Raw genomic sequence first — 69,778 nt, 5'->3', positions numbered from 1 at the left:
TGCTCAGGCTATCCTGGAATCTGCAATCCTTCTGTCTCAGCCTTCCAAGTACTGGAATTACAAGTGTGGCCATCATGCCTGGCTTCAGGTCATAGTTTATTTTTTTTTAAATTTGTGTGTGTGTGTGGTACTGGGGATGGAACCCATGAGCTTTCTACCTCCAGGCTACACTCCCAGACCTATTTTATATTTTGTTTAGAAACAGCGTCTTACTAAGTTGCTGAGAGCCTAAGTAGCTGAGGCTGGCTTCCAATTTTCTCTATCCTCCTTTCTCAGCCTCCCAAGTACTGGGATTATAAGCATGCATCACCACACCCAGCTTTGGGTAGTAGCTTTTTTTTTTTTTTTGTGGTATTGGGGGTGGAACCCAGGGGCTTTTCTACCTCCAGGCTATACTCCCAGACCTATTTTATACTTTATTTGGAAACAGGGTCTCACTAAATTGCTGAGAGCCTCACTCAGTAACTGAGGCGGGCTTCGAACCTGTGCCATCCTCCTGTCTCAGCCTCCCAAGCGCTGGGATTACAAGTGTGCCACCACGCCTGGTCGGTCATAGCTTTTAATCACACATGTGACTTTCCTATGTTCTTTCCTTTGACCCAGAAATTGGCCAAGTTCAAGTTGGTGACTGATCAATAACTATAATGAAGCTGGGTGTGGTGCTGTTCCTGTAACCCAGTACTTGGAAGGCTAAGACAGGAGGATCGAGGCCAGTGTGTGATAATTTAGTGAGACCCTATTTCTTTTTCTTTTTCTTTTTTCCCCCAGAACTGAGGATTGAACCTAGGGGCATTCTACCTCTGAGCTGTACCCCAGTCCCATTTTTTATTCTTAATTTTGAAACAGGGTCTCACTAAGTTTGTAGAGGGCCCCACTAAATAGCTGAGGCTGGCCATGAACCTGTGATCCTCCTGTCTCAGCCTCCCAAGCACTGGAATTACAAACATGTGCCATCATGCCCAGCTTTGAGACCCTAGTTAAAAATATATATATTTTAACTACAGGTGTGGTGGCGTATGCTTGTAATCCCAGTACTTGGGAGGCTGAGAGAGGAGAATCACAGGTTCGTGGCCAACCTCAGCAACCTTGTAAGGCCCTCAGCAACTTAGTGAGACCCTGTTTCAAACTAAAAAACATAAAAATAGAGCTGGGGGTGTAGTTAGGAGCTAGCATGCCCCTAAGTACAATACCCAGTACCACAAAAAAGAAAATATATATTTTTTTCTTTTGGAACCCAGGGGCATTCTACCTCCAAGCTGTATCTCCAGCCCAATATTATTATTATTATTTATTGTGAAACAAGGCTTCACTAAATTGCAGAGGGCCTCACTAAGTAACTTAGGCTGGCTACGAACCTGCGATCCTCCTGTCTCAGCCTCCCAAATGCTAGGATTATAAGCAGGTGCCACCATACCTAGCTAGAAAATAATATTTTTAAGTTCTGGGGTGTAGCTCAGTGGTAGACTGCTTCTGGTTCAAATTCCACAAATAAACCTGACTAGGCTGAGCAGGACACTCTGGATGGTACTAACCATGTGGAATGAGGGGAAAAAATCCACTTTTTGTGAGCGGGCATCCTTTGAGCACATACCCCCTCCTGTCCCTCTCTGCTGGGCTGCTTCTCCACCGAGGTTGGGTTTGGCTTCGTGATGTGCCTGACTCGAGAGGACAGCAGCAGCCCTAACTGCAGCAGGGGCCTTAAACCCACTCGGCCCCTGTGCTCTACCATGAGAACATCTCCCATGGAGCTGCGGACCCAGAAGACTGTGGAAGCACATGGTGGGGCCGATTCCTCCTCCCAAACCAGATCCCGGCCAGCCGACCCACAGCTGGAAGTGGAGTGCTCAGCCAACCCAGGAAAGCAGAATGCTTGGTGTCCCAGTCTCAGGTCTGGGATGGTCTGTGGCACGGCATCGCTGCAGCATTAGGTGACTCATACAACTTTGTTGTTTTGAACCACTACGATCAGGGATTCATTCTTTACCATAGTATAATCTCCTTTGTCCCAAATGGTACCAATGCTTAGCACCTGCCAACTAATGGTCACTCAGTAAGTGGCGGTTATTATGGTGATTACTATTTACTCAGACATATGGTCTGCAGAAACGTCTTTCTCTTAAAGGCAGGAGGTGCTGCACTAAGTACTTTTAAAGTTTCCTTTGCCTCTTACAACAACTTTGTGAGGTTATAACTAGAAATACCAGGCCGGGCGTGGTGGCGCACACTTGTAATCCTTGCACTTGGGAGGCTAAGACAGGAGGATCGCACAGGTTTGAAGCCAGCCTCAGATACTTAGTGAGGCTCACAGCAACTTAGTGAGACCCTGTTTCTAATAAAATATAAAATAGGTCTGGGAGTATAGCCAGGAGGTAGAAAGCCTCTGGGTTCCAACCCCAGTGCCACCAAAAAAAAACAAAAAAACAAAAAAACAAAAACAACCTAGAAAAAAAAACAAACTAGAAATACTACTTTTTTTTGTGGTACTGGGGATGGAACCCAGGGGCATTCTACCTCTGAGCTCTACCCCAGCCCTTATTTTTTAAAATCCTTTATCCCAGCATTTGGGAGGCTGAGACAGGAGGATCGCGGTTTGCGGACAGCCTCAGCTACTTAGTGAGGCCCTTTGCAACTCAGTGAGAATCTGTCTCAAAGAATAAAAAGTAGGTCCTCCTGTCTCAGCCTCCCAAATGCTGGGATTACAAGTGTGCGCCACCACGCTCGGCTTAAATACCACATTTTGTAGACATGAAAACAGAGGCAAAAAGAGAGAGAGGTTAGCCCAGGGTGGTGGTGCACATCTGTAATCCCAGTACTTGGGAGTCTGAGGCCGAAGGAGGTTATAGGTTGGAGGCCAGCCTTAGCAACTTAGCAAGACCTGCAGCAACTTAGATCTTGTTTCAAAATAAAACATAAAAATAAAGCAGGGCTACAGGTGTAGCTCAGTAGTAGAATGCCTCTGGGTTCAATCCCCAGTACCACCAAAGGATAAAAGAAAAAAGACTTTCATCAGGAGAGATAATCAAGGACTCTAGAGTCTGACAGACTCCGGTTCAAATCACGATTCTGACATTTCCTACCCGTTTGACCCAGGGCAAGTGACACCCACAATCTGCCTCAGTTTTTTCCATCTGTAAGCCAGGGATAATAATATCAATCTCAAGCCGGGCGTGGTGGCGCACGCTTGTAATCCCAGCATTTGGGGGGCTGAGACGGGAGGATCGCGGTTCGAGGACAGCCTCAGCTACTTAGTGAGGCCCTCTGCAACTCAGTGAGACCCGGTTTCAAAAAGAATTAAAAAAAAATAGGGCAGGGGGTGTAGCTCAGAGGTAGAATGCCCCTGGGTTCCATCCTGAGTACTGCATCATCATCATAGTAATAATAATAATAATAATAATAATAATAATAATAATATTAATTTCATAGAATTGTGATCGTGAAATAAGATGTAGCATAGAAAAGCCTCAGTATGGGAGCCTGGCAAAGAGTGTGCTGAATAAAATCAGGGCCCTTTTCCCTGAAAAGGGGCTAGAAAAGAGGATCAAGGCCCATACCCTCTGCATCCCACCTCCCTGAGATGCATCATGCACAAGGACTCCGGCTTGCTCTGTGAGCTTGTTTAATTTATGGGCACATGGGGAGCTGCAGGCCGAGGACAAATGGGGACCCCCCAAGCCACACATTTCTCAGATCGTCACTCAGCCCTGCCAGGGGGCTGTGGGGCCGGGAGGCAGTCTGCCCGGCGGAGGAAGTAGAGATAGGAGGCCGAAGGTACCTCTGCGCCGGCCTTGGTAAAGCAGGCACTCTCTGTAGCACAACCTCGTGTGGCAAATTTAGTGTTGAAGATACCTGGAAAGAGGGGTTCAGACAGGAGTCACCTCTTTCTTTGGCATGCCCCATGGGTCCCTGCCCCACCTCCTCATATGTTCTCCAGAACCCCCTCCTTCCCCACAACAGAGAATTTGGGCCTCCAATTCTGGGGCCCCATCTCCCCTTGCAGGGATCCAGACCCTCCTCACCTGCCTGCACGTTGCCGGCGAAGTAGATGCAGTGGGTTTCCTGGCCGACGCAGCGGGCTGCCTGGGTGCCCGGGCACGTCTCCTGGAAGGGCACGATGCAGGAGGGGCACATCAGGCCATTCTCCGTACGATTGTTCTGGGGAGCTGGGGATGAAGATGGAATGCCCGGTGAACAGGGATGTTCAAGCCCTTGCCCCAGCCTCCCCCAAGCCCCAGGAACACCAAGACGGACATGGCGCTTTACAGGTAAGGAAACCGAGGGTCAGAAGCAGCAAGGTGCTTGGCCAGAGCACCCACAGTGGGCCCTCAGGGTGGGACGGGACTGGCACCTACGGGTCACAGAGCCATTGTTGCAGCCGTCGCTCTGGCAGCACTGTGCGTTGGACACCATGTAGTCATTGGGGCCCATGGTGGTGGACACAAACCCCGAGTAGCAGTCGCTGAACTTCATGCAGGCCTTGAAGGTGTTCACCGACTGGCGGCCCTCTGTGGAGTGGGGGACAGGAGCGGACGGCAGGTGGCACTGGCCAGCCACTACCTCCAGGTCTCTCCTACCTACAACTTCCCAGACCGCAATCCCCAGTGTGCTCCCTTCCAGCTCCCTGAAGCCGTACTCCCTAATCTGCCTGTGTGTGCCCTAAAGCCATGGCCAACCCCCAAGGGCCTGCCTGATGTGGTCCTGTCCAACCACCCACCCCAGCCCACCCACCACCCTTCTCTCCCTGTCTTGCTAGTACCCCCCAGGGCTTTGATCCTCATTCCCGATAGTCTCTTTCAACAACCCCCAGGATGCTGCCCCCCTCCCCACACATTCATATCCATCTCTCTCAGATTCTTCCACCATCACCCCAGACCTCTTTTTTTTTTTTTTTTTTTTTTTTTTTTGCGGGTCTGGGGATGGAACCCAGGGGCATCTGACCTCCAAGCTACATCCCCTGCCCTATTTTTTAATTCTTTATTTTGAAACCGGGTCTCACTAAGTTGCAGAGGGCCTCACTAAGTAGCTGAGGCTGTCCGTGAACCGCGATCCTCCAGTCTCAGCCTCCCGAATGCTGGGATTACAAGCGTGCACCACCACGCCCAGCTTTTTGGTCTCTTTTTTGAGGGGGAGGCAGCTGGGGATTAAATCCAGAGGCATTCTACCTTTGAGCTACACTCCAGCCCAATTTTATTATTTTTTTCTTTAAATTTTGAAACCAGATCTCATTAAGCTGCTAAGGGCCTTGATACATTGCCGAGGCTGGCTGGAACCTGCCCTCTTGTTTCAGCCTCCCAAGTACTGGGATTACAGGTGTCTGCCACCACACCTGGCTCGCCCATGGTTTCTTGTTGTCTGTCGCCCTCGGCTAACCCCAGTTCTTGTCTGAAGTGGTCTCTTCTGGTCTCCACAATCCCCCTCCTCCTTACCCTGCTGAGGGGTGGCTTTTCCCCATTGCCAAGAGCTGATGTGCTGTGGAGATCTTGTAATCCCAGTACTTAAGAGGCTGAGACAGGAGGACGGCAGGTTCATGGCCAGCCTCAGCTACTTAGTGAGACCCTGTTTCAAAATAAAGAATAAAAATATAGGGCCTGGGGAGGTCCATGAGTATGGTGGAAAGAGAGTGGGTGTAAGTTAAGTGAGAGAGGCCACCCGGACCTGGGAAAAGATGGGGCCAATGGGACGGTTATTTATTGTATTTTATTTATTTTCAGTTATTTATTTATTTATTTATCTACCTCCCATCCCACATTCCTTTCACACCCCTTCCCATTTGGACAGTTTCTTCCTGCTGGCAAAGTTGACTTTTATCTGTCACAGGCCAGGCATCCCTCCTTCTGTGACTAATGGTCTTTTTCAGCTTTAAATGAATGAGCCAGCCGGGCGTGGTGGCCCACACTTGTAATCCCAGTACTTAGGAAGCTAAGACTGGAGGGTCACAGGTTCAAAGCCAGCCTTGGCAACTTAGTGAGACCCTATTTCCGAGTAAGAAATAAAATTGGGCCGGGGGTGTAGCTCAGAGGTAGAATGCTTCTGGGTTCAACCCCCAGTGCCACAAAAAATAAGTTAAATAAATAAAAATAAATAAAATATAATAAAATAAATAACCGTCCACTGGCCTCTAGAGGTCTCTGGCCCCATCCTTTCCCAGGTACAGGTGGCCTTTTTCACTTAACTCACGTCCACTCCCCTCCACCATACTCATGGACCTCCCCAGTCCCCAGCTCTGCTTCTCCTACCTAAGATCATTTGCTCTGTGTTTAGGAGTTATGTCTGTCTCCCATATGGAGTGGTCCTTTTTCTTTCTTTTGCTTCCCTTTTTTTCTGGGTGAGGGTGGTGGTGGTGACGCTAGCGACTGAATTCAGGGGTCTTCTACCTCCAAGCTACATTTGGAAACAGGGTCTCACTAGTTTTCTGAGAGCCTCTCTAAATAAGGCTGGTTTCAAACCTGTGATCCTCCTGCCTTGGCCTCCTATGTACTGGGAATACCGGCATACACTACCAAGCCCAGCTTTCTCTTCCATTTCTTAAGTCTTTCCCTCTTTCCTGCCTTCCTCTGATTTTTTTTTTTTTTCGTACTGGGGGTGGAACCCAGGGGCTTTTCTACTTCCGGGCTATACTCCCAGACCTGCTTTTTTTTATACTTTATTTGGAAACAGGGTCTCACTAAGTTGCTGAGAGCCTCATTAAGTAGCTGAGGCTGGCTTGGAACCTGTGTGATCCTCCTGTCTCGGTCTCCCAAGAGCTGGGATTACAAGCGTGCGCCACCATGCCCGGTGACTTCCTCTGATTTTCTTCCCACCCTTTACCTATCCTGAGAACTGTAGTGATCCTGCTCGGTGTGGTGAAATCCTCTACCGCAAAGGTCCACCTTGCCCGCCCCCGTGGCCTGACTTTATGCCCTCTTACTTGTGCTGGACTCGCTCACGAGAACCACGCATGCATCCTTGCCCGCCTCACACGTCTTCATTTTTCCACTGCACGTGTGCCCGGAGCCCCTACACACCTCACAGCTTAGAGGGCATCCTGCAAGATAGAGGGCAAGGGCTTAGTCATGCATGGGTGGTGTGGCCCTCAGACCACAAATTTGGCTTTAGAGTTTAGAAGGGCAGGGAAGGTGGACTTAGGGGGCCTCTCGGGGGAGGGACTGGCATCTCTCGGGTTTTTCATGGGTGGGGCTTTGACTACTGTCCAGGGAACTGTCTAGAGGCTGATGAGGAAGCGGTGGTCAAGCCAGCAAAGCGGCTTCCAGGGGCGGGAAGCGACTCCACCATAGAGCCTGTTTACTTAATTACAAGGCTGGGGACTTTGGACGCCAGGGTCCTCCAGCAAGCTCGGGGGCAGGGAGGGGGCACGGATTTTCCTGACTTCTGTGACACTTCAGGTCCAGCTGGTTCTCGGAATACTCCACGTAGGTCCTGTACAGGTCTTAAGGACAGAGGGCGCTCAGGAAGGGGGTACCTGAGGCTGGGCTCTGAGTCTGAGGAAAAGGAGGGAGAATGAGGCCCTCAGGGGGCTGAGGACTTGGGCTTCTTTGTCCTGGGGAGGAGGCAACTAGGGGCCTGCACAGCTGAGTCCTGGGGAAAGTGAAGCTGGCCTAGACTCCTGCATCTAGGTGGAGGAAGGGGCCGGATGCCTGAACTCAAGAGTCAAGAAAAAAAATGTCTCTCCCGCTTTTGTTTATTTATGTATTTACTTATTCATAAAGATTTCCCTTTCTAGTCATGCTCCCATGATTTCCTAGAATTCAGATGTCTTTTTTTGGGACCCTGCCTGTGGCACAGAGGATGCGGGGTCCACTAGACCCCTTCTCTCAGGGGTCCAGTCATAGATTGTTTTTTTCCTCCTGGGGCCCCAGGTGGTCTCCTTCTTACCCTCTGCCTCCTCCAGGAACCCCAATTCCCAAGATACTCCTTTCCCCCTTGAGGACCTCGCTGAATGTCCAATCCCAGTCCTCTTTCCTGAATGGGGTGGGGGGGGAAGGAATCCAGGTCCTTTGTCACTTACCGAGACCCAAGAGGGTGCAGAGCAGGGTGAAGGCCAGCAGGAAGGTCCCTTGTCTTGTGGATGGCCTCATGATGTGTGAACCTGCGGGCCCAGGTTCTCTGCCCTTATAGGAAGCCGAGGGAGGGCGGGTCGGGATCCACCTTCACCCTGGGGTGAGAAATAGCTGAGGTCAGAATTCAGGACAGTCCTCAGAAGCCTCCGGGTTGAAGAGGCGGAACTAGCATCCAAAAGGGACCTGGACATCTTCTGCCCAGCTCCCTTTTCCACAGGGATCCCGGAAGTCTGAACTTTAGTCCTTTCTTCCATCAGGACCCAGAGAGACACTGCCCACATTTCTTACTTTTTTTACATTCCTTCCCCACTTTCTCGAAGCTCCAGGTCAGAGTCTGATCACTTAATTCCCTGTGAGTGGAGAGCGGCTGCAAAGACTGGGGTCCCCTGTCCCCCTCTCCTCTTTCTTCCCAAGGAGGCGCCCAGCGTGGGTGAGGTCCTACCTGGAGCGCCCAGCTTGTCCAGGCTCGTCCTGCGGGGGCTGGGTGCCTTGCCTCCCTTCCCTTTACTTGCTCTTCTGTGTTTGGGCTGTCTCCACCTTGGACCCCGCCCAAGACTGCACCCCTGGCTCTCCAGTGGACCGAACAGAGAGGTGCTTGTCAGCGGCCAGAGGCAGGTGTGGTAGGAGACAAATGCCTGCAGGTCACATATTGGGAAACTGTGGCGTTTGTGGAAGCACTCTTGGCTGGGTGAGTGTGGTTTGCGAACATGCTTTATGTTTTGACTTTTTCTCCTCTTGGCCTCAGGCATGGGACTGAAAGACAGCTGAGAGGTTTTTTTTTTCTTCTTTTTCTCGTTTATATGTTCAGGGAGAGGGGGAGAAGAGAAAAGCCCCAAGAACAGGTGGAGGAGATCCTGTTGCAGTAAGATCCAGGATTCCTGAGAAAATCCATTCAAACCTCCTCTGCTTTCTAGGCTCCACTTGGGGCGTGACTACGTCGTCCAATGAGAATAGTAAATTTCTTCTAGGCACCAATCCTGGAGGCCGCTCCTGTTGCTAGGCTCCCAGAAAGCAGGATTTGAACGTCTTGGGGAAGCGGAGCTAGAGAGTGGTGGGATCCGAAGGAGGCGGGGCCAGAGCCAACGCTTGTTGCTATGGGACGCGGCGCCTCGCTCCGGAGAGGCTCCACGGAGCTTGCGCAGTGTCGACGCGAGCGCCGGCGCGCCGCGGTTTGAAAGGCCCGAGCCCCGCGCGCATGCGCACTTCAGCCCGCGCGGGGTGCTCGCCCAGCCGGCCCCCCAGGCCAGGACCCTTCTTCATTCCTCCGTGCCGCCGAAGCCCAAGACGTTGACATGCCGGAGATCCGCCTCCGACACGTCGTGTCCTGCAGCAGCCAGGACTCGGTGAGGGACTGGCTCGGGGGAGGCCGGAAGACGTGGAGGGATTAATGCAGGGGGCCCCTCCAGAACTTTTGGCGTCTAAAAGGGAACTTCAAGGAAGTCCAAGGAGGGTGATGGGGGCAGGATTTCCAGAGGCCATAAATAGATTATGGGAGAGATGTGGAATTAGGAAATGTCGTGGCATTTCTGTGGAACTTCGGGAGAGAAAGGAGGAACGGGGGAGCCCATAACTTCCAGGGGAAAGTGTGTGTGTGTGTGTGTGTGTGTGTGTGTGTGTGTGTGTGTGTGTGTGTTTAACTCGAGGTAAGGTGGGCAGGGGCTGTCCGGGGAACTCAAATTCGGGCGATCGTAGAGGGCTTGGAAGGACTCAAAGAAATACTTTGAGAACTGGGGATCTGTCCCCTTATCTCTGTCCTAACGTTCTCTTCTCCCTGCTCTTTTCTTCAGACCCACTGTGCAGAAAACCTTCTCAAGGCGGACACTTACCGAAAATGGCGGGCAGCCAAAGCAGGCGAGAAGACCATCTCTGTGGTCCTGCAGGTGATCCTGCCCTCCCCTACCTCCTTACTGAGGGTGTAGAATCTCAGGGGCCAGATTCTGCGGAGCCAGTTGGCAGTGGGTTGAGTTCCTTTCCCTTCTGAGTCTCAGTGTCTTCAGCGGGAACAGAATGAGTCATCACCATGTATCCTGCCTCTTAAAACCAGTGGACTTAGGGCTGGAAGTTGTCCAGGAAGGTTATCTAAGCAAATAACCTCATTTGCTTGTTTATATATTTACTTATATGTTGTGGTATTGGGGATCGAACACAGGTGTGTTCTACCCCTGAGCTACATACCGATCCCTATTTTATTATTTTTTTTTAATTTTGAAACAGAGTCTCACTAAGTTGTGAAGGGCCTAAGTTGCTGAGGCTTGCCTCAGTGTTTGGTACTAGGGATTATGGGCATACACCACCATGCCCAGCTCCGACTTCATTAAACTGAAGCATAGGGAGGGGAAAGGAAGTGTGCAGTCTAAGCTTCCATTTCTGGAATGCTGGTTGGGTTCTGCTTCAGAATGATTTTTGTATGTTTTCACTGATTTTACACTACAGCCTTGTGCATTTGAAGGGAGACAAACAGAAAAGGTTTTTTTTTTTTTTTTTTTTTTTTACCTGAAATGGTTATAGAATTTCAAACAGGTTTATTCCTGTCAGAGATAAGAAACTGGTGGGAGAAGAGAAATAAATGGGATTTGAGCCTTTTGTCAAGTGGTGGCCTGGGTATATTATTGTTGTTGTTATTATTATTATTATTATTATTATTATTATTATTATAGTGTGTGTGTGTGTGTGTGGTACTGGGGGTAGAACTCGGGGGCTTTCTACCTCTGGGCTATACTCCTAAACCTATTTTCTATTTTATTTGGAAACAGGCTCTCACTAAGTTGCCAAGAGCCTCGCTAAGTAGCTGAGGCTGGCTTCGAACCCATGCGATCCTCCTGTCTCAGCCTCCCAAGCACGCGGATGACAAGTGTGCGCCACCACGCCCGGCTTGCTAGGGCCATTTTAACTGCTAATAAATGACAGTGCTAAGACTTGAGATCACAATTGAGTATTGGTGCTTTTAACTACTTTGTTATTTTGCTTTGTGTTCACACACTGGCTTTTGTGTGTGTGTGTGTTTGGTACTAGGGATTGAATGCAGGGCCTAGTGCATGAAAAGTAGGTGCTGTGCCACTGAGCTGCACTCTCCAGCCTCACACACTAGCTTTTTTGATGTTCGCCACATTCCTTAGTTCTAAATGGAGGAGTGTTTGAGGAGGATATTAGTGGGAGCAAGGTGTACATAATTGTGTCTGATATTGAACATATCCTTTTTTTTTTTTTTCTGTAACACTGGAGATTGAACCTAGGGGCTCAGGCTCTATCTCCGAGTTATAGCCCTATCTCTTTTATTTTGAAACAGAATCTCACTAAGGTACCACACCTGCTAGCTTTTCCTATGATCTTCCTATCTTAGCCTTCCAACTACTGAGAATATATATATATATATATATATATATATATATATATATATATATATATGCATGCATGCCACTGGGCTCAGCTTTGAGCATATACTTGGTCTCTTTCTTGCTCAGTAGTTCACAAAAAGTTCTGGGTCAGAGAGCCTTTTAAGAAGGTAAAAGCTAGCTGGGCATAGTGGTGCACATTTGTAATCCCAGCATTTTCGAGACTGAGACAAGGAGGATTGTGGTTCTTGGACAGCCTCAGCTATTTAGTGAGGCCATTTGCAATTCAGTGAGACCCTGTTTCAAAATAAAGAATAAAAAAATAGGCCTGGGGGTGTAGCTTGGAGGTAGAATGCCAAAAGAAAAAAAAAAGAAGATAGAAGCTCAGCTGAGGATTCTCTTCCCTGGAAAAATACACAGAACCACAAAATTTTAGGCGTTTAAGCATCTTCTAAGTCCCTAACATAATAATAACAGCAGCAGCAGCTAAGGGCACTCTACCACTGAGCTACAACCCCAGCTCTTTTGTTTTCTTTTCCCTGTGGTACTGGGAATGGAACCCAGAGGCAGTCTACCTCCGAGCTACACCCCCAGCCCTATTTTTTATTCTTTTTTTTTTTTTTTTTTTTTTTTTTGCGGTACTAGGGATGGAACCCAGGGGCATTCAACCTCTGAGTTACACTCCCTGCCCTATTTTTTATTCTTTATTTTGAAACCGGGTCTCGCTGAGTTGCAGAGGGCCTCACTAAGTAGCTGAGGCTGTCAGTGAACCTCAGTCCTCCTGTCTCAGCCGCCCAAATGCTAGGATTACAAGTGTGTACCACTGTGCCTGGCTTCTCCAGCCCTTTTTACTTTTATTTTGAAATAGTTTCTCACTGAGTTACCCAGGCTGGCCTCGAACTTGTAATCTTCCTGCCTCAGCTTCCCAAGTAGCTAAAATTACAGGTGTACATCACCACGGCCAGCCTTGTGTGGTTTAATTCATTGAATCCTCATAAAAATCCCATGACCAAGGGTCTGTTGTTATTCCCATTTTATAGATGAGTAAACCAAGGCCCAGAGAAATTATGTAACTTGCCTGAGAGCGAGTCTTTTAAATTGTGGGAGATCCAGGTTGCTGACGATTTAATTTGGGGTCCTGGATTCAAATCTTATTCACTCTGTGACCTCAGGCACATTTTTTTTATTTCTCTAAACTTGTTCTCTCATCTGTGCATTGGGAAGAATGACATCCAAGCCCAGGGTGGTTGTGAAAATTCAGTGACATAATGTCTGCAGAAGTGCTCTGTCAACATGTAGGTGTTTGTATAAAGGGAGGGATTTGTGATTTTATTATGGGGTGATGATTCTGCTGAGCTCCCTTACGATCAGGTGACCCCAGGGAAATGGCATTCAGGTCTGTGAGCCCAGCTGCAGTGGGAGCAGAGAGACTGGAGGCATAAGAGACAAGACCTAGGGAGGCACAGGATTCAGTGGCCTGGGAGAGGCTGAGGGGTTATTGTAGCTATCACCAAAGTGGGAAACCCAGAATGGGAGCAGCCTGGTAAAGGTGATGTATTTAGGTTGGGATGTCCAGCTTTGATGTAACCTGGGGAAGTAGGGATCAGATGTGAAGCCAGAGACAGGTGTACAAGTTGTCATCACAGAGACAGGACCATACACTTGGGAGGAGGTGGATTCGTTTGTTCATTCATCCACTCATTTATTCCACAGCTATTCATTAAGTGTCTTCTACAGGCTGTGTTATCCTACAGCTGTTTACTAAATGTCTTCTATAAGCTAAGCACTGTGTTAGCCACTGGACCTGTATAGCAGTGGCAAGCACAAAACAAAACAAAAATAACAACAACAAAAATAAGCCTCCGTGCAGCTTTCGTGTTGGTAGCAAAAGATGGAAAACAAGTCAATAGTAGCACCTGCCAGGCACGGTGGCACACACTTGTAATCCCAGTACTTGGGAGGCTGAGTCAGGGGGATTGGAAGCGTGAGGCCTGTCTCAGAACCGTAGCTAGACTCTCAGCTGCCTAGTAAGGCCCTATTTCAAAACAAAAAATAAAAAGGGCAGGAGGAGGAGTTCAGAGATAGACTGCCCTTGGCTTCAGTCCTCAGTACCAACAATGAGAAAAAAGCAGAACCCATGTCAAGTGATGAAATTAAATAATTACGGGAAATGGGAGTGCCTAGCTGTGGAGGGGTGGTGGCCAGAGGTTTTTATTTAAATAGGGCCAAGGAAAGCTACCCTGAGAAGGTGGCTTGAGCAAAGTGAGCTGTGCGTACATATGGGGAGGAGACAGATCCTCGAGCAAGGAGGCCAGTGTGGCAGGAGTGGGCTTATCCAGGGTGAGTAAGGCAGGACAGGCAGAGGGTGGGAGCGCCCCAGACACTCAGAGCTCGGAAAGCCACTGTAAGGATTTGAGCTTTTATTCTGGGTGAGGTGGGAGCCGCTGGAGGCCCGAGCAGAGAAGGGGCAGGATCTCACTTAGGTCTCCACAGGACCCCATGTCGAGAACACGCGTCAGGGACCATGCACCACAGCAGTTGTTGGCGTGTTCCATGGCAGAGACCATTGGGGAAATTGATGCATATGGTTGTTGCCAATATCCAGGCTAACTCCAAAATTCACGCAGTGCTAATTCTTGCTAATTCTGTTTTTTTTTTTTTGTTTTTTTTTTTAACTAGTGCTTAAACCCAAGGACATTCTACCTCTGAACAAGTTGTTGAGGGCCTTGCTAAGTTGTTGAGGCTGACCTGTAGCCTGCAATCCTCCTATCTGAGTCTCCCATGTATTGGGACTATAGGCATGAGCCACTGCACTCAGCACCTATTTTTTTATTTTCTCTTCTTTCTTTTCTTTTCTCTCTTTTCTCCTTCCTTCCTTCCTTCCTTCTTTCCTTCCTTCCTTCCTTCCTTCCTTCCTTCCTTCCTTCCTTCCTTCTTTCCTGGGGATTAAACCCAGAGGCATTCTGCCTCCCAGAAATAACCCCGGCCCTATTTAATTTTAATCTTGTGTGTATGTGTGTGGTGCTGAGGATGGAACCCAAAGTTCATTCTACCCCCAGCCCTATTTTTTTTGTGGTACTGGAAATGGAACCCAGGGGCATTCTACCTCCGAGCTACACCCCCAGCCCTATTTTTTTTATTCTTTATTTTGAAACAGGGTCTCACTGAGTTGCAAAGGGCCTCACTAAGTAGTAGCTGAGGTTGTCCTCGAACTGCGACCCTCCTGTCTAAGTCTTCCAAATGCTGGGATTACAAGCATGCACCACCATACCTGGCTACCCCCAGCCCTATTTTATCTTTTATTTGGAAACAAGGCCTCACAAAGTTGCCGAGAGCCTCAGTAAGTTGCTGAGGCTAGCTTTGAACCTGTGAACTACCTGTCTCAGCCTCCCAAGTATTGAAATTACAGGTGTGTGCCACCATGAACAGCTCCTTTTGTGTGTGTGTGGACCTGGGATTGAACCGAAACAGGGTCTCAATAGGTTGATGATAGTCTCGCTACCTGCTGAGGCTGTCCTCAAACCTGCAATCTTCCTGTCCCAGCCTCCCAGGTACTGAGATTACAGGCATGTGCCACCATGCCCCACTCCCCCAAGCCCTTTATATATATATATATTTTTTGGTGGGGGGCGGTACTGGGGATGGAATCCAAGGGCATTCTACCTCTGAGGTATACCCCCAGCCCTATTTTTTATTCTCTATTTTGAAACAGGGTTTCACTGAATTGCAAAGGGCCTCACTAAGTAGCCGAGGCTGTCCACAAACCACAATTCTCCTGTCTCAGCCTCCCAAATGCTGGGATTACAAGCGTGTGCCACCACGCCTGGCTTTTTTTTTTTTTTTTTTTTTTTTAAACAGGATCTTCCTAAGTTGCTGAGGGTTTCACTAAGTTGTGGAGGCTGGACTTTTTTTTTTTTTTGGTACTAGGTATTGAACTCAGGGGCATTCTAACTCTGAGCTCCACCCTCAGCCCTATTTTCATTTTTAGTTTGAAACAGGGTCTCGCTAAATTGCAGAGGGCCAAAGTGTTTGAGGCTGGCTGTGAACCTCTGTGATCCTCCTGTCTCAGCCTCCCAAGTACTGGGATTACAGGTGTGTGCCACCATGTCAGGCTTAATTTTTGTTCTTTTAAAGTGACATGATAAGGCAGAAATTTCCAGACAGCAAGACAGTAGGCTCCTCTGTTGATTTTTCTACTGCCCTGTATTTCCTCAAACACTGTTATGCAACATCTGGGTGTTGCCACATGGGGTTCAACCCTCTGCTCATGACGGCTCCACACCTCCTGGCCACAGGAGGTTCTGTCACCAATTGGTCACCTGCTTCCAGTCAGGGAGCTCAGTCTCTTTGTCCACCACTCCTAGCCCAGAGGGAATGGCTGGGACTTGCTCCAGATAGAACCCAACACGTCACTGGAGGTACATTTTTATTTTGGGGGGGGGGTATTAGGTATTAAACCCAGAGGTGTTTTTACTTTGAGCTCTACCCCCAGCCTTTTTTTTATTTTGAAACAGTTTCACTAAGTTCCTGAAGCCTCCCTCAAACCTGCTATCGTCTTGTCTCAGCCTTTGAAGTACTGAAATTACAGGTGTGCGCCACTGTGCCTGGCATACTCTATGCTATTTTTGTGTTTGGCTTCTCTTGCTCAACATTATATTTGTGAGTTTCATCCCTGTTGTTGCTTCCTTCTCATTTCTATATAGTATTTCATTGTGTGGAAATAACCAGTGTGGTTTTATTAGCTCTACTTTTTGAAAAAGAATTACCTCCCTTCCCTCACTCCTGCTGCGCAGTACCTCAGTCCTGAGGCAGCCACTGAGAGCAGTTCATTGTGTTTTCTTCCTGGTTTATTTTGTACACATGCAAGTATATACAACTACCTCCTCCATCTCAAAAGTACAGAGTAGAGCTGGGCGTAGTGGCACACACTTGTTATCCCAGTACTTGGAAGGCTGAGACAGGAGGAAATCGCAGGTTCAGAGCCAGCCTCGGCAATTTAGCAAGGCTCTCAACAACCTAGTGAGACTGTTTCCCAATTAAAAAAAAAATATATGTATATATGTGTATATATGTATGGCGGGGGAGTAGCTCAGGAGTAGGATGCCCCTGGGTTCATTCCTCTATACCACGAATAAAACAAAGCAAAAGACATAGGATATACTTTTTAGTTGTGATACAGCTCAGTGGTAGAGTGCTTGCCTGGCACGTGTGAGGCCCTGGGTTCCACCCTCAGCACTGCAAAAATGAATGACTATATGCATTTTTTTTTTTCGGGTCTGGGGACGGAACCCAGAGGGATTTGACCTCTGAGCTACACCCTCTGCCCTATTTTTTACTCTTTATCTTGAAATAGGGTCTCACTAATTTGCGGAGTGCATCAACTAAGTAGCTGAGGCTGTCCGCAAACCATGATCCCCTGGTCTCATCCTCCCGAATGCTGGGATTACAATCGTGCGCCACCACGCCCTCTGACTATAGGCATTTTTATAGGTGGCATACACCTATAATCCCAGTACTTAGAAAGCTGAAGGAGAAGGATTGTAGGTTCCAGGCCAGCCTCAGCAAATTAGCAAAACCTTGTTTCAGAATATAAGTAAATAAATAAATAGAACTGGAGGTGTAGCTTGAAGGTAGAATTTAGTCCCTGGATTCAATCTTCAGTAACAAACATAAATAAAAATATATAATATCCATGCTGTTCTCCCCCACCACACACACCAGCAGTGTATCATGGAGGTCTGCTGGCATGATCTAAAAGTTCTCCTTTATCCTTTGAAATGACGCATAACATCACATTTCATGCATATGGAACAGCTTTTTGCAAGTTGTCTTTCAGGAACTTTGCCAGCCTCCTATGTCCCATTCATTTCACTCTCCTGTATCGAGCCTTCCTGAGAAAGGTGCATGCTTGGAAACTTGGCCACAGGTGATAGTCACCTGTCCTTAGGCTCTTCAGACAGGTGACTCCCATTCACTTTTCTGAGGTAAACGTCACTGAATATAAAATTCAACCACTCTAACTATTTTAAATATACAATCCAACCCCGGGGGTAGTGGCGCATGCTTGTTATTTCAGTACTTGGAAGGCAGAGACAGGAGGATTGCAGGTTCGAAACCAGCCTCAGCTACTTAGTGAGGCCCTCTGCAACTTAGTAAGACCCTGTTTCAAAATAAAGAATTTAAAAAAAAAAAAAAAAGATAGGGCTGTGGGTGTAGCTTGGAGGTAGAAAGCTCCTGGGTTCTATCCCTAGTACTGAAAAAAAAAAAAAAAAGCAATCCAGTGATTTTTAGTATACTGACAGCGTTCTACAACTGTCTCCATTCTAATTTAGAGTGTTTTTATCACTCCTAAAAGCAACCATATGACCATTAAGCAGTTACTCCTATTCCCCATCCCCAGGTTACCATGGCAACCAGCAATCTACATTCTGTCTCCATGGATTCTTCTATTTTGGGCATTTCATATAAATATATATGTAGTCTTTTGATGAACATGTTTTCAAGGTTCATATTATAGTGAGTGTCAGTGCTTTGAGAGGACATGCTAGAGACTGAACTTAGGGTCTTATGCATGCCAAACCTAGGCTCTGCCTCTGAGCTGTGCCTTCAACCTTCTTTCTGTCTTTAGCTGAATGATATATACCATACAGCAGAGAGACAGAGAGAGAGAGATGAGAAGAGAAAATCAAAATAGAAGAAGAAATTTATGTGCCTGGCATGGTGGTGCACACTTGTAATCCCAGCATTTGGGAGGCTGAGACCAGAGAATCGCGGCTCACAGACAGCCTCAGATACTTAGTGAGGGCCTCTGCAACTCAGTGAGACCTGGTTTCAAAATAAAGAATAAAAAATAGGGCAGGGGTTGTAGCTCGGAGGTTGAATGCCCCTGGGTTCCATCCCCAGACCTTAAAAAAAAAAAAAATTTTTTTATGGTAAATGTCTACCATACAGTTGATGGATATTTGGTTTGTTACCATATATACATGTTTTCATTAAGAAGAAATGCCACCCTTGAGGTAGTTACTGTCACCATCTTACTGGTTAGGAAACTGAGGCACAAGGGATGAGATGAAACCATTTGTTCCAGGATCACACAGCAGTAAACAAAGAGCTAAAGGGACCTAGGACCTGGCCTTTCTTTCTTTCTTTCTTTCTTTCTTTCTTTCTTTCTTTCTTTCTTTCTTTCTTTCTTTCTTTCTTTCTTTCTTTCCAGGTCTGGGGATAGAACCCAGGGGCATTCTACCTTTGAGCTACACCCCCAGCCCTATTTTTCATTCTTTATTTTGAAACAAGGTCTCACTGAGTTGCAAAGGGCAACTAAGTAGTAGCTGAGGCTGGCCGCAAACCCCCAGGTCCTGTTTCAGCCTCCCAAATGCTGGAATTACAAGCCTATGCCACCACACCCAGCTTCCTCAGCCCTATTTTTTATTCTTTATTTTGAAACCAGTCTCACTTAGTAGTAACTGAGGCTGTCTGTGAACCTCGATCTTCCTATCTCAGCTTCCCAAATGCTGGGATTACAAGTGTGCGCCACCACGCCCAGCTTGGCATTGTTCTTTTTTTTTTTTTTTAAGTACTGCGGACGGAACCCAGGAGTATCCTACCTCCAAGCTAAGTGTCCAGCCCTACTTTTTATTCTTTATTTTGAAACAGGGTCTCACTGAGTTTCAAAGGCCCTCACTAAGTAGCCGAGGCTGGCTGTGAACCCCGATCCTCCTGTTTCAGCCTCCTTAATGCTGGGATTACAAGCGTGTGGCACCACACCTGGCTGGCTCAGTCCTGTTTGTGACATTGCTACACAGCTCAGAGCAACTAACATCATCCCTGCTCTCATAGGGCCTAAAAGTCTAGTGGGGAGACAAATGACAGATAAATACAAACCAAGAAAAAATATAAAATACCAAGGGGTGCCAATGAAGAGAAATAAAGTGGACTTAGAGTGAGAGAGTTGGCTCCTGGCAGGAGGTGAGGGGCAGTCCTTGAGGTGACACCTCATCAGAGACCTGAGGGATGGAAGAAGTGGGGTAAGAGTGGCCAGGTGGGGAGGGCAGGCAGGTGCAAAGGCCCTGAGGTGGAAGGAGCCGGCTTGTCTTGGACAGGAGTCGGGCCAGTGTGGCTGGAGGAGAGTGAGCCGGCACGCAGGAGACGAGCAGGCTGCCGTAGGTCCTGTGGTGCAGGAGTTCACGCAGTAGCCATTTTGCCTACAGCAGCTGTGCCGATTCATAACAGCTTCCGGCTTATGGCTGCTCATGTGTGCAGTGGAGATGATTATAACCCCTGCCTCAAAGCTGTTGTGAGGACAGTAGATACTTGTATTCTTATTACACTTCTGGTGCATTCTGAGTGCTCAGATGCTGGCTGAGGTTATCATACTTATTACACGTACAAGCACATATACTTACCCCCTCCATCTCTTGTTAAAACTGCACAGTATAGCTGGGCGTGGTTGTGCACGCTTACAATCCCCGCGCTTGGGAGGCTGAGACATGAGGATTGTGCAGGTTCGAAGCCATCCTTAGCTGGCATAAGAGACCCTTTTTCCAAATAAAATATAAAATACGTGTGGCATTGTAGCCTGGAGGTAGAAGGCCCCTGGGTTCCATCCCCAGTACCATACACACCAAAAAAAGAACATAGTGTAGCCGGGCGTGCTGGTGCATTTGTGTAATCCCAGTACTTGGAAGGCTGAGACAGGAGGTTTGTGGCCAACCTCAGTTACTTAGGCCCTCTACAACATAGTGAGACCTTATTTCAGAATAAAACAATAAAGCCAGACATGGTGGTGCACGTTTGTAATCACAGCATTGGGAGGCTGAGACAGGAGGATCATGGTTTGCTGCCAGCCTCAGCTACTTAGTGAGGTCCTTTGCAACTCAGTGAGATCCTCTTCTAAAATAAAGAATAAAAAATAGGGCAGGGGGTGTAGCTTGGAGGAATAATGCCCTTGGGTTCCATCCCCAGACCTGCAAAAATAAAAATTGGAGTTGGGGGTATAGCTCAGGGGTAAAATGCTCTTAGATTCAATCCCTAGTACCACAAATAAAACAAAAGTGCATAATATAAGTTTTTTTTTTTCCCCTGGGTCATCTCAGCTGCCTTCAGAAGGAGGGTTGATGTCGATGACCCTCCCCTTCTGCATGGGAGGAAACTGCTGCTCAAAGATGTTAGATGTGACTTGGAAATGGCAGGGCTAGATCTGGAACCCAGGCCCCCCTCATCCAGGGCCTGACTCCTCCCATCTAGCCATGTTCCTCGTTATAGCATCAGGCAGGCGGAGTCCCCATAACCTGACTGGAGGGTGATAGAGTAGATGGGAACAGCATCTCGTCCCTGGGGCAGGGGAGGGCAATGGACAAGGTGTCTTTGAAATTTGTAACAGCTCATCATTCTAGAATAAATGAGCCCCAAACTGGAAGGCAGGAGACTTGCCTCAGGCTTCCCTGACTGCCCTTATTCACACAAAGCTTTCTGCACCTTTAACAGGTCAGAAAGGATGGCAGATGCCAGTATTGTGGTACACACTTGTAATTCCAGCATTCGGGAGGTTGAGACAGAAGGATCAGGGTTCATGGACAGCCTCAGCTACTTAGTGAGGCCCTTTGCAACTCAGTGAGACCCTGTTTCAAAAAGAAAAGATGGCAGATGCCAGGAGTGGTGGTGCACGCTTGTAATCCCAGTATTTGGGAGGCTGAGACAGGAGGATCACAGGTTCATGGCCAGCTTTAGCAACTTAAGCCATCCACGACTTAGTGAGACCCTGTTTCTAAACAAAAAATAGAATAGGGCTGGTAGTGTAGGTAGAAGGCTCCTGGGTTCAGTACCTTGCCCCCGCCCAAAAAAAAAGAAAGGATGGCAGGTCCATGGGGGATCCTTATTACAGATAGGCTATTCCTTCTTTCACCAAAAATTTATCCAGCATCTACTAATAATGAATCTTTACTGACAGTAGTTAGGTGCCTGCTACATGTTGTGTCCATGGCCATGTTACTTATGTGTGTGATCCCTGATGTAACTGTCTCCATTTTATAGATTCAGAAACTTAGGCTCTGAGAGAGGTTAGCCAGTAAGACCACACAACTGGTGTGCAGCAGAACTGTTTTAACCCCCTATGGTGCTAGTAATTGAACCCAGGGGCATTCTACATCTGAGCTACCCCAGTCCTATTTTATTTTATTTTATTTATTTTATTTTATTTTATCTGTGTGTTTGTGCTATTGAGGATTAAACCCAGGGGCATTCTACCTCTGAGCTCTATCCCCAGGCCTATCTTTTTACATTTTTTTTTAATTAAAAAAATTTTTTTTTAAATTTTTGGTGGTACTGGGGTTCCTGGAAGCCCTTCTACCTCCGGTCTACACTCCCAGACCTATTTTATATTTTTATTTGGAAACAGGGTCTCTTAAGCCAGCAAGGCTGGCTTCGAACCAGCGCGATCCTCCTGTCTCTGCCTCCCAAGCACGGGGATTACAGCGTGCGCCACCACGCCTGGCTTAAATTTTTTAAATTTTTATTTATTTATTTTTTGTGGTAGTGGGGATGGAACTCAGGGCATTGTATTTCCAAGGTACATCTTCAGTCTTATTTCATTTCTTTCTTTCTTCCCCTCCTCCTCCTCCTCCTCCTCCTTATTATTATTATTTATTATTACCGGTCTAGGGATGGAATCCAGGGATATTCGACCTCCGAGCTACAACCCCTGCCCTATTTTTTATTCTTTATTTTGAAACCGGGTTTCACTGAGTTGCATAGGGCCTCACTAAGCAGCTGAGGCTGTCTGTGAACCGTAATCCTCCTGTCTCAGCCTCCCGAATGCTGGGATTACAAGCATGCGCCACCATGCCTGGCTTTATTATTATTATTTTTTGCAGTACTGGGGATGGAACCCAGAGGCATTCTACCTCTGAACTATACACCTATTTTTCACTCTTTATTTTGAAACAGGCTCTCACTGAGTCACAAAGAGTCTCAGTAAGTAGCTGTCTGCGAACTGTGATCCTCCTGTCTCAGCCTCCCAAATGCTGGGATTACAAGCCTGTGCCATCATGCCCAGCTCATTCTTTTATTTTGAAACAGGGTCTCACTAAGTTTCAGAGGGCCTCACTAAATTGCTGAAGCTGGCCACAAACCTTTGATCCTCTTGTCTCAGCCTCCCAAGTACTATGGTTACAAGCATGTTCTACCACTCCCAGCTTCTATTTTATTTATTTTGAAACAGGGTCTTGCTAAGTTGCTGACAGCCTCACTATGTTGCTGAGGCTGGCTTTGAACCCTCCATCTTCCTGTTGCAGCCTCCCAAGTACTGGCATTGCAGGTGTACACCATCACGCCTCGCTAGAGCTAAGGTGTAAACCGGGGAATCAGTGGCGAGCAATAGACGAAACTTCTGTCCATCTGCCTATCTATCTATCTATCTATCTATCTATCTATCTATCTATCTATCTATCCATCCATCTGTCTGGGGAGCCTCCAAGGAGGCTGCTAGGACTGCTGGGATGCTTTGAGTAAAATTCAAAGTCTGGCATGTAGAATCCGGAGAACTAGGGGAAGCAGTTGCTGGTGGGGTGGGGTAGGATGCACTCATTTGGTCAATATCCTGCTCTGTGCAGCGTGTAGAGGACACAGTGGCACCGCTCAGCACTGGCCCACTGGCACACAGGCGACATTCCAGGAGACATGGCTGCCCACATGGGGGTTATCGTCTCTTGTGCCCTGGTCCCACAGCAAGCCCAAGGACAGAGCAGGCACTAACCGTGGCCTTTCTCCCTTCCCACAGTTGGAGAAGGAGGAGCAGATACACAGTGTGGACATTGGGAACGATGGCTCAGCCTTTGTGGAGGTGCTGGTGGGCAGCTCGGCTGGAGGGGCTGGCGACCAAGACTACGAGGTAAACAGGTGGTCAGACGCTGACCTCTGCCCCACAGGTCCCCACTGCCGTCCTTGCAGGGCTCCAGGGTGCCCCGTGGGGGTGGAGGCCAGTCACACCCAATGGCTGCACTCTGGAGAACTGCGTGAGGGGCGGAGGAGACAAAGAGCAGACACTGGGTGGTGAAGGGCACGCCGGGAGGAGCCCCAGTTTGCTTACATCATGGTGTGTAAACATGGCTCTGAAACTCAGCAGAGCTGCTTTTCTCAGGTCTGGAAGGTTCTCCCGAATTTCCTAGCAAATTGAGATTCTGCCTTGTTTGGGATGTCTGTCAGTCTTCTCATTTGCAACAAATGGTTACCAGAAGGAATGTCCTATATTATGCGCATTTTATTTATTTATTTTTTGTGGTACTGGGGATGGAACCCAGGGACATTCTACCTCCAAGCTACACCCCCCAGCCCTATTTTTTTTTTTTTATTCTTTATTTTATTTTTATTTTTGCAGTATTGGGAATGGATCCCAGGGGCATTCTACCTCTGAGCTACATCCCTACTCCTATTTTTTTATTCTTTATTTTGAAACAGGGTCTCACTGAGTTGCAAAGGGCCTCACTTAAGTAGCTGAGGCTGGCTTCGAACCTGTGCGATCCTCCTGTCTCAGCCTCCCAAGTGCTGGGATTACAGGCATGCGCCACCACACCCGGCCTTCTCACTAGGTTTCTGAGAGCCTCACTGAGTTGCTAAGGCTGTCCTTGAACTCGCAATGCTGTTTTAGCCTTCCACATACTGGGATTACAGGCATGTGCTACAATGCCAGGTGGTGTGTGTGTGTGTGTGTGTGTGTGTGTGTGTGTGTGTGTGTGTGTGTGTGTTTACTATGGATTGAACCTAGAGGTATTCTACCTTCCAGCTACATCTCCAGCTCAATTTTATTTTTTATTTGAAAACAGGGTCTCACTAGGTTGAGAGTCTTACTACTTGCTGAGGCTGTCCTCAAACTTGTGATCCTGTTGTCTCAGCCTCCCAAGCACTGGGAGTATAGGCATCTACCACCATCCTGGCTCCTTTTTTTTTTTTTAATGTACTGGGGACTTGAACTCATGGGCAGTCTATCTCTGAGCCACACCTCCAGTCCTATTATTTGTGTGCTTGTTTATTTGTGTGTCTATCTGTCTCTCTGTCTGTCACTGGAGATTGAACATAGGGCATTATACCTCAGAGCTACACTCCAAACCCTATTTTATTTTAGTTTTGAAACAAGGTCTCACTAGGTTAATTAGTCTCACTATTTGCTGAGGCTGTCCTCAAACCTTTGAACTTCCTGTCTCAGTCTTCCAAGTATTGCAAGTACTGGGATTACAAGGGTGGACCACCACTCCCAGCATTTTTTTTTTCTTTTTTTCTCCAGTACTAGGAATGGAACCCCCAGACAGGGCATTCTACCTCCGAGCTACACCCCCAGCCCTATTTTTTTTTCTTTATTTTGAAACATGGTGTCACTAAGTTGCAGAGGGCCTCACTGAATAGTTTATTTATTGTGGCACTGGGGATTGAACCCAGAGGCATTCTACCTCCAAGCTACACCCTTAGTCCTATTTTTATTTTTATTTGGAAACAGGGTCTCACTAGGTTAATGAGAGTCTCACTACTTGCTAAGGCTTTCTTCAAACCTGTGATCCTCCTATCTCAGCCTTCTGAGTACTGGGATGATGGGCATGCACCACCACGCCTGACTTTTATTTTTTAATTTAAAACAGGGTCTCACTAAGTTGCTGAATGCTGTGGTAAGTTGCCAGGGCTCGCTTCAAAACTGCAACCCTCCTATTTCAGACTCTCAAGTACTGAGGTTACAGGTGTACACCCCCACACCTGGCTCAATAATGGTCTTTATAGCAAAGAAAATTGGGAATCATGCATTGCATTGATTTATACCATCACCTTCTTTTCCTTTCATCAGGAACATTTGCTCTGACAAATATCACTGTTGTGCAAAATGTGCGATGGATTCCAAGATTAAATTTAGGTTGCACACTTTGGACCAGAATACCCTAGAAGTGATACTGTGTTATTCTCGGTGCAGCATACTTTTGATTTTTGTATTTTGACTTTGTATCTTGTTAAATTCTCTTAGCTTTTGACATCTTGAAACCTTGCTAATAAGTTCACTTACTAATTCTTGTAGCTGGTGTAGGTGCTTAGGGATTTTCTGCATAGATACTCATGTTATCTATGAATAGACAGTTTTCTTCCTTTCCAATTTTTTTTTTTGTTGTTATTTAAGATTAAATTTAGGAGCATTCTACCTTGGAGCTACATCCCCAGTCCTTTTATTTATTTATTTATTTATTTGCAGTACTGGGGATCAAACCTAGGGGCTTTCTACCTCTGAGCTATGCCCTCAGCCCTATATTTTATTTATTTTGAAACAGGGTCTCACTAAGTTTCTGTGGTCCTTACTAAGTAGCTGAGGCTGTCAGCAAACTACTATCCTCCTGTCTCAGCCTCCTACGTACTGGGATTAAAAGTGTGTGCCACCATGCCTGGCTTCTTTCAAGGTTTTTAAACTTCTGCTTGGGTTTCAGATTTTTTTTTTTTTTTTTTCTCGGTACTGGGGATGAAACCCAGGGGCATTCTACCTCTGAGCTACATCCCCAACCCTATTTTTTATGCTTTATTTTGAAACAGGGTCTCACTAAGTTGCAGAGGGCTTCACTAAGTAACTGAAGCTGGCCGCGAACCGCAATCCTCTTGTCTCAGCCTCCCAAATGCTGGGATTACAAGCATGTGCCATCACACCTGGCTTTAGATTTTTCTTACATTTTTTTTTGGGGGGGGGATTACTGGGGATTAAATCCAGGGGCACTGTATGAGTAAGACTGAGCTACATCTCCAGCCCTCTTTTCTCTATTTTGAGACATGATCTTGTTAAGTTGCCCAGACTGTCTTTGAACTTTTGATTTTCCTGCCTCATCCTCGTTGAGTAGCTGGTATCACAGGTGAGCACTGCCCCATCCAGCTTTGTTCAAACTTCTAGCCACAACTCAATTGAAGACTAGAGCTTATAGTGCTTGGTGTTCATTCAGGAACTGGATACAGCAGAAGAACCAAGAAAGGAAAGGGAAAGGGCAGAGCAGGTTGATATCACCTACAGATCAAGCATGAGGCACGTACCAAACTAACACCCTTAACTGCAAAATTGGTATGTTCTTTCTTCCCCTGTCCAATTCAAAGAAATGCACAAGATTTGGTTAGTGCTGACTACAGATTAAAGATTTAATTTCACACACCTGTAATTCAAGTACCCCCTTTAATCTCAGGAAGGCTGAGCGAGGAGGATCGCAGGCTCATGGCCAAACTCAGCAACTTAGTGGCACGTAGGGCCACTTAAAATGTTCACTTTAGCTGGGCGTGGTGACGCACGCTTGTAATCCCAGTACTTGGGAGGCTGAAACAGGAGGATCGCGATTTGTGGCCAGCCTCAGCTACTTAGTGAGGTCCTCTGCAATTTAGTGAGCCTCTCTTTCAAAATAAGGAATAAAAAAATTAGACTGAGAGTATAGCTTGAAGGTAGAATGCTCCTGGGTTCAACCCTAGCACCACAAAAAATAAATAAAAAATAAAATGTTCACCTTGGAGTGGGTGTGGTGGCACATGCATGTAATCCTAGTACTTGGGAAACTGAGACAGGAGGATCACAGATTTATTGCCAGCCTTACATCCCGTTTCAAAATAAAAAATATAATAGGGCTGGGGATGTAGTTCAGAGGGCACTGTAGAATGCCCTGGGGTTCAATCCCCAGTAACACACACAACAATGATGACAACTGATGATGATGATGATAATAATAATAATAATAACAACAACAATAATAATAATTATTGTTGTTGTTATTATTATTAGAAAAGCTGGGTGTGTTGGCACATGCTTGTAATCCCAGTATTTGGGAGGCTGAGACAGGAGGATTGCTGTTCGAGGATAGCCTCAGCTACCTAGGCCCTTTGCAACTCAGTGAGACCCGGTTTCAACATAAGTAATAATAATAAAAAATTAGAGCTGAGGGTATAGCTTGGACGTAGAATGCTCCTGGGTTTCATCCCCAGTACTGAAGAAAAAAAAAAAATTAGAGCTGGGCATGGTGGCACAGGCCTATAATCCTAGCACTTGGGAGGCTGAGACAGGAAGATTGCAGGTTCAACTCCAGTCTCAGCAACTTAGTGAGACCTTCAGCAATTTATCAAGACTCCATTCCAAAATAAAAAAAAAGGGCTGGAGGTGTAGCTCAAGGTAGAATTCCCCTGAGTTCAATCTTCAGTACAAAAAAGTTTATATATATATACATGATAAACTAGGTGTTGTGCAAGACTTATCTGATGAGGAAGCAGTGGCAGGGGTCAGTTTCCACTCCTAAGGTTGAGGGAACAAAAGAAAGCGATAGAAATTGTTGGAACATGGTCACAAGCCTGCAGGAGGGGTTATGTGGAGCTGAAACTCGGACCCTGAGGAGTCCTTCCCCCACCCAGTGTTGCTGATGCCCCAAAGAGAGGCAGGATGAGAGCCTGGCGTGGTGGCGCACGCTTGCAATCCCAGGACCTAGGAGGCTGACACAGGAGGATCACGGTTCGTGGCCAGCCTCAGCTATTTAGTGCGGCCCTCTGCAACTCAGTGAGACCCTGTTTCAAAATAAAGAATAAGGTTGGGGGTGTAGCTTGGAAGTGGAATGTCCCTGGGTTCCATCCTCAGTGAGAGAGAGAGAGAGAGAGAGAGAGAGAGAGAGAGAATGAATATGAGAATGGATGAGGCTGGCTCTCATCAGGAAGCAGTATCCTGGATTCCTCTGGGGCCATAGGAATGAGCTCTGTGGAAGGAACCTAGGGTAATACTCACAGGACCATCTGCAGGACAAGAAGGGGCAGCCCCTCTGGCCCGCAGCTCAGCCTTTCTCTTGCTCCCCCTGTTGGCAGAATGTGATAAGGTGGTGTAGCTGGCAAGAGCTGAGGGTGAGGTGTGTTCTGAGTCTCAGTAATTGCTGTTCCCTGCCGCTTTGGACACTGCTTTCTCAGTTCTGGCTCCTGTAATTGCCTAGGCCTGTCCCCTGAATCAGCATGCATTTTCAAAAGGGGTTTGAATATTGTGTCAGGCACTGTGAATATTCTCTGCTGAGAGTTCCTTGGGATGTGTATACTGCTGTGTTGTCTGATATCAAAGACTCTATGGAAGAGTTCAGACCCGAGGCTTCGAGGAGCCCTCTGGGCTACCATAAAATCCAGCAATCCCAACACTGGGTGTGTATCCACAGGAAATGAAACCAGGCTGTTGAAGAGATCTCTCAAGTCTCATGTTTACTGTAGGCTATTCACAATAGCCAGGAATCGACTGTGGTGTCCATTGATGGATAAAAGGATAAAGAAAATGTATTATTTATCCTTAACAAAAACTGAAATTCTATCATTTGCAGCAGTGTGGATGGAACTGCAAGACATATGTTAAGCTAAATAAGCCAGGCACAGAAATACAAGTATCATATATTTTACTTTTATGTGGAAACTAAAAAGTTGATCTCAAAATAGTAGAGAATAGAATGATTACAATGCACTAATTAAAAAAATTAAAAGAGCCGGGTGTGGTGGCTCACGCTTGTAATCCCCGCGCTTGGGAGGCTGAGACAGGAGGATCACACAGGTTCAAAGCCAGCCTTATCTACTTAGGCTTTCAGCAACTTAGTGAGACCCTGTTTCCAAATAAAATATAAAAAAAGGTCTGGGAGTATAGCCTGGTGGTAGACAGCCTCTGGGTTCCACCCCCAGTACCCAGTACCCCACACACATACACACACACACACACACAAAAAAAAAATTAAAAGAGAAAAAATAGTGGTTACCAGAGTGGTTACCAGAGGCTGGGAAGGGTGTGTGGGAAGGAGGGATGGAGAGAATGGTTATTGGTGCCTTACAATAAATTTTTATTTAATGTTTTTTTTGGGGAGGGTATTAGATATTAAATCCAAGGGCATTAGCTGGGCATGGTGGTGCACACTTGTAATCCCAGCATTTGGAAGGCTGAGACTGGAGGATTGTGGTTTGCAGACAGCCTCAGCTAATTAGTGAGGCCCTCTGCAACTTAGTGAGACCCTGTTTCAAAATAATGAATAAAGCCGGGCGTGGTGGCGCACGCTTGTAATCCCCGCGCTTGGGAGGCAGAGACAGGAGAATCGCGCAGGTTCGAAGCCAGCCGCACTGGCTTAAGAGACCCTGTTTCCACATAAAAAAAAAAAAAAAGTACAAAAATAGGTGTGGGAGTGTAACCTGTGGGAGTGTAGTCGGAGGTAGAAGGGCTTCCAGGAACCCCAATACCACCAAAAAAAAAAAAAAAATCCAAAAATGATGGATAAAAAATAGGTAGGGCAGAGGGTGTAGCTCATAGGTCGAATGCCCCTGGATTTCATCCCCAGACCTGTTAAAAAAAAAAAAAATTCCAGGGGCATCCTACCTCTGAGCTATACCCTCTTGCCCTTTTTTTTTTTTTTTTTGGTGCTGAGGGTGGAACCCAGGGGCTTTTCTACCTTCGGGCTATACTCCCAGACCTTATTTTTTTCCTTTTCTTTCTTTTTTTTTTTTTTTTTTTTTTTTCAGGTACTGGAGATGGAAGCCATGTGCATTCTACCACCGAGCTATACCAGCCCTATTTTTTATTCTCTGTTTTGAAACAGGGTCTCACTGAGTTGCAAAGGGCCTCACTAAGTAGTAGCTGAGGCTATCTGCAAATCACAGTCCTCCAGTCTCAGCCTCCCAAATGTGGGGATTACAAGCATGCGTCACCACTCCCAGCTTATTTTTTATATTTTACTTGGAAACAGGGTTTCACCACATTGCTGAGAGCCTCACTAAGTAGCTGAGGCTGGCTTCGAACTTGTGCGATCTTCCTGTCTCAGCCTCCCAAGCGCTGGGATTACAAGCGAGCGCCACCATGCCTGGCAGCCCTTTTTTTTTTTTTTTAATTTTGAAACAGGGTCTTGCTATGTTGCTGAGGCTGGTCTTGAACCTGTGATCTTCCTGTCTTAGCTTCTCAAGTACTGAGATTATAGACATGCCACCATGCCTGGCTGTAAATAGGTTTGTAAATTGAAAAAAAGCATATATACACGCACATATATAAAATCCCTGTGAGGCCTGTATTGTAGCAGAACTTACTAGAGGCCCCCAAACAAAGGAAGGGTCTAGAAACATGAAGGCTCAAGGTGGATTCTAGTAACCCCCTGTGCCTACCTGGTCCCCCTGTCCTTTGGCCCAGGCCCCATGAGGGACTGTCTAAACCAGCCACCCCTGGTTTTCATTTACCATGCCTTCTTCTACCCAGGTCCTTCTGGTCACCTCATCTTTCATGTCCCCTTCTGAGAGCCGCAGTGGTTCAAACCCCAATCGCGTTCGAATTTTTGGTTCTGACAAATTGGTCCGGGCTGCAGCCGAGAAGCGCTGGGACCGTGTCAAAATTGTGTGCAGCCAGCCCTACAGCAAGGTATTGGGGGTGCAGAGGCCTCAGTCCTGGGAGACAGGAGAACTGAGGGGCCAGTACAGAGTCCCAGAGGGCTGGGAGGAATGGACAACTTGTGTCCCTATGGGATTATGGGGAGGCTGGTTTCCTACCCCCTGGAAATGGGTTTGGGTTAATTCTGCAGAGGGAGTCTAGGAAGGGTGAGATTTGGAGAAGGGGCAGCTGACCTGCTGGAGTGTGTTCTAGTAGAGCAGGCTTGCAAGTTAACATTGTGAGATCTGGACTCTGGGCATGGGGTTCAAATCCTGCTCACACCACTTTGTGTGTGTGTGTGTGTATGTGTTACTAGGATTGAACCCCAGGGCGTTCTGCCTCTGGGCTACACTCCTCAGCCCTATTTTATTTTTTATTTTGAAACAGGGTCTCATTAAGTTGCAGAGGGCCTTGCTAAGTTGCTGAGGCTCCTCCAACCAATGATCCTCCTGTCTTAGCCTCCCCAGTACTGGGATTACAGGTGTTCACCACCACACCTGGCCTCCCACACCAATTTTTAGCTGTGTGAACCTGGGCAAGTGACCTGTCCTCTCTGGGCCTGTTTCCTCATCCTTATAGGGGAGCCAGGCTGTGGTGCAGTGAGGCCTGAGCATGTGATGGCCCCATGCAGTAGAGCTGTACTTCTTGCGCCTGCAGCTGTTCTGGGAGGTTAAGCTGGTCAGCCTGGGACTCAGGCTCCTCCCATCTCCTGGCTCTGCTTCCAACCAGCAGGGGGGAAGGAGCCTAGTGTCTCTGTGTTGAGGAAGTGGTGCCCGGCACTCCCTCCCATCCCTGGGCAGGGTTTGAACATTTGGGAGTGGATTCGCTTGGCTACCCAGCCGATTTCGCTAGTTGCAGGGAGGGCCTGCAGGAGCGACTGCATGTGAAAGGCGTGAGATGAGCCTGATGCAGTTAGGGCTCCGTGAAGTGCATCGTTGACGCTGGCTTTGTCAACATCAGGGGGGTGAGCCGGAACCGGGCTTTCCTCAGTGGGAGGGCCTGGGGCCACGCATCCTGACTCCCACCTCTGCTTTCCCAGGACTCTCCCTATGGCCTGAGTTTCATACGGCTTCACAGCCCCCCAGACAAAGATGAGTCAGAAGCCCCATCCCAGGTAAGCCCCACGCCCTCCCCCTGAGTTTGCTCCCCACCCCCACCTGCCAGCAGCCCTCCCATAGCACTGACCCTGCGGGACCTTAGAAGGTGACAGTGACTAAGCTGGGCCAGTTCCGTGTGAAGGAGGAGGACGAGAGCGCCAGCTCCCTGAGACCAGGGGCTCTCTTCTTCAGCCGGATCAAGACATCCCCAGGTGAGCGTGGAAAACTTGGGTGCTGAGTGAGTAGAGGGCTGGGGTCTGAGGAGGAAGGCTAGGTCCTGGACCCCTGGGTCTGAGGGAGGAGGGCTGGGCCTGGACCCCTGGGTCTGAGGGAGGAGGGCTGGGGCTGAATCCCTGAGTCTGAGGGAGGAGGGCTGGGCCTAGACCCTGTGTCTGAAGGAGGAGGGCTGGGGCCTGGACCCTGTGTGTGAGGGAGGAGGGCTAGGGCCTGGACCCCTGGGTCTGAGGGAGGAGGGCTGGCCCTAGACCCCTGAGTTGAGAGAGAAGGGCTGGGCCTGTACCCCTAGGCCTGAGGGAGAAGGGCTAGGGCCTGACCCCTGTGTCTGAGGGGGAGGGGTGGGTCCTGGACTCCTGGGTTTGAGGGAGGAGGGCTGGGGTCTGGTCTCATGAATCTGAGGGAGGAAGGCTGGGACCTAGACCTCTTGGTCTAAGGGAGGAGGGCTAGGGCCTGGACTCCTGAGTCTGAGGGAGGAGGGCTGGGACATGGACCCCTGAATTTGAGGGAGGAGAGCTGGGACTTGGACCCCTAGATCACTGCTGGTTTGGGCATGAAATCTGTGTGTCCTGTAGATAGGAACTGTGGGGGTCTCCGGACCAGCCCTCTCATCTTGGATCCATTTTTTCCCTTTGTAGCCAGAGCCAACGACCCAGCAGGACCCAGCTATGCAACAGCTACACTCCAGGCCTCCAGTGCAGCCTCTTCGACTTCTCCAGTCTCCAGGGCTGTAGGAAGCACCTCTAAGGTGAGACCATTAGATTTTGGTGGGATGGAGGAATGAAGAAGCTGGAAGCCTCAGCCTGTTCCCACCCTCTCAGCCTCAGGAGTCCCCCAAAGGGAAGAGAAAGTTGGATCTGAACGTAGAAGAAAGGAAGCCCCCCAGCAAACCATCAGCCCAGCTATCAGCACCTGCTCCCAAGAAGCCCAAATGTGAGCAAACTAGATTCCTTGTTTCTTTAGGGACCTGGACCCCTGGGCCTGAGGGAGGAGGGCTGGGGATTGGACCCTTGGGTCTGAGGGAGAAAAGTTGGGTCCTGGACCCCTGGGTCCAAAGGAAGAGAGCTGGGGTCTAGACCCCTGTGTTGAGAGAGGAGGGCTGGAGGTCTGGATCCCTGGGTCTGAGGGAGGAAGGCTAGGGTCTAGACCCCTGTGTTGAGAGAGGAGGGCTGGAGATCTGAATCTCGGGGTCTGAGGGAGGAGGGCTGGATATTTAGTTCCAGAAACATTTAGTAAATATTTCTCTGTCCTTTGGTTCCCCAGTGACAGCTCCCACCCGCGCCCCCTCCACAGCTGTTCCTGCCCCAGCACAGGGGGCAGCACCAGGGAAGCCCCGGGGAGAAGGCTCGGAGCCTAGGGGAACCCGAGCTGGCCCACAGGAGCTGGGGAAGATCCTTCAGGGTGTAGTGGTGGTGCTGAGTGGCTTCCAGAACCCCTTCCGCTCAGAGCTTCGAGACAAAGCCCTGGAGCTGGGAGCCAAGTACCGGCCAGACTGGACTGCGGACAGCACTCACCTCATGTAGGCCCTTGCCTTCTTCCCCAGGTCCCACTGCTGCTCCTTTCTCCTTCTTTCCTTTGTGCTTTTTCTCTGCCCACTGTGTTGCTACCTTTCTCTCTCCTTTTCCCTGTCTCTGTCTCTGTCTCCTTGGCTTTCTATAGCCTCTGCCTTTTTCTAACTGATTTCTACATCTCTCTCTCGCTCGCTCGCTCATTTGTGGTACCGGGGATTGAACCCAGGGACATTCTACCTCTGAGCTCTATCCCCAGTTCAATATTTTATTCTTTATTTTTGAAACAGGATCTCACTAAGTTGCATAGGGCCTTACAAATTGCTGAGGCTAGCCGAGAACCAGCAATCCTCCTATCACAGCCTCCCAAATATTGGGATTGCATGATAATTTTTCTGTTTGTTTTTTTTTCAGTGCTGAGGATTGAGCCCAGTGCCTTGAGTATGCTAGGCAAGTGCCCTGCCACTGAGCTAAATCCCCAGACACCCATCTCTTTTCTGTTTCTCCAGTGTCTATCTCAATATCTGTCTTTACTCATCTTTCTCCCTCTTTCTCTGTCACCCCTCATTTCCCTCAGATCACATCTAACCAACACTCCTCAATTCTGTTCCCCACCAGCTGTGCCTTTGCCAATACCCCCAAGTACAGCCAGGTGCTGGGCCTCGGAGGCCGCATTGTGCGTAAAGAGTGGGTGCTGGATTGTCACCGAATGCGGCGGCGGCTGCCTTCCCGGAGGTGAGGCCTCACTGCGCCTGTCGTGGCACACACAGCACATGTACACCGAGCCTGCCCCTCATCCCCTGCCAGGCAGTGCCAGGGATGGGAGCCTGCCAGTGAGAGCTCAGTGTCGAGGGGCAGGGGAAGGGCAGGCCCTGTTGAGAAGGAGGCAAGGCCAAGGGGAAGCTTCAGGCGGCAAGCCGGGCAAGACCGCAGCCTCGCGTTGGAAAGAAGGGTGGGTATGTTCAGGTCACAGGAACCAGATTTGGATCATCGTCGGCCTAAGAGAGCCCAAGGAGCACATGGAGGAAAGTGGATTAACAAAAATAAAAAAATTCAGAAAACTCACCATATTTTTAAAAATTCAAGGATAGAGTCCAGGGTATGGATTTCCCTACCATAACCCCAATTGAGGGTTTTTGTTTGTTTGTTTTGGCTTGTCCTGTTTTGTTCTTTATACTTTGTACTTTCCAAGCTACCTCTACCATCCCTATTTTATTTTTTATTTTGAAACAGGGTCTTACTAAGTTACAAGGGGCTCTGGTTAGTTGCTGAGGCTGGCCTTGAACCTGTGATCCTCCTGGCTCAGCCTCCCATGTACTGGGATTACAGGCATGTGCCACCATGCCCATCTACAAATTAAGTTTTTTATTTGTTTGTTTGTTTGTTTGTTTTTTGCGGGTCTGGGGATGGAACCCAGGGGCATTTGACCTCTGAGCTACACCCCCTGCCCTATTTTTTATTCTTTATTTTGAAACCGGGTCTCACTGAGTTGCAGAGGGCCTCACTAAGTAGCTGAGGCTGTCTGTGAGCCGTGATTCTCTGGTCTCAGCCTTCCAAATGCTGGGATTACAAGTGTGAGCCACCACGCCCGGCTTAAATTGAGTTTTTTGATGTTTGTTTGGTTTTTTTTTTTCAGTACTAAGGATTGAACCCAGGAATGTTCTACCTCTGAGTTACACCCCTAGCCCTATTTTTTTAGTCTTCTATTTTGAAATGGGGTCTCACTAAGTTGCAGAGGGCTTCACCAAATAGCTGAGGCTGGCTGTGAACCTGCAATCCTCCTGTCTCAGCCTCCCAAATACTAGGATTACAAGTGTGTGCCACCACACGCAGCTTACAAATTGAGTTTTGAAAAATATCTTTGGGGCTAGGGTTGTAGCTCAGAGGCAGAGTACCTTCTTAGCATGCACAGTGTCCTGGTTTTGATCCCTAGCACCACTAAAAAATAAATAAACAAACCTGACTGGTGTTTCTCCAGCTTTGAAACAGCCAAATTTTATGTGAAGAGTCCTAATGTGCATCCTTGGGAGGCAGAGCCACTCTCTCTCTGTGTCTTAGTTTCTTCACCTGTAAAATGGACTAAAAAGAGCCCTGGCCTCAAGATTCAGTGACTTGGCCTTTGTCAAGCACTTGGGACAGTTCCTGGCACATACAAAGCCCCCAGTAAGCCTTAGCTGTGGCTGGTGTTATTACAGCTGGGAGGATTCCTTTCCTGGAGCATCCTTGGCATGAGGAGCTGTGCATGTGGTATCACTGGGAGCTGGGAGTTGAGATTCAGGACACACACACACACACACACATGAAGATTCTGCGCATGCTCAGGTCTCTTGGGTAAAACACTGTTGATCAGGCACGGCGGCACATGCCTGTAATCCCAGCTACTCAGGAGACTGAGGCAGGAGGATCACAAGTTCCAAGATCAGTCTCGGCAACTTATTGAGACCCTGTATCAAAATAAAAAAGGGGTGTAGCTCAGTGGTAAAGCGCCCCTGAGTTCAATCTTCAGTACCACACACACACATAAATAATGGTATGATATTTGTATGTAACCTATGCACATCCTCCCACATACTTTATTTTTTATTTATTTTTAGCTATTATTTATTTATTATTTATTTATTTTTGTGGGTCTGGGGATGGAACCCAGAGGCATTTTACCTCCGAGCTACACCCCCTGCCCTATTTTTTATTTTTTTATTTTGAAACAGGGTCTCACTGAGTTGCAGAGGGTCTCACTAAGTAGCTGAGGCTGTCCGTGAACTGCGATCTTCTGGTCTCAGCCTTGCAAATGCTGGGATTACAAACGTGCGCCACCATACCTGGCTCTCCCACATACTTTAAGTCATTTCCAGGTAGCTGGGCGGGGTGGCACTCGCTTGTAATCCCAGTACTTGGGAGACTGAGACAGTATTTCAGGTTCACGGCCAACCTTGGCTACTTGGGCCCTCCGCAACTTAGTGAGACCCTGTTTTAAAATAAAGAATAAAAATAGGGCTGGGGGTATAACTTAGAGGTAGAATGCCCCTGGGTTCAATCCCCAGTACTGCAAAAAAAAAAAAAAAAGTGTCTAGGTGATTTATAAAATCTAACACTATGGAAATACTTTCTCTACTATGTTGTTTGAGGAATAATGGCATTCTCTACCTGTTCAGTACAGAGGCAAGGCTTTTCCTGAGTATTTTTCATCCACAATTAGTTGAATCCACAGATGTAGAACCCTAGATAAAGAAGACTGGCTGTATTTGCTTTTGAGAATTTTCCCTTAGTTCATAGACATTCTCTTAATGAGAATCTCACTTTGATTTTCAAAGCGGAAGGCTCTTTCCGATTTTTCTTTCCTCTGAAATGAGACACTTCTTCCCCAAGGGGGTGGAATGTGCTCAGGTCTGAGAGTACCTGGCTGACTGGGGCCAGTGGGGCCCTTTCTGAGCTGGGAGGGGCCAGCGGGAGAGAGCAGGATCCCACCTTGAGTGTGTAGTAAATGCCCTTGGCTCTTACCTCCTGAATACTCCCCTCCCCCTTCACAAGACTCTGTGCCGTTTGTCTGAGGCCCTGCTCCTCCCCCTAGGTACCTCATGGCAGGACCTGGCTCCAGTAGCGAGGATGAGGGGGGCTCTCACAGCGGCAGCAGCGGGGATGAAACACCTAAGCATTCCCGGAAGGTCTGACGCCCCTGCCTGTGCGGGGGAGGGCAGCACGGGTACCCCAGCCTCTCTACCCCCGCCTCCTGCAAGCAGCCCCACTCATGCCTTCTCTGCTCCTGCCCTCCTCACTCATCACCTCTCCTTCCACAGCACTCCCAGATCAAAACCAAGCCCCCCCAGGCAGCTGGGCCCAGCTCACCCCAGAGGCCACCAACCCCTAAAAAGACCAAAGCACCCTCACCGGGGCCCCAGGAAGATACAGACACTGAGGAGGAGCAGTCAGGTTAGAGTCTGTGGGAAGAGGCCTTGGTCTGAGGGAGGAGGGCTGGGGCCTGGACCCCTGGATCTGAGGGAGGAGGACTGGGGCCTGGACCTCTACGTCTGAGGGAGGAGGGTTGGGGCCTGGACCCCTAGGTCTGAGGGAAGAGGGCTGGGCCTGGACCCCTAGGTCTGAGGGAAGAGGACTGGGGCCTGGACCTCTAGGTCTGAGGGAGGAGGACTGGGGCCTGGACCTGGGTCTGAGGGAGGAGGACTGGGACCTGGACCCCTGGGTTTGAGGGAGGAGGGTTGGGGCCTGGAACTCTGGCCTGAGAGAGGAGTGCTAAGGTCTGAACCCCTGGATCTGAGGGAAAAGTGCTAGGGCTGGGTTCCCGGGTCTGAGGAAGGAGGGATGGGGCATGGAACCCTAGCCTGAGAGAGGAGGGTTGGGGCCTGGACCCCTGGGTCTGAGGGAGGAGGTCTTAGGGCCTAGACCTCTGGGTCTGAGGGAGGAAGACTGGGGCTTGGACCCCACTGAGTCTGAGGGAGGAGGGCTGGGCCTAGACCTGGGTCTGAGAGAGTAGGGCTGGGGCCTGGACTCCTAGGTCTGAGGGAAGAAGAAACTAGATTCCAGATAAATGGAATGGGAGGAGGGGACTCATGGCTCAGATTACTGGAACTAGAGGGCATTTGAAGTTGGGTTTGGGGTTCCCAGATCTATGCTCAGTACCATACTGGGAAGGAAGGGTTACCAGACTTCCCAGAAGATGAAGTGTGCCCTTCTCGTTGACTGAGCCTCTCCTCATAGGAGGACAGGACAATGGAGCAGACGACTCCGGGGACACTGAGGATGAGCTGAGGAGGTAGGCTGGATGTTGTATGGGGCACCTGGCCCTGGTGAGCATCCACCATGGGTGCTCATCCTCTCCCACTTGGCTGCCAGGGTGGCCGAGCAGAGGGAGCAGAGGCAGCCCTCCGGGCAGGAGGAGAACGGCGAGGACCCATATGCAGGCTCCACAGATGAGAACACAGATGATGAGAAGCACCCGGCGTCCCCCGACCTGCCAATTCCTGAGCTCCCAGGTTGGAGAGCCCGCCATCTCTCTGAACTGGGATCTTGTCCCTTCGTTCCTTGCCTTGCCCCCGCCAGCCCTAGGATCTCTGTGCCCCAGACCACTCCTCACTGTGGCCACCTCCATGTTCTCCTGGCCGCTCCCCTTGTCTTCAGCGTCCTCTCTGAAACTTCCTCTGACTTCAACTCCTCGTAAGAAGGAAAGGCAAGGAGGGAGAAAAGGAATGGAAGGAAAGAAAGAAAGATGGGAAAACTGCAGAGGTTGCAGGGGTGGGAGCATGGAAGCCTGAGCCTCCTCTGGTCAAGAATGGAGGGAGAAGCCGGGCGTGGTAGCACACGCTTGTAATCCCCACGCTTGGGAGGCTGAGACAGAAGGATCGTTCAGGTTCGAAGCCAGTCTCAGCTGGCTTAAGAGACCCTGTTTCCAAATAAAATATAAAATAGGTCTGGGAGTGTAGCCCGGAGGTAGAGGGCCCCTGGGTTCCATCCTCAGTACCACTAAAAAAAAAAAAAGAATGGAGGGAGAAGTGGTCAGGGTTTGAGCGGAGGTGAGGTTTTGGGCCGCTGGAAAGCCTTGCGCACCGCTGCCATCTCTTGAGCTTTGATCCTCTAAAGTTCCAGAGGTGACAGCGGCAAGTCAGCGGCCTTCTGGAAGACCAGTGAAAATGGGAAGAGGAGAGTGCCACTCTGGAGGCCAGAGCCAAAGAGGGCACTGGCTGGACAGATGAGCCAGCCGGGTGAAGAAGTGGCCGCTCATCGTAGCCAGCCGGGCAGCTGCCTACAGTCCAGCTCCCAGAGCTGCGGTGCCGTCATAGCAACCGCCTTCCCTCCTAAAACCAGGAGGCTCTGAGGGGCTGCGGCCTGGGAAGTTCCTGCTCTGTGAGCACTGTCCTTAGCCTTGGCTGAGCCACCTCCCTGCCTTGGCTGCAAGTGTTCTGTTGTTCCAGGCTGATGCCTTGAAACTCGGGGAGCTGACACTTCCCTCTTCCTCCATCTCTCCTGCAGACTTCTTCCAGGGCAAACACTTCTTCCTGTATGGGGAGTTCCCTGGGGACGAGCGGCGGAAACTCATCCGATATGTCACGGCCTTCAACGGGTCAGTGTGTGAGAGAAGTGAGGTCCCGGGGAAGGCTCCGGGGCACAGTGGAGGGCAGGTTGTAGGAAGGAAGATGATCAGGAGGATAGAGAAGGGGCATGGCCAGCAGGCAGACACAGGTCTTAGAGTCCATGTGCCAGCCCTGTCTGCTGTGCTAGGCAGCCCCCGCGCATTGCCTCTGCCCCGGCTCTTCTCTAAAGGCAGGGTCTTGCCCCCTTCTGAAAGCACCGTCATGAGGGTCCTCACTCTGGCTTGGCAGGGTTGGTGTGTGGAGACTCACACACCACGGAGGCCCCACAGGCAGCCCCGGGGGTGTAGGAGGAAGGCTGGAGGTCAAGTGCTGAGAGGAGGGAGGCTGACTCCACCCTGTACCCTCTGCCTCTTCTCCTCCAGGGAGCTTGAGGACTATATGAGTGACCGGGTCCAGTTTGTGATCACGGCACAGGAGTGGGATCCCAGCTTCGAGGAGGTGAGCTCCAGAGGAGGTGAGCCCAACTTCACACCCCTGCCCTCCCCTTGATGACGTATTCCCATGTGCCCCCCAGGCTCTGATGGACAACCCCTCCCTGGCATTCGTCCGTCCCCGATGGATCTACAGTTGCAACGAGAAGCAAAAGTTACTTCCCCACCAGCTCTATGGGGTGGTCCCCCAGGCCTGAAGTACGCACTTGTGCATGTGTGTATGCCCGTATGCACACACACACCCACCCACAGAAGACAAGTTTAATAAAGGTGGCTTGGTTTGGAGTCGCTGCCTGGTTGCACTCAGGAGTCTCCCCAAACTCCCCGAGGCTCCCAGCTCACATCTGATGCTTGGATTTGCTTCCTCTCTGTGAGGGCCAGTGTGTGGGCTACCTGTCCTAGACTCTGGGAAGAATGCCAGGCCCCTCCATCAGAGGGGAAGGAGCTGTCTCCTCTGCCTGGCCCCGCATCCTGGTGCTGGTGAAAGGCAGAGAATCAGGAATCTGCCACTCAGTGCTGCCCCTTCACTTGCTCTGCTCCGCGGAGGCGTTTCTGCATCCTAGTTGTCCCTCCCTGGAGGGCTGGAACCCGGTTCACGGGTCTCGCAATTGAAGGTAGGAACTGAGCTCAATGTCAGGGAATCGGGACAGAAGAAAGGTCGGCGCTGTAGACGCACACCAGGCCATGGGCAAAGGCTGGGGGTGCCGGGGAGGAACCAGCCCAAGGCAGTCAGAAGAGCATTGCTGTCCTTGGAGAAGAAAGGACCTTGGAAAGCTGGACACAGTCCTTGTGGCTCCACTGTCCAGATGGCAGCTGCCAGATATGGATGGCTGCTTAAGTTAATTAAAATTAATGAAAATTTCACTTCCTCGGGCATATCGGTGGCACATTTCGAGTGCTCAGTGGTTACTGTCTTGACAGTGCAGATAGAGAACTCTTCTGCCACCGTGGAAGGTCCTGATGGACAGGGCTTCCCTGAAGGAATGTGTATTCGGGCTGAGAACTTGGACTTTATCGAGGTGTTGGGGAAATCTGGAGAGAGTTTGAGCCTGGCAGAGACCAGGCTGGAGTTGGGTTTGAGATTTGACCTTTGGGCCAAGCCCGTATATGTCAAACAACCAAGAGCTAATAATCTCACACACACCTTTCCCCCTCTTGACCTTTTGTGGGTGTGTATGGTACTGGGGATAGAACCCAGGGGCATTCTACCTCCAAACCACACCCTTAGCCCTATTTTTTATTCTTTATTTTGAAATTGGTTCGCACTGAGTTGCAAGGACCTCACAAAGTAGCTGAGGCTGTCTGTGAACCGGGATCCTCCTGTCTCAGCCTCCTGAATGCTGGGATTACAAGCGTGTGCCACCACGCCCAGCTAGTGACCTTTGTTTTTTTTTGTTTTGTTTTGTTTTGGCGGGTCTCCGGATGGAACCCAGGGGCATTTGACCTCCGAGCTATACCCCCTACCCTATTTTTTATTTATTTTGAAACTGGGTCTCACTGAGGTACAGAGGGCCTCACTAAATAGCTGAGGCTGTCTGCGAACTGTGCTCCTCCAGGTCTCAGCCTCCCGAATGCTGGGATTACAAGCATGCGCCACCTCACCCGGCTGACAACCTTTGTTTTTTGACATGAAGGCAGCATTAGACTGCGTGTTTCTTCATCCACCCACACTCGTACTGAGCACTCACTATTCCTGTGCGCTGGGGCTGCTGTAGCCAGTGAACCATAAACAGTGGCTTCAAACAACAGAAATTTACCATCTCAGAGGCCTGGAGGTTTGAAGTCTGAGTATCTGAGCTAAAAACCAAGGTGTAGGCAAAGCTAGCAATGTGGAAGCTTTATGGGTGAACCTGCTTGCCTTTGCCAGCTTCTTAGAGACCACCCATATTCCACTCCCTTCCCATAGCCAAGCCAGCCAAGGTCAACTGAGTCTCTGAGGTGGCATAACTGTACCTGCCTCTTGTTTCATTCTTCCATTTAAAAAAATTTTTTTTTCTCAGTAGTGGGGATGTAACCTAGGGGTGTTCTACCTCCAAGCTACACCCCAGCCCTATTTTTTAGTCTTTTTTTTTTTTGAAACAGTCTCACTGAGTTGTGAAGGTCCTCACTAAGTAGCCGAGGCTGTCCGCGAACTGTGATCCTCCGGTCTCAGCCCCCCAAATGCTGGATTACAAGCGTGCGCCACCACGCCCGGCTCATTCTTCACATCTAAAGGCACTGTGATTATACTGCGCCCACTTAGATCATCTGGAATAACCTCTGAAGAGCGGCCGGTTGGCCCCCTTAATTTCTTTTCCTGCGTTAATTCTCCTTTGCCATGCATTTCCAGAGGCCAGGGATTAGGAGGTGAGCATCCCGGGGAAGCCTGTATTCTGCCTGCCACACCCTCCGTGGCACTGAGGACGCAGTGTGAAGACAGGCACTTGTCTCTGCTCTCATGGGGCTGACAGCACGCTAGGCAGGGAGATCCGGGGAGTGTACATGCCGGGCAGTGGGAAGTGCGGTGAGAGCAAATTAAACTGGGGTAGGGGCGGCTTCCACTCTGCACAGACCTGGGAGATGTGCGGGAGCGCCTGCCCACCCAGCAGAGGGAAAACAGGCTCAAAGGCCCCGAGGCAGGGGCAGATTGGACATTCTCAAAGAGCAGCCGGGTACCATCAGGAGAACCACCATCTACGTGGACTCAGCTACTGCCTCGGTTGTGGGTAAATCCTCATCTGTAAAAAATAAGTTTGAACCAAATCAACACCTCTCAAATGAGTTTTTGTCCTTGAAACGGCGGGTGGTGTGGCTGATTAGAAGAACTCTGCAGGGACAACTCCGTATAAATATGGGTAAAGCAATACCGCCAGGTTTGAAGGAAGGGGAAACTTTATCCCTCCCTACCTAAGGCCTGAGGCAGCCTTAGATTGCAGCACAGTGGCATGCTCAGTCCCATGGGTCTGCTCAGTTCTACCCCTTCTGCTGAATACTTTCCACAACTAATCTCTTGTTCCATCTTGCACAACTTTCATGTATCTCAGCTCCGACAGCACCTCCTCAAGGCCCTTCCTCACACATACATAACAGAATACAGAGCCCATGGTATACTCTTATAGTATTGAGGCTGTCAGCCATTTACACTTTGTGTGTGTGGCGCTGGGGATTGAGCCCAGGGGCATTTTTACCTCCAAGCTACACCCCAGACTGATGATGATGATGGTGGTGGTGGTGATGGTGATGATGTTATTGTAGTTCTGGGGATTGAACCCAGGGACAGTCTACCTCCAAGCTACACCCTATTTTATTTTTATTTTGGAACAATGTTGCTACTTTGAAAGTCTCTACATGCTGAGTCTGTCCTCAAACCTGCCATCCTGCTGTCTCAGGCTCCCACATTCTAGGATTATAGGCCTGCACCACCACACCGAGATTATGATTTATTTACTTTTAGGTCTCCTAAGGATACTTTTTCTGCTTATGTGATTACTAATTCTCTTTCACTCCCATCTAAATACTTGAGTTTTGCTCCTCAAATTTACATTATAAGTCACCAGAAACTTATCTTTGTGTGTGGTGTGAGGTAAGGATCCATATTCATTTCCTATTGTTGCTGTAACAAATCACCATAGGCATAGTGGTTTTAAACAACACATTTATTTCCTTACAGATCTGGAGGTCCATAGTCCAGAATCATCTTTAATGGTCTAACAAAGTGTCCACACGTGGCAGGTCTTCAGCAGGTGTGGAGGCTCTAAGAAGGGACCCATTTCCTAGCCTTTCTAGCATTTAGAGGCTGCTTCAATTCCCCAGCTTGGGGCCTTCCACCACTCTAATCTCAGCTTCCATCTTCATGTTATCTTGTGACTCCTGTTGCTTTTTTTTCCCCATGTAAGGACCTTGTGATCACACTGGCCCTACCTGAAAAATCAGGATCATCTAGACATCTGCCTGCAGACTCTGGGTTCTGGGGATCAGAATATGAGCACCTTTAAGGGATAGTACTCTGCATACCATGGATCCCATTTTTCTCCTTGTCTCGTGGCCTCATTTACTGATAAATCTGTCTTTTCCCCGCTCCTACACAGCGGGGATCGGCAAACTGTAGCCCACAGGCAAAAGAGTTTTTGTAAATAGTTTTACTTATTTGTTGTGGTACTGGGGATTGAATTTAGCAGCATTCTGAGATATACTCCCAACCCTATTTCATTTTTTTTTTTAAAACAGAGTCTTAAGTTGCTGAGAGCCTTGCCGAACTGCTGAGGTTGGCTGCAAATCTGTGATCTTAGTATCCTAGGACTGGGATTTATAAGCCACCACCATGCCTGGCTTGTAAATAAAGTTCACTGGAACACAGCCACTTCCCTTTATGTATGTATGTTTAATAATGTGTATGGCTGCTTTTCTGCTCCAGCCACAGAGCTGACTAGTAGCAAACACTATGGCCTGCAAAACCTAAGACTACAATACAATCTGGCCCTGTACAGGAAGTTTGCCACCCTCTTATCTATTGTCATATGTCAGTATAAGCAGAGGCCTGTTTCTGAGCTCTCATTTCTCTCCGATTGGTCTGTTCCCAAGCCAATACCATAGACTGCCTTACTACAGCCTTGTGGTGATTCTTAGCTAGGGAGAGGATGCCAAAGCTCCCACGCTTGTTCTTGTAAATAGACCTGGCTGGTCCCTGCCCCTCGGCCACTACTTGTTTAGTGTCCAGTGTCTTCATTCAACCAGATGTTCACCACGGTGCCCCTAACACCTCATGCAGAGTGCAGCCAACAGTAGGTTCTTAGTGCAAATATATAGAACACGGAACAGTTCAATGCTAGCTCACTCATCCTTATAGTAGGAGGAACACTCTGAAAGGGGAACTGACTGCTGGACATGATGCTTGCCCCATTAAAATGCCTTATAAAACACCTGACTTAAAGATAAGGCATCTAGCCGAGTGTGGTGGGGCACACTCGTAATCCCAGTACTTGGGAGACTGAGACAGGAGGATCTGGGTTTGCAGCCAGCCTCAGCTACTTAGGCCCTCCACAACTCAGTCAGACCCTGCTTCAAAATAAAGAATAAAAAATAGGGATGGGGTATAGCTCAGAAGTAGAACGCCCCTGGGTTCAATCTAAAGTACCGCAAAAAAAAAAAAAAAAAAAAAGATAAGGCATCTGCATTCAAAGTGACACAGGTCCAAGTCCCTGCAACTCCTAGGGAGTGGCTTCAGAGCTGGGGCTTTTAAATGTCTTGTCCTGTCACTGACGTGCCCTTTACTCTTGCCTTCCTCACCAGGTGCATCCCAGGGCTCTTTCTACATTAGTACACGCAGCGCCGACTCTCCCCCTTGGCTGTGTGTTCCATTCCATGGCTGAGTCATCATTCCCTAGCTGGTCTCTACTGATGCGTATGTGGACTGTTTCCAGGCATTAGCCACAGCCATCATTCTGCAGTGAACATCCCTTATGCCTTTTTCCCATGTCTGAGTTTACAGGATAAATTCCTACAAGTGGAATGAATACTTGAAACAAGCAAGTGCTTTTGTGTGTGTGTGTGTGTGTGTGTGTGTGTGTGTGTGTGTGTGTGGTACTGGGGATGGAACCCAGGGGCATTCTACCTCCGAGCTGTACCCCCAGCCCTATATTTTATTCTTTATTTTGAAACCGGGTCTCACTGAGTTACAAAGGGCCTCACTAAGTAGCTGAGGCTGGCCGAGAACCACAATCCTTCTCTCTCAGCCTCCCCAATGCTGGGATGACAAGCCTGTGCCACCACGCCTCGTTCAAACAGGTGCTTATTTTTAAAAATTTTTTAAAATTTTTTATTTTTTGCAGTACTGGGGGTGAAAGCCAGGGACATTCTATCTCTGAGCCACACCCCCAGTCCTATTTTTATTCTTTATTTTGAAACAGGGTCTCACTGAATTCCAAAGGGCCTCACTAAGTAGTAGCTGAGGCTGTCCTTGAACCACGATATTCCCTGGTCTCAGCCTCCCAAATGCTGGGATTACGAGCATGTGCCACCACGCCCGGCTGCAAGTGCTTATTTTAAATGTCTCAGATCCAGTCATATGGCCAAGGTGGGGGCACCAAGTTAAACTTTTAACAACAATAGGAAGGAAGCTTGTTTGCTCACATTCCTCAGCAACCCAAGATGCTAGCAGACATTTTTCACCTTTGCCATACAAACGGGTGGGTGCCATACAAACGGGTGGGTGCCATACAAACGGGTGGGAAGAATCAGGCAGAACCCGTGACATCAAACCACAGTTCCAGATCCATGGCTTGAGACCCAACTCTGGTTGACCAGTTGCCTTCCAGGTGAGCAGAGTTCCTCAGTCTCTTAAATTTGTGTGTGTGTGTGTGTGTGTGTGTGTGTGTGTGTGTGTTACTAGGGGTTGAACCTAGGGCGTTCTACTTCTGAGCTACACCCCCAGCCCTATTTTACTTTTATTTTAAAACAGTGACTCAAATGTGGCATAGTGGTGCATGCTTGTAATCCCATTATTTGGGAGGTTGATACAGGAGGATTGCAGGTTCACAGCCAGCCTCAGCTGCTTAGTAAGGCCCTCTGCGATGTAGTGAGGCCAATTCAAAATAAAGAATTAAAAGAAATAGGGGCAGGGGTATAGCTCCTAGGTAGAATGCCCCTGGGTTTAATTTCCAGTACCACAAAAAAATTTTTAAAAATAAAACAGGGTCTCACTAGGTTGATGAGAGTCTCACTACTTGCTGCTGCTCTCCCGGAACCTGCGATCCTCCTGTCTCAGCTTCCCAAGTACTGAGATTACAGGCATGCAGCCTTAGTCTAAGTCTGAACCTGGAACAAATAGCCAAGCCCGCTCCCTGCCAGCTATCTGGAAGAGGCAAGCCCGTGCAGCTGCGCTTAGAAATCTCTTTATTGACGGGAGCTGACCGTGAGCCCAGCGGAGGGCTCACTCTCTCTCCCCCTGCCCCTCCGCCTGGTGGTGGCTGCGTTGATGAACCAGCAGGAGGCGTCTCTGGCCAAAGGCCTGGCCACAGCTGGAGCATCCGTGTCGCCCAGTGGCCTGGCTGCCCGGCGCGGTGGGAGGGTCGTGACACAGGCGATGGGCAGCCAGCTTGGAGGGAAATGAGAAGGCCTTGGGGCAGTGTGGGCAAGGATAGGGGCGGGCATCGGTGGCGTGGTGCGTGTGGCGGTGGGCCGCCAGCTTGGAGGGGTAGCAGAAGGACTTGGAGCAATCGGGGCACGGGTAGGGACGGGTGGGCGCGTGGGTCCAGAGGTGGGCCGCCAGCTTGGAGCGGTGGCCGAAGGCCTTGGGGCAGTGCGGGCAGGGGTGCGGGCGGGCGCCGCTGTGCGTGAGGCGGTGCGCCGCCAGCTTGGAAGGGTAGGAGAAGGCCTTGGGGCAGTCGGGGCAAGGGTGCGGGCGGGTGCCGCCGTGCGCTAACCGGTGCGTGGCGAGCTTGGACGGGTAGGAGAAGGCCTTGTCACAGTCAGGGCAGCGGTGCGGGCGCTGGGGCGGGGGCCGGCGGCGGGGCCGGGAAGGCGCGCCTCCAGCCGCGGTGGGCCCCGGAGCCGCCTGGCTGGACTTCTGCAGCGGGCCCTGGTGGGGAGCTGGGGGACAGGAGGACGGGTGGGCTCCAGGAAGCAGCCAACGCCCTGGGGCTATGCCAGCCTAGGCCCCTCAAAGTGTACCTGGGCATTTCAAATGCCACACCAATTTCCCAAATGATACTGTTTCTGCTCCCCCTTCCCCCCCTTCATCATCCTGAGGGGCTCCCAGGGGTTACCTACCTGGGTGCCCAAAGCTATTAGGCTTTCCTGAAGCTATTAAGGTTCCATTTCCAGTAATTACCCTGAAATCCCACACGTTATCCCCCTTGTGCCACCTGCAATTTCCTGGGCCCTACCTAGCAAACTGGTTTCCCAAAGCCAAACAAACGTTCTGAGGTGTTCTCCAGAACGACCCATTCCAGGGAACCCCGAGGAGTCATAATCCAGGGCCTCTGAACTCTGACCCCAAGATTCCCCAAGCTGTGATATTCCAGGGGAATGAGTCCTACTCACAGGTAGGGCCGCTCTCAGCTCCTCTGGCCACCGGGTCCTTGCCAGGGGAACTAGGATTCGTGGCCCCGGCCTCGGACTTCGTGCCGCGCTCCAGCATCCTGAGGATACAGGAACCTAGGGGCGGGGTGGGGAGAGGGCGAGGTAACGCCGGCGATTACCAGGTTGATGGGGATAGGGTCGAAGAGCCTAAAATCAGAGGTCAGTCTGTCTAGGACCGAGTTCTATGTAAGTCTGGGATCCTAAGACAAGAGCAGACGCGGCGGGAAGGCGGAGCCTAAAAGCAAACGGGCGGGGATATGCAAATTAATCAAGAAGCCAAGAAGCAATCCCGCTGCAGGTCGAACCCAGGATTGAAGCTTTGGACCGCTGGGCCTCCTTAACTCGGACTCAGCTTGGAGGCGGGGCCGCTCTGCCTCGGACGCCGTGCCCGCCGGGCGCGGGGCGGGCCCAGCCGGGTGCAGATGGGCGGGGCCGTCCACGCCCAAACTCCGGCCGCGAGAGCGGAGAAGGGATGGGCGGGTCTGCAAAAAGGACCTAGGTCAGTTGCTCGGCAACTCGGGCCAGGGGCGGGGCCTCCGAGCGGAGTGGGCGGGCCTCTTGCCGCCCAATCCCAGGGGAGGGGCCTAAGAGCGCAGTGGGCGGGACTTCACGTGCAAGGGGCGGCTTTACCCGGCTTTGGCCGTCTCAGTCAATGGACACCGCTCCAACCGCGTCCTTCTTGCCGCTCAGTGTCATCTCCGGCGTGGAACTGGAGCCGCGGAGGACGGAAGGGGAACCTGGAGGAAAACACAGAAGGAACGAGTCTTGTGTAGCAACCCGGAGACCCCTCTAGTGGACTTTTCCCTCTGGTTGCAAGCATCTGGGACTCCATGCACCCCTCAGAAGGGAGGCATTCGGTACTAATGCACAGCCCTCCGGAACCGAAGCATCAGGACCCAGATCGATCCTCCTCTGGGACATCCTGACTTCCAGCCCACAATCTATTTCCAGTGGACCAGGTGTCCGCGCCAGGATCCTCCTCACCTGCAGGCGGCCCCTCCCCGGGGGCGGGGCTGCGGGCCCCTCCCGCCTCGGCCGCCGCCCTACCCTCGGACCCGCGGAGCTGCACCTCCCGGCGCGCGCCAGGCCACCGGGGAGAGCTGCAGAGCCCAGCCTCATTTCCATCCCCTCCTCCCACGCCGGGCGGGAGGGGGCGTCGGCACGCATGCGCCTTTGCAGCTAATAGAGGCTGCGGGGAGGAGGGAGTGGAAGGAGGGGGTGGGTCACCGGGCAGCAAGTTCGTGAGCAGGCGCGCAGCTACCGACCTAAGGGCCGCTGGAAAGGGCAGCGCGGGTAAGGGGCCTACGGTGGCTCACTGGAGCCAAGCACGTGCAGGCTCCCACGGATGACTGTGCTTGGAGGTCTCGAGACCGCTCCTGCTTTATATGCATCCTTTTTTTTTTTTTCGTTTTTCTTTTGCAGTTCTGGGGATTGAACCTAGGAGCATACTACCTCTGAGCTATACCCCCAACCCTATTTTATGTTCTTTATTTGGAAACAGGGTCTTGGTAGGTTGATGAGTCTAACTACTTCCTGAGACTGTTCCTCGAACCTGCAGAATCCTCCTGTCTTTGCCTCCCAAGTATTGGGATTACAAGTATGCGCCAGCACGCCCGGTTTTGCATCCCTTTTTTTTTTTTTTTTTTTTTTTTTTTTGCGGGTCTGGGGATGGAACCCAGGGGCATTTGACCTTCAGGTTACATCCCTTGGCCTATTTTCTTTTTTTCCTTTTTTTTTTTAATTCTTTATTTTGAAACAGGGTCTCACTAAATTGCGGAGGGCCTCACTAAGTAGCTGAAGCTGTCCGCGAACTGCGATCCTCCAGTCTCAGCCTCCCAAATGCTGGGATTACAAGCGTGCCACCACACCCGGCTCTTTTAGTCTCTTAATTTCTTGAAATAGGGTCTCATTGAGTTGCAAAAGGCCTCGCGTAGCTGAGGCTGTCCTGGAACTATGATTCTCCAGTCTAAGCCTCCTGAATGTTGGGATTACAAGCATGCGCCACCACGCCCGGCGACAATGTTTTTATTTCAAACATACAGAAAAGTAGAGAAAATAATATAATTGTTTTCTGCATCATTAATAAAATTGGCAAGCATAGCCGGTGTGGTGGCACACGTTTGTAATCCCAGGATTTGGGAGCCTGAAACAGGAGGATCGTGGTTCCAGGACAGCCTCAGCTACTCGAGGCCCTTTGCAACGCAGTGAGAACCTATTTCAAAATAAATAATAATAATAATAATAAATAATAATAATAATAATAATAATAAAGGCTGGGGGTGTAGCTCAAAGGAAGAATGCCACTGGATTCCATCCCAGTACCACACACACACACAAAAAAAAAAAAAATTGGCAAGCATCAGGCCAGGGAATGTAGCTCAGTATAAAGTACCTGGGTATCATGCGTGAAACCCTGGTTTGATCTACACACAACAAAGAAGAAATTGGTCACAGTTAACGCTCATCCACTCATGGCCAATATTGTTTAATTTACCTCTACCCACACCTCCCAGATGATTCTGAGGCTAAATGGCAGACACCAAATCTCATAAATATCTTTTGTGGTCTAGGATTGAACCCAGGGGCATTCTACCTTTGAGTTACACCCCCAGCCCTATTTTATGTTTATGTTTATGGGTTTTTTTGGGTTTTTTTGCGGGTCTGGGGATGGAACCCAGGGGCATTCGACCTCCGAGCTACACCCCCTGCCCTATTTTTTATTTTTTTTATTTTGAAACAGGGTCTCACTGAGTTGCAGAGGGCCTCACTAAGTAGCTGAAGCTGTCCGCGAACCATGAACCAGGATCCTCCAGTCTCAGCCTCCAGAATGCTGGGATTAAAGCATGCGCCACCAAGCCCAGCTTTATTTTATGTTTAGTTTTGAAACAGGGTCTCACTAATTTGCTGAGACTGGCTGCAAACCTGTGATTCTCCTGTCTCAGCTTTCCAAATACTGAGATTACAAGTATGTGCCACCGAGCCTGGCTCATAAATATCTTTTGATTACACTTGGTTTGTTTGAATCAGAATTAAACAAGGCTACACATTGCATTATTTGCTGGGACTCTTTAGCTCCTTTCTCTCTCTCATATTTATTTATTTGTTTATTTATTTATTTGGTGCTGGGGATTGAACTCAGGGGCATTCTATCTCTGAGCTACACCCCCAATCCTATTTTATTTTATTTTTTGCAGGGAGATACTTGCTAAGTTTCTGAGGTTGGCCATGAAACTGTGATCCTCCTGTTCCAGCCTCTCAAGCCAATAGGATTATAGGCATGGGCCCAGCTTAGTTTTTTTTTTTTTTCTTTCGGTACTGGAGATGGAACCCAAGGGCATCCTACCTCCGAGCTATACCCCCAGCCTTAGTTTTTTTCTTTATTTTGAAACAGGGTCTCACTGAGTTGCAGAAGGCCTCACTAGGTATCTGAGGCTTCCTGCGAATCATGATCCTCTGGTCTCGGCCTCTTACATGCTGGGATTACAAGTGTGCGCCACCACGCCCGATTACTCGAAACATTTTTTTTTTTTCTTTCAGTATTGGGGTGGAACCCAGGGGCATTCTACCTCCGAGCTACACTCCCAGCCCTATTTTTTAATCTTTGTTTTGAAACAGGGTCTCACTGAGTTGCAAAGGGCCTGGCTAAGTAGTAGCTGAGGCTGTCTGCGAATCTGCTTCCTCCTGTCTCAGCCTCCCAAATGCTGGGATTACAAGTGTGCACAACCATGCCTGGCCCCCCAAACAATTTAACTGTATGAATGAAGGAAATAAGCCATGAAGAACCAGGTCACGTGTAACGTAGGCAGCAGCAGAGTCAGGATCTTTTCTTTCCTTTTCTTTTTTTTTTTTTTGTACTGGGGTTGGAAACCAGGGGCCTTCTACCTCTGGGCTATACTCCCAGACCTATTTTTATATTTTATATGGAAACAGGGTCTCACTAAGTAGCTGAGGCTGACTTTGAACCTGCACGGTCCTCCTGTTTCAGCCTCCCAAGTACTGGGATTACCAGCGTGTGCTACCATGCCCAGCTTGTAGAGCCAGGAATTGAATCCCTACAGCCTGGCTCTGAAGTCCAGGCAATTTGCATTGATGCTTTGCTGCTGTGGCTGTGAGTATACTGGGGTCTCTTGGGTCACTAACTCTCTCCCTGTTGCTCTACACCAGTATCTCTGTGTCTCTTCTCTGCTTTTCGGTCTCCTGTCAACCTTAGCCTGCGCTATCTCCTAGCCACCCCCGGCCCCGGCCCCGGCCCCTTTAAGGCAGGCCCCGCCCCCGCCCCGCCCTCCCGGGTCAGCCCCGCAGCGTCCGGCTTTGGCGGGTGCTCGGGCTCTGCAGTGTCTGGACCCGGCGGGGCACGATGGCAGGGGCGGCTCTGAAGGTCGCCGCGCGGCGTCTGAGCCAGCGTGGCGGGTCTGGAGCCCCCATCCTCCTGCGGCAGGTGTGAGGTGGCTGGACCGGGTAGCGGGATTACTGGGCCCTAGGCTGGGGAGATGCGGAACTTCTGGGTCCTTTAAGGGGGAGATCTTGAGGTCTCACGCCTGGACATGGCAAACAGGGGATAGGGCTTGGGGTTGGACCCCTACAGCTTTAAAGGAAGCGGGCGGTACCCTGGCCATGTGACCCAACTCCTGGGCCCATTACTAGAGAGAGCTGGGAGTCTGATTTGGGAGTATTGGAAAGTTGGAATTTTTGTTCCGACTGAGGAAGGTGGGGACTCCAGACTTCTTACTCCTGGGGAGAGAGGAGCTGGGGTTTCTGCTCCTGAAAGATGATGGATTGGGGCCTTGGCTCCTGGGTGCCCAGGGACGGGAGTCAGGGTCTGTACTCTCACCATTGTGCCCCCCCTCCAGATGTTTGAGCCCAAGAGCTGCACCTACACGTACCTACTGGGTGACCGAGAGTCCAGGGAGGCCATTCTGATCGACCCGGTTCTGGAGACAGTGCCTCGGGATGCCCAGCTGGTCAAGGAACTGGGACTTCGGCTGCTATATGCTGGTCAGTCAGACCAAACTCTTGGATCTGCGGGAGGAGGGCTGGGGCTGGAACTCTGGGTCTGAATGAGGATGGCTGGGGCTAGACCCCTTGGTCTGAGGGAAGAGGGCTTAGGGCCTGGATCCTGGGTCTGAGGGAGGGGGGCTGGGCTTGAACCCTTGAATCTGAAGGAGGAGGAGGAGGGCTGGGCTGGACCTCTAGGTCTGAGGGAGGGGGGCTGGGCCTGGACCCCTGTGTCTGAGGGAGGAGGGCTGGGCCTGGACCCCTGGGTCTGAGGGAGGGGGGCTGGGCCTGGACCCCTGTGTCTGAGGGAGGAGGGCTGGGCCTGGACCCCTGGGTCTGAGGGAGGAGGGCTGGGCCTGGACCCCTGTGTCTGAGGGATGAGGGCTGGGGCTGGACCCCTGGGTCTGAGGGAGGAGGGCAGGGGCTGGACCCCTGGGTCTGAGGGAGGGGGGCTGGGCCTGGACCCCTGAGTTTGGGGGAGGAGGGCTGGGGCTAGACCCCTGTATCTGAGGGAGGGGGGCTGGGGCCTGGGGCCCTGGGCTGAGGGAGGAGGCTGGGACCTGGACCCCTGAGTTTTGGGGAGGAGGGCTGGGTGCTGGGAATGCTCAGTCCTCTCTGTAACCCCTGGACCTCCCCGTCTCTGCCAGTGAACACCCACTGCCATGCAGACCACATCACTGGCTCCGGTGTGCTCCGGTCCCTGCTCCCAGGCTGCCAGTCCGTCATCTCCCGCCTTAGCGGGGCCCAAGCGGATGTGCACATTGAAGACGGCGATTCCATCTGCTTTGGCCGCTTTGTGAGTTGGGTGCTGGGTACCTGAAAAGAGGGTTTTGGCCTGGCCTTCTTGAAGGCGCAGGAAGAGCACCCTTGAAGCACAGGGGGCCTGGGCTGCTGAGTCCTGCCGGAGGAGGGTCTTTGGGGGCCCTGGGTGCTTGAACCCTGAGTTCACGTCTCTGGGAGGAGGGCACCATGCCCCCAGGTGGGGCACCAAGACGGGATGCTCTGGACAGATGTGCTTCTGGCCACGCACCCCATGGCTTCCTAAGGCTTTGGGGCAGCTCCTTTAGTCTGGTTTCTTCACACAACTTCGTTGGGGGCTGGAATTCTGAGGCCAGGGCTGAGGAAGAGGCCATACCCTGGCTCCTGGGAGCCTCTGCTTGAGGAAGGAGCATCCACTTGCCCTGGGCTGGAGGAGACCAGGAAGGCACCTGGGGTGTAACACTTAAGGTGGCACTGGCTTGGAGGGTGGTGGGTGTCTACCCACGGCTGGAGACTGTGCAGAGGTGCCTCCTTAAGTGCTCCAGGAGCCTCACCCTCGCCCCACCCTTGCTGTTGGCTCACCCTGGAATGGTCTGAAGGTCCTTGCCTTCTTCTTTTTCTTGGCCACTGTTGTAATCTGCAGGTTTCCGGCCAGAATTGAAACCCAGGGCATTTTGGAGGGGTTGGGGGTTGCTCAGAGGAGGGGAAACAGCTGACAGGGTCTTTTTTCTTCCTTCCTTCTTCTTTTCCTCCCTCCCTTTCTACCTTCTTTCTTCCCTTCTTCTTTTTCTCTTTCTTTTGGATTGAACCAAGAGACTCTACCTCTAAGCCACACCTACAACCTATTTTATTTTTTTTTAATTTTGACACAGGATCTCTCTAGATTATTGAGGCTGGCCTTAAACTTGGGATCCTCCTGTTTTGGTCTCCCAAGTACTGGGATTGCAGGTGTGCACCACCACACTGGGCTCAACAGGGCTTTTTTTTTTTTTTTTCCTCATTAGAGTTTCTAAAGATATAGCAAGTTGGTCTGGCTTTAGGAACAAAATGCCAGGTTGACAGGTGTCCAACTCCAGCTACTCCTGACAGTTTCTTTAGACGACAGCATTTAGTGGAAGGGAGGGCTCTGCATGGGATCAGAGGGTTTAGCTACAAGGGCTACATTCTCTTTATTTCAAGCCTTTTTAGGGAAGCAGGTCAAAAACACTTTGTACATTTCTGTGTCATACATAACAGTCAAGCGCTAACAAGCATTTCTTGGATGTGGGCAGAGTCTTAGAAGGATTAGAAATGATTGTGGTTTGTGTCAAGCTGAGCTCTTTTTTAAAAGTGAGTGACGTTTTCAGTGAGTGAATGCTGAAGGGCTTAGCTCTGGTACATTTAGCTTCAGTATTTATTATTTTAGCTGGCTTTATTGATATAATCCACATATTGTACAATGCACCCACTTAAAGCATGCAATTCAATGACTTTCAGTATAGCACAGAGTTATGCATCCATTACTGCAGTTAATTTTAGAATATTTTCATTATTCCGGACAGAAGCCAGGCATGGCGGTACATGCCTGTTATCCCAATACCACAACAAACAAAACAAAACAAAAAACAGGGTTTTACTAAGTTGCAGAGGGCCTTGCTATGTTGCTGAGGCTGGCCTGCAACCTGCAATCCTCCTGTTTCAGCCTCCCGAGTGCTGGGATTTTAGGTGTGTGCCACCACGCCCAGCTTATTTTTTATTTTGAGACAGGGTCTCATTAAGTTGCCCAGGCTGGCCTCAAACTTGTGATCCTCCTGTCTTAGCCTTCCCCTCAGCTGGAATTACAGGTATGAGCCACTATGCCTGCCTGGCACATCATATATACTTTTCCCCCCCTGTGGTATTGAAGATTGAACCAGGGGCATTCTACCTCTGAGCTACACCCCCAGACCTTTTTAATTTTTTTGTTTTGTTTTTAAACAGGGTCTTGTAGCTTGCTGAGAGTTTTGCTGCATTGCTCAGGCAGTCCTTGAACCTGTGATCTTCCTGTCTCAGCCTCCCAAGTACCAGGATTATAGGTGTGCATCACCATGCCTGACTACTATTTTTTATTTTATTATTATTATTATTATTATTATTATTATTATTATTATTATTTTGCAGTACTGGGGATGGATCTCAGGGGCATTCTACTTTCGAGCTATACCCCTAACCCTATTTTGTATACTTTATTTATTTATTTATTTTTGGTGGTACTGGGGGTGGAACCCAGAGGCTTTCTACCTCCAGGCTATACTCCCAGACATATTTTCTATTTTATTTGGAAACAGGGTCTCACTAAGTCGCTGAGAGCCTCACTAAGTAGCCGAGGCTGGCTTTGAACCTGTGCGATCCTCCTGTCTCAGCCTCCCAAGCACAGGGATTAAAGCGTGCGCCACTATGCCCGGCGTTGTATACTTTATTTTGAAACAGGGTCTCACTGAGTTGCAAAGGGCCTCACTAAGTAGTAGCTGAGACTGTCCACGAACTGCCATCCTCCTGTCTTAACCTCCTAAATGCTGGAATTACAAGTGTGTGCCACCATCTCCAGCTTATTTGAAGCAGTGAGCCCCTGTTTCAAAATAAAGAATAAAAATATATATAGGGCTGAGGGTGTAGCTTGGAGGTAGAATGCCCCTGGGTTCCATCCCCAGTACTGAAAATAAATAAATAAACAAACAAACAAATAAATAAATAAATGCCGGGCGTGGTGGTACATGCTTATAATCCCAGCATTTGGGAAGCTGAGACAGGAGGATCGTGGTTTGCGGACAGCCTCAGTTACTTAGTGAGGTCCTTTGCAACTCAGTGAGACTCTGTGAGACTCAGTGAGACCAAAATAAAGAATAAAAAATAGGGTTGGGGGTGTCACTCGCAGGTAGAAAGCCCCTGGGTTCCACTTCCAGTACCGCAAAATAATAGCAATAATAATAAAATAAGAAAGAAAGAAAGAAAGAAAGAAAGAAAGAAAGAAAGAAAGAAAGAAAGAAAGAAAGAAGACAGTCAAAACTGGGCACTATGTCACACACCTTTAATCCCAGTAATTGGGAGGCTGACACAGGAGAATCTGCAGGTTCCAGATCAGTCTCAGCAGCTTACTGAGACCTTTGGCAACTTAGTGTTACCCTGTTTCAAAATAAAAGGGCTGAGGGTATAGGTCAGAGGAAGAATGTTCCTGGCTCTTGCTAAGTTGCTGAGGCTAGCTTTGAACCTGTGATCCTGCTGTCTTGGTCCAAGGGATCATTCTTTTGACTTACGTAACCATATAGTTCTGCCTCTTTGGACCTTAGAAAGAATGACCCAGGATGTGCTTGTTCCCATGTTCGACTTCTTGCACTCCGTGTGGTGTTTATAGTTACAATCCTTTTCTGCTCGTGACTGTATAGCAGGGTAAGCAAGCTCTTTCTGTAAAGGGCCAGATAATAAATTTTTTTTGTGTGTGTGTGTGGCAGTACTGGGGGTGGAACCCAGGGGCATTCTACCTCTGAGCTACACCCCCAGCCCTATTTTTTATTCTTTATTTTGAAACAGGGTCTCACTGAGTTGCAGAGGGCCTCACTAAGTAGCTGAGGCTGTCTGCGAACTGTGATCCTCCTGTCTCAGCCTCCCAGATGCTGGGATTACAAGCCTGCGCCACCATGCCTGGCTTCAGATGGTAATTTTTAAAAATTTTATTTTATAAGTGCCAGGGTCTCTGTTGCAACTACTCAGCCTTCCTGCAAGGTGTCAAAGGAGCCATACTGCACAGATGAATAAACATAGATGGGTTCCAATATAACTTTATTTATGACTTCTCAAATTTGAATTTCAGACAGTTTTCACGTATCAAATAATTATTATAATGATTTTTTCAACTGTGAAAAAAATTGGAAAACCATTCTCAACTTACTGGCCTGATAAAAACAGGTCGCAGGCCTAATTTGGTCCAACCATGTAGTTTGCCAACCCCAAATGTCGAACACTACATCATGTGAATACACCACAGTTTATCTGTTTTCTATTTCATGGTTGTTCTCAGTTTGGGTCACTAAGAAAAATGCTGTCTGAGCCGGGCGTGGTGGCGCACACTTGTAATCCCAGCATCTGGGAGGCTGAGACAGGAGGACTGCCGGTCGCGGACAGCCTCAGCTACTTAGTGAGGCCCTCTGCAACTCAGGGAGATCCTGTTTCAAAATAGAAACTAGCCGGGCGTGGCACAGGTTTATAATCCCAGTGCTTGGGAGGCTGAGACAGGAGGATCGCACAGGTTCAAAGCCAGCCTCAGCTACTGAGTGAGGCTCTCAGCAACTTAGTGAGACCCTGTTTCCAAATAAAGTATAGAATGGGTCTAGGAGCATAGCCCAGAGGTAGAAAGCCTCTGGGTTCCACCCCCAGTACCACAGAAAGAAAGAAAGAAAGAAAGAAAGAAAGAAAGAAAGAAAGAAAGAAAGAAAGGGAGAGAGAAAGAGGGAGGGAAGGAAGGAAGGAAGGAAAGAAGGAGGGAGAGAGGGAGGGAAGGAGGGAGAAAGAAAGAAAGAAAGAAAGAAAGAAAGAAAGAAAGAAAGAAAGACAGACAGACAGACTAAAAAATAGAGCTGGGGGTGTAGCTAAGAGGTAGAATGCCCCTGGATTCCACCCCTAGTACCACAAAAAAAAAAAAAAAAAAGAGAAAGAAAAGAAATAAATAAAAATAAAATAGGATTGGGAGTGTAACTCAGAAGTAGAATGGCTCCTGGGTTGAATCCTCAGCATCAAATAAAGAGAAGAAAACAAAGAAGGAAGGAAGGAAGGAAAGAAAGAAAGAAACTGCCAGACAGTGTGTGTGTGTGTGTGTGTGTGTGTGTGTGGTAGTTGTGGGGATTGAACCCAGGGGGAGTATATATTTGAGATACATCCTCAGTCCTTTTTTTTTTGTTTTTTTGAAGCGGGGTCCCACTTGGTTGATGAGTCTTACTACTTGTTGAGGCTGTCCTTGAATCTGCAATCCTGACTCAGTCTCCCAAGTGCTGAGATTACAGGAGTGTGCCGCCACGCCTGGCTTCTATTCCAGATTTTTGTTATTGTCTCCATTTACTTATTTATTTATTATTTTTTTTTGTGGTACCGGGGATGGAGTCCAGGGGCACTCTACCTCTGAGCTACACCCCCAGCTCTGTTTTTTCTTTATTTTGAAACAGGGTCTCATTGAGTTGCAAAGGCCCTCACCAAGTAGCCGAGGCCGTCCACGAACCGCAATCCTCCTGTTTCAGCCTCCAAGATGCTGGGATTATAAGCGTGCGCCACCATGCCTGGCTTATTTTACTTTTTGAATCAGGGCCTTGCTAAATTGCTGAAGCTGGCCTTAAACCTGTAGCCCTCCTCACTCAGCACCTCAAGTTTTGGGATTACAGGTGTGCATCATCACACCGGATTCATAGACTTTTGTGTTTGATTTTTTTTTTTTAAGTGACAATTTTGCTAGGTGTGGTGGTGCGCATTTGTAATCCCAGCACTTGGGAGGCTGATCCTGGAGGATCACAGGTTCAAGGCCGACCGCAGCAATTTATCAAGACCCCAGCACCACAAAAAGAAAGAGATAAAGATAGAGAAAGATAGGAAGGAAGGAAAGAAGGAAGGAAATTTCAAGCCAGATGATGTGGTGATGTATACCTGTAATCCATACTTGGGAGGCTGAGACAGGAGGATCATAGGTTGTTGGTGAGCCTCAGCTACTTAGTGAGGCCCTCTGCAACTTAGAATAAAAAATAGTGCTGGGGGTATATATAGCTCAGAGGTAGAATGTTCCTGGGCTTAATCACCAGTAACATAAAAAAAAAATTTTTTTTTTCAAGATGAGACAGGATGATCACTAGTTCGAGATCAGTGCATGGTAATTTAGTGAGACCTGTTTGAAAATAAATAATAAGATAAGGCTAGGGGTGTAGCTCAGAGATAGATGACCTCTGACTTCAATTGCCAGTACCACACCAAAAGAAACAAATAATACAAGCCCACAGAAAACTTGAAAAAAATAATCATAGTATATATCTCAATCCTTTTTTTTTTTTTTTTTTTTTTTTGTCCTATGCTGGGGATGGAACCCAGGGTCTCTACATGCCAGGCAAGTGCTTTACCATGACATGCATTCCAGTCCCATCTTATTTTTTGATGTATCACTAAATTGTAGATGTCAGCACAATATATCTGAAACAGAACAAATAATTTTGGAGGCAGGGTGCCAGGGATGGAACCCAGGGCACTCTGTCACTGAGTTACATCTTCAGCCCTTTTTATTTTTTATTTTGAGACAGGATCTTGCTAAGTTGCTGAGGGTCTTAACTAAGTTCAAGGCTGGCCTTGAACTTGCTTTCTTCCTGCTTCAGCCTTGCGAGTAGCTGGAATGACACACATTTACCACCATAGCCCCAAATAATATTTTTCTTTTCTTGTTTTTGCGGTACTGGGGATGGAACCCAGGGGCATTCTACCTCCAAGCTGTATCCCCAGCCCTATTTTTCTTCTTTATTTATTTTTAATTAATCAATTAATTAATTTTTGCAGGTCTGGAGATGAAACCCAGGGGCATTCGACCTCCAAGCTACACCCCCTGCCCTATTTTTTATTCTTTATTTTGAAACAGGGTCTCGCTAAGTTGCGGAGGGCCTCACTAAGTAGCTGAGGCTGGCCATGAACTGCAGTCCTCCTGTCTCAGCCTCCCAAGTACTGGGATTACAAGCATGCGCCACTACTAAATGCGCCAGCAATTTAGTTTTTCTTTAACAAAATGAAGAGAGCCAGGGGGCTCTCGCCTATTAATCCCAGTATTTGGGAGGCTGAGACAGGAGGCTTGCAGGTTCAAGATCAGCCTCAACAATCTAGCGAGACTCCAGCAACCCAGCAAGACCTTGTTTCAAAACAAAAATTAAAAGTAGCGCTAGGGGTGTAGCTCAGAGGTAGCATGCCTCTGGGTTCAATCTTTAATTCCACATTCAAAAAGAAGGAAGCGGATTTAGTGACAATGGACAGTGAGGCTTGGAGAGCCCAGAGAGCACAGGAAAAGTGGATTGGGTTCTTTTGAAGAATGAACACGGGACCAAACGGTCAGGCTGCCTAGAGCTTACATGCCACCAGGGGGCAGTGTAGGTCGTGGGAACCGCCGTGCCTTCCGGAGGAGTGTTGGCTCTGCCTGATTCCATTGGTCTTATGTTGTGGTTTCTGAAGAGTCAGCTGCTGCAGGGAACAGGTGAAAGGGCAGCTGTGGCGATGTGTCATGTATTTAATTCATGCAAGAGAAGAGTGAAATTGTTGAAAGAATGCAGGATTAGGTCAGCAGAGCTGCTGCTAAGCGGCAGGGCCCAGCTGGAATATTTTTCTTTCCTTTTCTTTACTTTAACTTCCTTCCTTCCTTTTTTTTTTTTTTTTTTTTTTTTTGCAGATCTGGGGATGGAACCCAGAGGCATTTTACCTCCAAGCTACAGCCCCATGCCCTATTTTTTATTCTTTATTTTGAAACCGGGTCTCACTGATTGCAAAGGGCCTCACTAAGTAGCTGAGGCTGTCCATGAACTGCAATCCTCTGGTCTCAGCCTCCCGAATGCTGGGATTACAAGTGTGCACCACCACACCCGGCCTTCCTTCCTTTCCTTCTTTCTTTTTCTCTCTGGTGCTGGGGTTTGAACCCAGGGGCATTCTACCTCAGAGCTACGCTCCCAGCCCTACTTTTTATTCTTTATTTTGAAACTGACTCACTGAGTTGCGGAGGGCCTCATTAAGTAGCTGAAACTGTCCAGGAACTTGCGATCCTCCTGTCTCAGCCTGCCAAGTACTGGGATTACAAGCATGTGCCACCACGCCTGGCTATAACCTGCCTTTTTTATTTACTGGGTAGCAAACATCTTTTTTGTGTCTGTATTTGTGAAGCATCATTAAGTTTCATTTTAGCATTACCGTGTGTGTGTGTGTGTGTGTGTGTGTGTGTGTGTGTGTGTGTGATACTGGGGGTAGAACCCAGGGGCATTCTACCTCTGATCTATATCCCCAGCCCTATCTGATTTTTTTATTTGGAAACAGGGTCTTGCTAAGTGTCGGAGGCTGTGATCACCCTGCTTCAGCCTCTCAAGTACTGGGATTATAGGCATGCGCTGCCAGCTCTGGCTAGCATTTCATTTTTATATTAGTGTACTTATCTATTTCTTACCGGCTTGTAGCTTAAGTATATTGGCCACTGTGGCACATGTTACGCATGTATTTTCCCAGCTTGTATGCTCCCTTTAAGTTTAATTTTGGTGTTGTTGTCATTCATAAACTTCCAAGCAGGGCACATACCTGGAATCCCAGTGCCTGGGAGGCTGAAACAAGAGGATCGTCACCTCAACTCAGTGAGGCCCTATTTCAAAATTAAAAATCAAAGCCGGGTGTGGTGGCAAACTCCTGTAATACCAGTACTTGGGAGGCTAAGAAAGGAGAATTGCTGATTTAAGGACAGCCCGAGTAATTCAGTGAGATTCTCAGCAATTACCAAGACGCTGTTTCAAAACAAGAAATAAAAAGAGTTGGAGGGTAGAGCTTGGAGGCAGAATCCCCAGTACCGTAAAAATAATAAACAAGTAAATAAACAAATGGATCTAAAACTAATACAAATAAGGGAAATAAAATAAAAAGAGCTGAGCATGGTGGCACATGATTGTAATACCAGGACTTGGGAGGCTAAGATAGGAGGACCGTAGGTTCAAAGCCAAACTAATGAGGCCCTCCTCAACATTAGTGAGACCCTGTTTCAGAATAAAGAATATAATTTGGCTGAGGGTGTAGCTCAGAGGTAGAATGCTCCTGGGTTCAATTCCAAGTATCACAAAAAGTAACAATAATAAGATAAAAAGGGCTGGGATGTACTCTGGAGGTAGAATGTCCCTGGGTTTGCCTGGTGTAGTGGTCCACATTTTTTTTTTTTTATTTTGTGGGTCTGGGGATGAAATCCAGGGGCATTTGACCTCCAAGCTATAGCCCCTGCCCTATTTTTTTTTTTTTTTTTTTTTTTAGTGGTACTGGGGTTCCTGGAATCCCTTGTACCTTCGGGCTACACTCCCAGACCTATTTTTACATTTTTTAAAATTTGGAAACAGGGTCTCCTAAGCCAGCACGCGCGGCTGGCTTCGAACCTGCGCGATCCTCCTGTCTCTGCCTCCCAAGCGCGGGGATTACAAGCGTGCGCCACCATGCCCAGCCCTATTTTTAATTCTTTATTTTGAAACCTGGTCTCACTGAGTTGCAGAGGGCCTCACTAAGTATCTGAGGCTGTCCACAAACCGCGATCCTCTGGTCTCAGCCTCCCAAATGCTGGGATTACAAGTGTGCGTCACCATGCCCGGCTGATGTACACTTTTAATCCCAGCATTTGGGAGGCTGAGACAGGAAGATCACAGGTTTGTGGTCAGCCTCAGCTACTTAGTGAGGCCCTCTGCAACTCAGTGAGATCCTGTTTCAAAATAAAGAAGAAAAAATAGGGCTGGGGATGTAGCTCAAAGGTAGAATGCCCTGGGTTCAATCCCTGGTACATACAAAAAAAAAAAAAAATGTCCCTGGGTTCAATCCCTTGTACTAAAAATAAACAAGCAAAAACAAAAAAGAAACTTCAAGTTGGTTTTAGTCAAAACTAAAGATCTCTTCCTGCATCTGATGTGACGCTGATGGGGCTCCAGGTGGGACTTCTGGGGCCAGTTGCCGTGAAGCTTGTTGGTGACTATCTCTGTACACATCCCTGTCAGGCCTTGGAGACCCGGGCCAGCCCCGGCCACACCCCGGGCTGTGTGACGTTTGTCTTGAATGACCACAGCATGGCCTTCACTGGAGATGCCCTGCTGATCCGAGGATGTGGGCGAACAGACTTCCAGCAAGGTGACCGGCTCCTCTATCCAGCCCGTGATACTCGTGTGCTCATGCAGGTGCCAGGGTTTTAAGCATTGGCTACGAGAATGAATGAATGAATGTCAGATTTTTTTGGGGGCCAATATTAGATTCTAAGAGTTTGGCTACTAGTTTTTGGGAAGAGTGCAGTTCAGAGCTTTAGTTATCAGAGGACTGTTAAGATTCAGGGGTGCATTAGTTCTCTATAGCTGTGACAATATATGGGGTTTAAAACAGTGGTTAACATTTAGTGTCTTGTGCAGTTTCTGAGAGTCAGGAAACCGGGAGCAGCTTGACCGGGTGGCTCTGGTTCAGTGACTTCCCCGGAGGTTGCACTCATACTGTCTCCGGGGCTGCAGTCACCCGAAGGCTGGACTGGGTTTGGGGACCCACTTCCAACATGGCTCCTTCAGCAAGGCTGCCAGTTCCTGTGGGTTTTCGGCAGGAGCCTTGCTCCCTCCCCAGGTAGACTGCTCCACAGGGCTGCTTGAGTGTCTTCATGACAGGGCAGGCGGGTTCTCCCAGAGGGAAGATGGGGAAGCCTGAATATTTGTATGACCTAGCCTCAGGACTTAAATTGTCATTTTTACAATACCCTATGTACTCGAGGCAAAGTACTTAATCCAGACCACTCAATCCGGGTGAGGGAAATTAAGTGTCCTGTTCTGACAAGAACAGCATTAAAGAATTTGTCAGTGCATTTTGAAACCACATTATGGGGCTTAGCTGCTGGAAGGTGTGGTAGGGGTGGAGTTCTATTCAGAATTTTGCAATTAGATTTGGGGATTAAACTGGACGTGGTGGCGCACGCTTGTAATCCCAGGATTTGGGAGGTTGAGACAAGAGGTTCACAGCCATCCTCGGCAATTAAGTGAGGCTCTTCATAACTTAGTGAGACCCTGTTTCCAAATAAAGTATAAAGTAGGTCTGGGAGTATAGCCTGGAGATAGAAAAGCCCCTGGGTTCCACCCCAAGTACAGTAAATAAATAAATAAATAAATAATAGTAAAATAGGGCTGGGGGCATAACTGGGAGGTAGAATGTCCCTGGGTTCAATCCCCAGTTCCACCAAAAAAAAAAGGGGGGGGGGATGGTGGAAATTGAGCTACTAGGAGCTTGTTCTATCTGGCTAAGCTTTAGAGGAACACTTGCCTTTTGTTACCTTTTAGCTGCAGGGGACATATTCAGGGGTCTCCCAGTGGAGCGGGAGCTTAGTGTGGGATCTCAGATTTGGTTACCCTTTGCCTGAGCAGGAATGTGAGGTTGACTACTCAATGCTCAGTTTTTAGCAACTTGTGGGCAGAAGCCAGGCTGGACAAGAGAGAAAAATAACCAAAGCCACCACAGGATGGCAGCAGTGGAAAGCCAGGTTGCTCCTTCAGCCTCCCTCCCCTCCCCTCCCCTCTCCCTCCTCCTGCCCCCTCTCCCTCTCCCTCCCCTCCCCTCCCCTCTCCCTCCTCCTTCCCCCTCTCCCTCTCTCCCTCCCCTCCCCTCCCCTCTGTCCCTCCTCCTGCCCCCTCTCCCTCTCCCCTCCCCTCCCCTCTCCTCTCCCTCCTCCTGCCCCCTCTCCCTCTCCCTCCCCTCCCCTCCCCTCTCTTCTCCCTCCTCCTGCCCTCTCTCCCTCTCTCCCTCCCCTCCCCTCCCCTCTCCTCTCCCTCCTCCTGCCCCCTCTCCCTCTCTCCCTCCCCTCCCCTCTCTTCTCCCTCCTCCTGCCCTCTCTCCCTCTCTCCCTCCCCTCCCCTCCCCTCCTCTCCCCTCTCCCTCCTCCTGCCCCCTCTCCCTCTCTCCCTCTCCTCCCCTCCCCTCTCCTCCCCCTCCCCCCTCTCCCTCTCTCCCTCCCTCTCCCCCATCTCTCACATCTCTGTTGTTTCCTCTTTCTAACTCCTGATCCCCCACTTAGCCATTCTTTTTTTTTTTTTTTTTTTTTTTTTTGGTGGTACTGGGGATGGAACCCAGAGGCTTTCTACATCTAGGGTATACTTCCAGACCTATTTTATACTTTATTTGGAACCGGGGTCTCACTAAGTAGCTGAGGCTGGCTTGGAACCCGCACGATCCTCCTGTCTCAGCCTCCCAAGCGCGGGGATTATAAGCCTGCGCCACCACACCTGGCTCCCACTCAGCTATTCTGAACACAGCCCTGAAATGGAAGGATTTTAGCTGAAATGAAAGTCTGTTCCAGAGAGGTTGCCCCACTGACCTGGACTCCGAGCTCCCGTCACACCGTGGCTGCACGCTCTTCCTTGGCCTCCTGCCTTTGATCTTTTACTTTCTAGCCCACCTTTGCCCAGGACCCTTCCTTGGCTGCCCCAGGGAGGGGACGCAATTCCTAGGGACTTGCAGGGTCTCATCCCAACATTACTTGACTCCACATTATAATGGTATATTTCCCACTGTTCCTCAAGTCTTTGTTTTTGCTGTTTCATTTGCCTGGAATGCCTTTCCCTTTCTGTCTCTACCTAGATGAAGATATATTGGCAGAAGATGGGGGAGAGGGTTTAGCTACAGTGATTTATCCTCCTATCCTTTTCTTTTTAAAATTATTTTATAGTGCTGGCCGTGGTGTCTCATGCTTGTAATCCCAGCATCTGGGAGGCTGAGACTGGAGGATTGCGTTCGGGGACAGCCTCAGCAACTTAGTGAGGCCCTTTGCAACTCAGTGAGACCCTGTTTTAAAATAAAGAATAAAAAATAGGGCTGGGGGTGTAGCTCGGAGGTAGAATGCCCCTGGCCATCCCCAGTACCACAAAAAAAAATATATATTTTATAGCAATTTACTATTATCTTTGTTTTTGAGATTATTTGTGCCTGGTATACTTATTTTAATTGTCATAAAATACACATACCATAAACGCTTATCATGTTAGTCTTTTTTTTCCTTTTTGGTGGTACTGGGCTTCCTCTAAGCTACACCTAAGCTAAGTTTCCTCTAAGCTACAACTCTAGTGCTGTTTACTTTTAATTTTGAAACAGGGTTTCACTGGGTTGCTGAGAGTCTTGCTAAATTGCTCAAGCTGTCCTTGAACCTGCAATCCTCCTGCCTCAGTCTCCCAAGTATTGGGATTACAGGCATCTGCCACCACACTCAACTCTATCTTAATAATTTTTAAGTATATAGTTCAAGGACATTATATTCACATTATTGTACTACCGTCACCACCATCCATCCACTAAACATTTTTTTTTTGTGTGTGTGTGTGGGTCTGGGGATGGAACCCAGGGGCATTCAACCTCTGAGCTACACCCCTTGGCCTATTTTTTATCCTTTATTCTGAAACAGGGTCTCACTGAGTTGCGGAGGGCCTCACTAAGTAGCTGAGGCTGGCTGCGAACCGTGATCCTCCAGTCTCAGCCTCCCGAATGCTGGGATTACAAGCGTGCACCACCACGCCCCTTCATCCACTAAACTTTTTTGTATGCTTTTGTTAGTTCAACGTAGTTACACATCATAGTGGGATCCCAAATGATAGGAACATTGCCTGCTATTCTTTTCCTGAGGGAAAAAGTCAGGGGACTTCTGTTTTGTTCTTCCACTGACCTCTGGGCTTTCCTTCCCAGGCTGTGCTAAGACCTTGTACCACTCAGTCCACGAAAAGATCTTCACGCTTCCAGACAATTGTCTAATCTACCCTGCTCATGATTACCATGGTGAGGACTTGCTGGAGAAGGTGTGGGGCTTACATCACTTTGTGTGTGTGTGTGCAGGTAGTATTGGGGATGGAACCCAGGGTATTCAACCTCCGAGCTACACTCCCAGCCCTATATTTTATTCTTTATTTTTGAAACAAGGTCTAATTAAGTTGTGGAGAGCCTCACTAAGTAGCTGAGGTTTGCCAGGGACTTTCGATCTCCTGTCTCAGCCTCCCAAGTGCTGGGATTACAAGTGTGCATGCACCACCATCCCCAGCACCACCAGCCTTTTTAAATTAGTTAATTTGTGTGTGTGTGTGTGTGTGTGTGTGTGTGTGTGAGAGAGAGAGAGAGAGAGAGAGAGAGAGAGAGAGAGAGAGACAGACAGACAGACAGACAGACACACAGAGAGAGACTGGGGATTGAACCCAGAAGCATTCTGCCTCTAAGATATACCTCTCTCCCTTTTTATTTGTTTTGAAGCAGAATTTCACTAGGTTGCTGAGGCTGGTCTTGAACCTGCAATGCTCCTGTCTCAGCCTCCCAAGTCCTGAGATTATAAGTTTATGCCACCATGCCCCGCTCCCTTGTTTATATTTTGTTAAGAAACAGGTCCTTGCTAGGTGTCTGAGAGTCTTGCTCCATTGTTGAGGCTGTTTTTGAACCTACGATCCTCCTGTCTCGGCCTCCCAAGCACAGGGATTACAGATGTGCGCCTCTGTGCCCTGCTCTTACATCACTTTGAGGAGGTAATGAGCTCCCGTAATCTTTGTATATCGTGGAGATTACATATCCCAGAAATTCCTCTGGCCAGAAAGATTAAGTGCATGTGTGTGCTGTATGTGGAAGTACAAGCTATACAACCTCTCCTATTACACAGGGCTTGGGTTTTCCTGGGACTTCCTCATACAGACCTAGGAACTGTGAGAAACTACATGTCCCTTAATGCCTGTGGAGGAAAGCAATTCAGGAACATTCTGGGCAGAAGCTAGAGAGGCCCCAAGGCCTCCTGGGGAATGTAGTTCTGATCAGCCCAAGGTTCTAGACCCGTTGACTTTCTCTCCCCACTCCTACCCCACCTTGGATACCAGGCCTCACAGTGTCCACCGTGGAAGAGGAGCGGACTCTGAACCCTCGGCTCACGCTCAGCTGTGAGGAGTTTGTCAAGACCATGGACAACCTGAACTTGCCTAGACCTCAGCAAATGGGTGAGCTGAGAGCACATATACACCCCTGGGTCTGGCCTGGACCCCTGGGTCTGAGGGAGGAGGGCTGGGCCTGGACCCCTGGGTCTGAGGGAAGAGGGCTTAGGGCCTAGAGCCCTGGGTCTGAGGGAGGAGGCCTGAGCTGGACCCCTGGTGTGAGAGAGGAGAGCTGGAGCCTGGAGCACCGGGTCTGAGGGAGGAGGGCTGGGGCCTGGACCCCTGGGTCTGAGGGAGGAGGGCTGGGGGCTGGACCCTGGTTCTTAGGGAGGAGAGCTGGGTCTGGACCACTGGGTCTGAGGGAGGAGGGCTGAGTTAGACCCCTGGTGTGAGGGAGGAGGGCTGGAGCCTGGAGCCCTGGTCTGAGGGAGGAGGGCCTCAGGGTCCCCATAAAGAAGGGCTTTTAGATCTGGTGTGTGAATCTGCTTGACTGCTTGGTTTCATCTACATCTCTTTTTTAGATGTTGCTGTCCCAGCCAACATGCGCTGTGGGGTGCAGACCCCGCCTTCCTGACCTGTGGGGTGTTCACTGCTGTTGTTAAAAATGCACTAGGTGGGGCCAGGGCAGAGGATCACTTTGTACCTCTCTTTTCCATCCCCACCCTCCACTAGCCCCTCAAGCTTCTTAAATAAAAACATTTTTTTTTTTTTTTTGCCATTAATCTGACTTCTGCCTGTTTTTTGCCAGGGACTGCTTGGGGCTAAGATGCTTGGGGTCTGTCCTGGGCCCTTGGAGAGGCCAGGGGAGCTGGGCCGGATGGAGTTCCAGGGGAGCTCATAGGAGGAGTATTGGAACTCTTGAGATGAGAAGTAAACCCAGATCCCGGGGTGGGTCTTCTCAGGCCCTTGGATCAGAACAAGGTCTTGCCTTTGAGCCACTTCCTGAGCCCCAGGGTAAAACCCTTCTCTGCTGTCCTCAGTTTCCCAATCTGTAAAATGGTAATAATAATAATAACAACAAGAGGGTGCCAAGATGATCTGATAAGTCCATAAATAGAGTGCTTAGTATGCTGCCTGCAGGGCCAGGGCTGACTCCCCAGCAGCACTCAGTATTATTGTTATCCTTTGGAATGATCCTCAGGCACTTCCTGGCTTGCCCTGGACAGTTTACTTA

At 49.1% G+C, this 69,778-nt stretch overlaps 4 protein-coding genes across 11 annotated transcripts; 2 read left to right on the top strand and 2 right to left on the bottom strand.

The window, feature by feature from the left end:
* Positions 1-3,691: 3,691 nt before the first annotated feature.
* On the bottom strand, positions 3,692-8,072 carry PINLYP (phospholipase A2 inhibitor and LY6/PLAUR domain containing; the record flags this gene model as incomplete). The annotated part of the gene is made up of 5 exons (XM_080703326.1): positions 3,692-3,846; positions 4,017-4,160; positions 4,350-4,502; positions 6,905-7,021; positions 8,003-8,072. The coding sequence occupies 5 exons, from the start codon at positions 8,070-8,072 to the stop codon at positions 3,692-3,694; spliced, it is 639 nt and encodes a 212-aa protein (XP_080559452.1).
* Positions 8,073-9,346: 1,274 nt separating this feature from the next.
* Positions 9,347-40,341, top strand: XRCC1 (X-ray repair cross complementing 1; the record flags this gene model as incomplete). 8 transcript variants are annotated; one of them, XM_080702359.1, is made up of 17 exons in its annotated part: positions 9,347-9,397; positions 9,842-9,934; positions 23,160-23,270; positions 30,606-30,764; positions 31,813-31,887; positions 31,977-32,082; positions 32,743-32,852; positions 32,926-33,037; positions 33,368-33,623; positions 34,231-34,347; positions 37,181-37,274; positions 37,407-37,539; positions 38,323-38,377; positions 38,458-38,597; positions 39,592-39,686; positions 40,080-40,151; positions 40,228-40,341. In XM_080702359.1, the coding sequence occupies 17 exons, from the start codon at positions 9,347-9,349 to the stop codon at positions 40,339-40,341; spliced, it is 1,893 nt and encodes a 630-aa protein (XP_080558485.1). The 8 variants fall into 8 exon arrangements, with proteins under 8 accessions (XP_080558485.1, XP_080558486.1, XP_080558489.1 ...); XM_080702360.1 differs by having other exon boundaries at positions 31,974-32,082; positions 32,932-33,037; XM_080702363.1 differs by having other exon boundaries at positions 31,974-32,082; positions 33,413-33,623.
* Positions 40,342-47,051: 6,710 nt separating this feature from the next.
* Positions 47,052-48,260, bottom strand: ZNF575 (zinc finger protein 575; the record flags this gene model as incomplete). The annotated part of the gene is made up of 2 exons (XM_080703198.1): positions 47,052-47,710; positions 48,164-48,260. 2 exons carry the CDS (start codon positions 48,258-48,260, stop codon positions 47,052-47,054), a joined length of 756 nt encoding a protein of 251 aa, XP_080559324.1.
* Positions 48,261-52,559: 4,299 nt separating this feature from the next.
* ETHE1 (ETHE1 persulfide dioxygenase) lies at positions 52,560-69,178 on the top strand (the record flags this gene model as incomplete). The annotated part of the gene is made up of 7 exons (XM_080702354.1): positions 52,560-52,640; positions 53,053-53,197; positions 53,845-53,993; positions 63,694-63,823; positions 67,391-67,480; positions 68,554-68,670; positions 69,126-69,178. The coding sequence occupies 7 exons, from the start codon at positions 52,560-52,562 to the stop codon at positions 69,176-69,178; spliced, it is 765 nt and encodes a 254-aa protein (XP_080558480.1).
* Positions 69,179-69,778: the final 600 nt, after the last annotated feature.

The sequence above is a fragment of the Muscardinus avellanarius genome (assembly GCF_963383645.1).
Source record: "Muscardinus avellanarius genome assembly, chromosome: 10".
Classification (NCBI taxonomy): domain Eukaryota; kingdom Metazoa; phylum Chordata; class Mammalia; order Rodentia; family Gliridae; genus Muscardinus; species Muscardinus avellanarius.
Note: the sequence above shows the minus strand (reverse complement) of the source record. Positions and strands in the feature narration are given on the sequence as shown.